This window comes from Pleurodeles waltl, chromosome 11 (assembly GCF_031143425.1).
Source record: "Pleurodeles waltl isolate 20211129_DDA chromosome 11, aPleWal1.hap1.20221129, whole genome shotgun sequence".
NCBI classification, from domain to species: domain Eukaryota; kingdom Metazoa; phylum Chordata; class Amphibia; order Caudata; family Salamandridae; genus Pleurodeles; species Pleurodeles waltl.
The window spans coordinates 370,683,945-370,756,033 of NC_090450.1; positions in this window are offsets into that span (position 1 = coordinate 370,683,945).

The window sequence follows — 72,089 nt, forward strand, 5'->3', positions numbered from 1 at the left end:
TAGGAGGAGACATTGGAACCAGAGACAAAATAGGCACCTTTGGAATAGTAACTCCTCGAGATCTAGGAGAAAATCGTTAGTGTCGCAGGCATGGAAAAAAGAGAACTGACGTCAGCACGCCGACGAGGACCTCTTATTGCCACAGTGACGTCAGACAGAGTTGCTTGCGGAGCTGTGCAATTATGACGTCCTCGTCGATGTGGAGAGTTAGGAAGAAAATTTGACATCGAATGCTCGAGCATTAGGAGAATTCATACGGTGAGGAATCCACAGGTAGTTGTATCCATCAGACGTTATTGCCACTAAGAAGGCTGTGTTGATGGTGAGCAGCGGGAGGGGACAGTTGTGTAAGGGCTCAAAGGGAGCACACAAGAAATGTGAGAACCAGATTTAAGTCCCATTGAGGCATAACAAAGGGCGTAGGGGGACACACTTGTAGAAGCCCTTTAAGAAATCTACATACAATAGAAGACTTGGAAAGTGAAGGCTGATCAGGCAGCCGAAGGGACGCCAATAAGGCGGAAAGATAGCCTTTGAGAGTGCCCAAGGCAGAACCCTGCTGGGCAAGGGATAGTATAAAGAGATGATATCAGAAAGAGAACAGAAAAAGGATCAATAGATCTTTCTGCACAATAATATATAAAGCGTTTTCCCACGGCAGGCGTATATCGTTTTAGTGGAGGGACGCCTGGCTAGCAAAATAACTTTACAGACTTTGGAAGGAAGGTCAAAGGCCGTCAACTGTTGCAGCTCAATCTCCACACATGCAAATGCAGAGTTGACAGGTTTGAATTTAGAACTTTCCCCTACTGGTGCACTAGAAGATCCTCCGGAAAGGGCAGTCTGATGAGAGGATTAATGGTCATTTTCAGAAGCTCGGGATACTAGAGGCACTAGGATTAATTGGGCCCAGTCATTTCTGATCTTCTTGAGAACTCTGGGCAGAAGTGTTTTGGGCGGAAATGCGTATAGGAGGCCTGAACTCCACCCATGTCGAAAAGCGTCGCTGAGCGATTGCCGCTTTGGAAACTTCAATGCACAATATTGCTAACATTGAGCGTTCTCTGCTGGGGACGAACTAATCAAACTAAGGCTCTCTCCACTGCTGAAAGAGTCCTTTTGCCACTTTTGGGTGGAGACACCACTTGTGATCCGCTAGGCACCGAAGGCTCAGTTTGCCTGTCCTGGCGTTCAGAGGACCTGCCAGGTGTTGAACCACCAGTGTTGCCCTACTGTTCTAGCCATGTCCAGAGACGCATAGCCTCTTGACAAAGGGTCCACGACCCGACACCGCCTTGCTTGTTGCAGTACCACTTTGTGGTAGTGTTGTCTGTGAACACCTGCACTATCTTCCCATTTACAACAGGAAGAAATGCTTTTAATGCCAGTGTGATCGCCCGAAGCTCCAGTAAATTGATATGGAATCCGGATTCTGCCAGTGACCAGAGGCCTCTGATCTCCACCTCTCCCAGATGGCCGCTCTGTCCCAGAGGTGACACATCTGTAACTACTGTGAGATCTGATTGGGGAAGGGAGAAGAGTCTGCCTCTGATCTAATCGTACTTCTGAACCGTGTTGGTGAGTTTTCCCCTGATGCTGTGCCTACTTGAACTTCAGGTCCCACTGCAGAGCCCTCATATGCCATCTGGCATGCTTGAGTAACAGGATACAGGAGGCCATGAGGCCCAACAGCCTCAGAGTCTGTCTTCCTGAAATCCAGGATAGAGGCCGAAACATCTGTATCATAACCTGAATATCCTGGACTCGCTGCTCGGGATGCTAAGCTCGAAACTGCACTGTGTCCAGAACAGCTCCAACGAAAGGGAGCTTCTGAGCGGGAGTCAGGAGTGACTTTGGTATGTTTATAGTGAACCCCAGCAAATTCAGGAGGTTTGCCATAGTCTGAAGGTGGGTGACTAGAGCCTGGGGCATAGGAGCCTTCAACAGCCGGTCAACGAGGTAGGGGAAGACTGAAATCCCTAACCTGCACAGATGAGCTGCTACCACTGACATCACTTTTGTGAACACCCAAGAGGCACTGGTGAGACCAAAGGGGAGCACAATAAACTGAAAGTGATTGTGACCCACCTTGAACCGCAAGTAGTGCGTGTGGGCAAGCAGGATGGGGATGTCAAAATACGCATCCTGCAAGTCCAGCGCTACCATCCAGTCTCCTAAGTCTAGGGCAGACAAGACCTGAGCAAGAGTGAGCATCTTGAATTTCTCCTGTTTGAGGAAGAGATTGGCATCTTGTAAATCCAGATTAGAGTGAATACCCTTGTTCTTTTTGGGAATCAAAAAGTAGCGTGAATAACAAACACTGCCTACTTCTGACATCAGGACCCTTTCTGTAGCTCCCTTGGCCAAGAGAGACGTAACTTCCTCGCTGTGCAAGATTAAGTGACCCTCCATCAGCCGTTCTTTTAATGGAGGCACAGAAGGAGGGAAAGACTGGAAGGGGAGGCAATAGCCCTTCTGTATGATCTGCAAGACCCATTTGTCCGAAGTCATGGATCGCCAGTGAGGGAGATGAAATTGAATCCTCCTTCCAACTGGACATGTGTGGTCTTTCAGAATCATACTAGGAGGACTTGGGCGCTGTGGAGAAGGGGTGCTGGGTGGTGGACAACTTCTGGCTAGACCATCTGGGTCTAAAGGTACCACAACCTCGTTCTCACACAGGATATTGACGTGACGGAGGACACAGTGGCTGGTCTGGTACCCCAACCCTTCCAAAGCCTCGAAAGGGGTGACAAGGAGACTGCTAGTAAGCGGTGCAGAGAGGCACAAGGACCTGGCCGTACTTCGAGAATCCTTGAAGCGCTCTAACACCGAATCTGCCTTTTCACTGAATAGGCATGAGCCATCAAAGGGCATGTCCATAAGGTATGCCTGGACATCACCTGAAAAGCCAGTTGTACGCAGCCAGGAATGGCGACAAAGGACCACCATCAATGAATTTGCCCTAACCAATGAGTCAGTTTTGTCCAAACCACACCTTAATGTAAACTTTGCTGCATCTCTCCCATCTTTGACAGCTGGTGAGAGAGTGTCCATCACGTCCTCCGGGAGCTGGGGCAGCACTTGTGGCACCGTATTAGAAAAAGTATGGGGAAAATGGGCGAATAGGCATGAGGTATTTAGAGACCTTAGTGCCAGGCTGGAGAAAGAAAACATTTTCTTCCCAAGCTGAATCAGCCTCTTGGATTCCCTATGCAGTGGAGCGGAAGGGAAGGCACCATGGGAAGTGGAGGCCTGGACCACCAAGCTCTACCGGGTGGGGTGTTGGGTGAAGAGGCTAGGATCATTTGGAGCTGAGTGATGGCGGCGACCAATTGTCCTATTTACAGGAGACCCTCTGTTGGGTTTGGACCATGCCCCCAGCAGGACATCAGTGATGGCTTCATTAAAGGGTAACATTGGTTCCGATGTAGAAACCCTGGCTGAAGCACCTCAATCAGGAGGTTAGTCCTGACTGGACCCAAAGGCAAATCCAGGTCCAAGACCTCAGCTGCCCTACGCACCACCATAGCATACAAAGCTCCCTCCTCCGTAGCCATCGTAGGAGCTGAGAGCATGCCAGTATCTGGAGAGGTGTCCAGTCCACTGGCTTCTCCTAGTTGCTCATACCAGTCAATTTTCTCCAAACCGTACTCTTTAGGATTATGCGACCTCTCCCTTTCCTCACCTGTGCCTGGTTGATCATAGTAAGACTCAGGCAATGATCTGGCCCCTGTCGGCGCCATGAAAGTCAGAATCCCGCTCTGTATGTACCATCAGGTATCAAAATGGGTCTCGCACCACCGGTGTGCACCAGTGGTGCAGGGATGTCAGGAAGGAAGCCGGAGGAGGCCAAGTATGTGCACACAATGGGGTTCCGGATCTGGTTTGGGATCCAAAAGACCTCATTGGTGCCGAAGCTGCCAGCGTAGAATCTGATGGGGCCCCAGCCGACCCCACAAGGGGCTGAAGGCGCACCGGCTGGGCAGTCCATTCAATTACAAGACTCTTGGCCTCGTAAAACTCTTTGAGTTGAGCGGGGGCGCTCCGGCTCCCAAAAAGGGGTGGAGGCTTGAAGTCCACCCTTGCATCAGTTCTGCGGAACCGTGCCTGGAACGTCGACATTCCTGAGTCACCTGGTCGGTCGACGGGTGAAGCGAAGTCTGCTAGGACTTCTTACTGTGCCTCTTCCCTGAGTGGCTGGAGGACCTTGAGTGCAAAGAAGAGGCTTGGGGCTCCAGGAGCAGTCCCACGACCTCCTCCTCAATCGGGACCGTGACCTCCTAGGAGTCGTGCCAACAGATGTCGACTGCCGGGCCACCATGAGATGCAGAGATCGCTCTCTCAAAGCTTTTGGGGCCATGGCCCGGCGGTCAGAACACAAATTCGAGTCATGGTCTCGGTCTACGCACCAGAGACATATCTGGTGGGAGGTCAGTCATTGACATGGCGCAATGGCAGGCTCCACATGGCTTGAACCCCGTCTTCCTCAAAGTCACCCTGCACAGACTTCAAAAAGATTCGACAAAAAGGTTGAAAAAGGCCTGTCAAAAAAGACAGAGGGTAGCTCAATTCCAGATCTGCGCTTAACTGGTGCAGAAGGAAAAGAACTGATGCATGCGCGCAGGAGTGGTGCCTTTATAGGCAACCGCAACGTCACCGACGGCTCCAACAACGCCACACGGATATGAACAATGCCACCCAATGGAGCGCACGCGATACTGCTCAGCAAAAATTCCAGATTCCAAGGTGACATCAGGAAATTCTAAAGGTAAATAATCTGCAGCTAGAAGTCTTTATCATATATGCTATGCTAGTAACAGCTGTCCAGTGTGCAGAACAGAGACTGAGTTGGTTGCACATTTTGTGTTTTTTCTGTAATGCATATATCGCCCCATGATGGGAATGGATTTTACCTGTATGCCGGCTATCAGGGCCTAGACAGTTTGAAGAAGTGCTGAGAATTTTGAGATCCAGCCCTGGAGTAATCGTTTACAAAGTAAACATTTTTAACTTCCAAAGAAGGGAAACCTGTACTATAGCAGAATGTATCCTGGACTGGGAATTAACAAATTGATTGCAGAAATATTAGAATACTCATACAAGAGGTGAGAGAGAAGGGAACCTGTGTTATAGCTGAATTTATCTGGATGGGGAATTGACACATTCATTGCAGATATCTTAAAATACTTATACAAGAAGTGAGAGAAAAGGGAACTTGTGTTATAGCTCGATTTATCTGGGTGTGAAATTGACAAATTCATTGTAGATATTTTAAAATACTCATACAATTAATAAGCAAGAACGGAACCCCGTGTTATAGCTCAATTCACCTGGATGGGGAATAGACAAATTTATTGCAAATATCCCAGATTGCTCATACAAGAAGTGAGCAAGAAGGGAAATTGTGCTATAGCCCAATTTATCTGGATGGGGAATTGATACATTTATTGCAGCTAGGCAGTGGCTTTGCCTCCTTTTCGTTCTGACTTACAACTCATTCGGTATGAATTACCTCAACGACCTGCACTTAGTCCGGCTCTATTTAATATCTATATGCAGCCCTTGATATCTTTGATCACAGCGCATAATATCTCAGTAATTAATTATGCAGAAGGCACGCAGCTGATCCTTTCCTGTAGTAAAAATCAGCAGGATGCGATACCTTTCTTCTAGGAGTGTATTTCTGACATTATACACTGGATGAATGCAAACTCCCTAAAACGAAATGGAGACAAAACAGAGGTTCTCTACTGTTTATCCAATAAGATTCAGCTGCCACTCCCTCAAAAGCTTTGGCCCCTTCCAGTGGAAGGGAAAATGTGCCCCTCGGAAGAGGTGCCGAATGTGGGCATCATTTTTGGTGCCCAGATCTCTCATGAAAAAACAGGTAAATAAAGTGGCTTGTGTATGTTTTGCCTTGCTTTGCGGTCTAGATGGAGCTATGGTGCAGAATTGTCAACAGGGTCAACGCAGTGGGACAGCATCCAAGAACTAGGGATAACATCAGGAAGAGGTGGAACGACCTACGGGGGAAGGTGCGTTCTGTGGTCTCAAGACACCAGATTGCTGTACAGAGGACTGGCAGTGGACCCCCACCTCCTCCCCCACAACTAACAACATGGGAGGAGCAGGTCTGGATAATACTGCATCCTGAGGGCCTCGCAGGAGTAGCAGGAGGACTGAACTCTGGTAAGTCAAATCTTTACTACCTCATCCCCCCCACCCTACCTGCATGCCATCACATACTCCCACCCTCACCCCCATCACTCCAACACCTCACATATGCCACACTATCACAACCCACCTATCCCAATACCAAGACCTGCATGCAACACCAAAGCATGGACACCCATCACCAAAGCATGTCCACTACAGATACCCACACAGACCCCAAACCAAATATCACACAAGGACCAAGCCAAGAATGCAAGCAATGGAGTACAGGGTCACTCACCCATTGCACACAATGGCACACACAGATGCAATAATCATGCCTTTACACCCCTGCAGGACCCCAACCCAACGTCACTGGACAGGAGGTACCAGACATATCCAGTCCCCCCACAGAAGAGACCCACAGTGATGACAGCAGCTCTGCACAACTGGATCAAGATGACCAGCCCGGCCCATCAGGGACCTCAGGACAGACGGTTCCCCTGACACTGTCACAAGCCCCAGAGAGCCTCCCCCTCAGTAAACACCAGCACAGCACCTACCCAGCGGGCCCATCCCTCTGTCCCCATGACACGTCAATCAGCAGTGTGTCCACCACTACGGGGAACTCAGGCAAACGCACCAACCCAAGAAAATCAGGGACCTGGGGACAGTGGCAGTGGGCACACAGTTCAGGGGACAGAGGCACAGGAAAACAGGGAAGCTGGGAGGACTGCTGTGAGACGGGGGAGGACACGCCCAGGGAACCCACTCTCCACGAGGTCCTCTCCAACATCATTGGAGCTTACCATCATACCCAGGAGACTATGGCAATGGCACTGGCCAAGTTTCAGGAGACCCAGCGGCTGCAGGAGGAACACTATCTGGGGATCAGGGAGGACCTGAAGTCCAAAAACAACACCCTGCTCGCCATTGCAGGGGTGCTGCAAGACCTTGTCAAAACCAGGAGGGACAATGTGGCACAACAAGGGGCCCCTGACACTAGCCTGGATGATGAACAGCCCTCCACCTCCGCCGGCGCTAGTGGACAGGAGGCACTTCCACAGGAACACAACACCAGCACCCCACCCCCTGCAGATGGAGAACCACCCCGCAAATGGTCCCTGAGATCCAGGAACAAGACAGAGAACATTGCCAAGACCCCCGCCAGGAAATGAGACCCCCCTGAATGTCACCTTCTGTCCCACTTTGTCACCCTGTTCATCCTTCAACTGCCATTGCTCCACTTCCTATGCCCTTTTGGACAATGCACCTGTGAAACAAATAGACTGGACTCTGCCATGGACAAATATGGAGGGACAACTGTTAGACACACACTACCCGTAGGGACAACCCCATATCCAGACACCTATTCACACTGTATAGGGTCCTTGTCCTCACCTATTAGCCACACACGGTGCCTCTGGAGTTGCCCCATCACATAAGGGATGCTGCCATTCCTCAAAATGTAAGCGTCATGCACTGAGCCAGGAAATTTGGCATTAACATGGGAGATGTACTGGTCTGCCAAACACACCGTCTTCACATTCATAGAATGGTTTTTGTACACCTGTTCACTCCTGCGGGGGGTGCCAAGGCCATATGTGTCCCATCAATAGCACCAATAATGTTGGGGATATGTAACAGGGCATAGAACTCACCTTTCACTGTGGGCAAATTCTCCACCTGAGCGAACACGATGTAGCTGAGCATGTGTTTCAGCAGGGCAGACAACACTCTGGACAACACGTTAGAGAACATTGGCTGGGACATCCCTGATGCAATGGCCACTGTTGTTTGAAAGGAACCACTTGACAGGGCCTGCACTAGAGGGGGGATTCCTGTGGGATGGCGGATAGCTCACATCAGGTCTGGCTCCAACTGAGCACACAGTTCATGCATTGTTGCACAATCAAGTCTGTAGGTGACTATTATGTGTCTCTCTTCCATTGTCGACAGGTCCACCAGCCGTCTGTACACCGGAGGATGCCGCCATCTCATCACCTGCCCTAGCAGACGTGCCCTATGGACAAGAACAGCGAGCAGAGAGTCAGCCAACACTGAGGCATCACAAAATGTCATTTGCAAGCATTTATTAATCCGCAATGTGCCTGTAACTGTGTGTATTCAAGGCCTACATTGGTGTGACGCAGTTAATATTAATGCCATGTGGCCCCCTGAAATGGCGGCTGCCTGACTTCTAAGGTGGGACAAGGGGATATGAGGTAACTGCGCTGGCATTGTACACCGTCGCAGTGGGCGGTCAAAGAACCCGGCGCAATCCAACACTGGTTAACATGGGACCCTATGGGTCCGAGGAGCCAATGACGATGTACGCTGGCGGTGACGGTATGCACAGCTGCAGACTTGACCGCCATTTTCTGTCTATTCATTCACTTGATACCTGACCTTCAACAGGAGAGCACCTACACTGCAAGTGTTGCTGTGACCTGTGTCTGGAAGCGACGATGGCTCATGTGTCTGTGGAAAGGGCCCCTGCCTTCACTTCGGAGGAGTTGGGGAAACTAGTGGATGAGGTCCTCCCCCAGTACACACACCTGTGCGGTCCTCCAGACAAACAGGTGAGTACACTGTGAGCATGCTGCATGGGCAATGCCTGTTTGGAGTGGTGTGGATGGAAGATAAAGGGGGGGGTTGAGGCCTCCATGTGCAGACGGTGAGTGTATGTGCGTCAGGCAAGGGTGGAAACGTGGGTCAATGGGTATGACAGTCCGGACGGGTAATGATTTTCCTTTCCCCCTGTACTATTCCTCTATGTCAGTGCCCACCAGAAGAAGGCTATTTGGTGTTCCATGACCAAGGACGTCCGGACCCTGGGGGTCCACCACAGACAGAGCACCAACTGCCGTAAAAGATGGGAGGAGCTGCGCCGTGGAGCAAGAAGATGGCGGAGGCCCAGCTGGGGATGGCCTCCCAATGTGGGAGGGGTGCCCGTCGCACCATGACCCCCCTGATGTTCCTGATCCTGGCGGTGGCGTATCCAGAGTTGGATGGGCGCTTGAGGGCATCACAGCAGCCACAAGTGGGTGAGTACACTCTCATTCAGCTGACTCTGCACGCATTATGAGGTGTCTGGGTGGGGGAGGTGGGCAGTGGGTTCCCCTAGGCCAGGGCGATCTTGGTAGGCAAGGTCCCTTATGAGGCAGGGTCTGTGGCACCCCAACCCCACTAGTGGTTATTGCCATCTACACCTAGTCAGGCTCCTGTGACTTCCAGGTGTGGTGTGCAGCACTCGGGCTTAGGCCTTGTACCCCATGGGCATGTGATTAATCTAGGAACTATAAGTGCATGGCGTAGTGCAGAGGGACAATGGTAGTGGTGTTGCATGCACTGAACATGTCTTTCTCCTGTCTTCCCCCCCTTTTGTGGTCTCCCTGTTCTTGTGTGCAGTAGCATCATCAGGCGGAGGAGCATTGCCACCGGAGCAGGAGGGAGCTGCATCCCACTTGGCCCTGGAGGGCAAAACAACTGAGTCTGAAACCACCAGTGGGACGGAGGGCGAGGGGAGCTCCACGGCGGGGACAGGAGCAGAGATCAGCGACAGCGACTCCTCCTCTGATGGGAGCTCCCTTGCGGTGGCGGGCACCTCTGTGCCCACCGCATCAACAGGTACAGCTGCCACCACCCCTACCGGCACCCCCCTCCCAGCAGCCCCTCAGCGTATATCCCGTGCCCGCTCACCCAGGAGGGTGGGCATCTCCTTTGTCCCAGGCACCTCAGGCCCTGCCCCAGTAAACCCTGCTGCCCTCAGTGAGGAGGCTATTGACCTCCTGAGATCGCTCACTGTTGGGCAGTCTACCATTCTGAATGCCATCCAGGATGTTGAGAGGCATTTGCAACAAACAAATGCATACCTGGAGGGGATTATTCTGGCCAGGCAGCCCAACAGAGAGCATTTCAGGCTCTGGCCTCAGCACTGATGGCAGCCATTGTCCCTGTGTCCAGCCTCCCCCCTCCTCCACCCAGACCCAATCCCCTGTACCTCAGCCTATCCCAAGCACACCATCAGACCAGCATGCACACACATCAACACATAAGAGTGGCCCAGGCAAACATAAGCACCACACATCTCACAGGCACTCACACAAGCATCATACCCATGCACCCATACCAACATCCACTGCCTCCACTGTGTCCCCTTCCTACACGTCTCCCTCCTCCCTCCCAGTCTCGTCTCCACTCATACCTGCATGCACTACATCCTGAGCCACTACCTCCATCACCAGCACGCCCATCACCACACACCGCTTACGTGCACTCACCACCCCCACTACCATTCACACATCCCCAGTGTCCTGTCCCAGTGTGTCTGTGAGCCCTCTTCCCAAAGTACACAAACGCAGGCACACACCCACCCAACAGCCATCCACCTCACAACAGCCTCCGGCCCATGCACCTTCACCCGATGAACACCTCCTACAACCACTACCTCTACCTCCACTCCCAAATCCCCTCCATCTACCCGTCCCAGTGTGTCTAAAAAACTTTTCCTGGCTAACATTGACCTCTTCCCTACACCTCCCCCCCGTCCTTCCCCTAGGGCCAGGCTTTCCAGGTCCCAGCCCAGCACCTCAGCCACCACATCCCCAGGCACAGTGGTGCCAGCAACTGCAGGATCATGGAGTGCACCAACCATCAGGGCTGCCAGTGTGCCACGGAGCAAGGGCAAGGACATTCCACCCCCTGCCAAGGTGAAAAAGGTGCCCACACCCCAGAGGGAGAAGCCAAAAACACCTGCCACCAAGGGGTCAGGGAAAACGAAAGGTGATAGTGGCAAGACAGCTGCGCCACCATCAAAGGTGGGGAAGGGCCAAAAACTGAAGGGCAGGTCAGGAGAGGGCATGGTGGCACCGACTGAGGGACCAGTGTCACGCCTTCTGTCCACGTCGACGCCAACCTGTACGGCGGAGAACACTGCCACCTGCACCACCACAGACCCCGCCGCCAGCACCGCCGCCACAGACTCCGCAGCCAGCACCGCTGCCACAGACCCCGCCGCCAGCACCGCCGCCAGCACCGCCGCCACAGACCCTGCAGCCAGCACCGCCGCCACAGACCCCGCCGCCAAATCCACTGCCACAGACCCCGCAGCCAGCACCGCCGCCACAGACCCCGCCGCAAGCACCGCCGCAACTGACACCGCCACAAGCACCACCACCACTGACACCGCCGCAAGCACCGCCAGTGGCCCCGCGACGTCCTCAGACAGTGGCACCACTGCTGTCATGGCTATCATCCCCAGTGGTCAGTCGTCCGAGGCTGGTGGTGAGTTCCAGGACCCTGGGCAGCTTCCACAAAGCATCACTGTCATCACAGTTGTCACCTGCATATAGAATGCAAAGCCACAGCAGTGTGGGGTATGTCGCTGCCTCCATGGTGTATCATGCTACCTTTACCTCAGCAATCTCATGGCACACACACCCAGGTGAGTGTATTGTTCCAGCCACACTGCATGTGGAACACTCTGGGCACCAAGCCCCCTCCAGAACCAGTGGAGAGATACATCCAATACCTCAGTCCTTAGTAGGATGAAGCACTCTGGGCACCTTGCCCCTTCCAGAACCAGTGGAGTATCACATCCACTACCTCAGTCCTTGGCAGGATGAAGCACTCTGGGCACCATGACCCCTCAAGAACCAGTGGAGAGATACATCCACTACCTCAGTCCTTGGCAGGATGAAGCACTCTGTGCACCATGCCCCCTCCAGAACCAGTGGAGTATCACATCCACTACCTCAGTCCTTGGCAGGATGAAGCACTCTGGGCACCATGCCCCCTCCAGAACCAGTGGAGACTGTTATCCACTAGAGAGACTGTGGCTTTGCACTCCCCAGTATGCAGCAGTGGGCAACCCACCCACTGGAAAGACTTGAGAGACTGTGGCTTTGCACTTCCCAGGATAAAGCAGTGGGCAACCCACCCACTGGAAAGACTTGAGAGACTGTGGCTTTGCACTCCCCAGGATAAAGCAGTGGGTAAACCACCCACTGGAAGGTCTTGAGAGAATGTGGCTTTGCACTCCCCAGGATAAAGCAGTGGGCAAACCACCCACTGGAAAGACTTGAGAGTCTGTGGCTTTGCACTCCCCAGGACCAAACTGTGGGCATGGAAACCCCTTGTGGAGCAGTGGCGTTGTGCGTTCATCAGGCTGAGGTATCCCCCCTCCCCCTGAGGTGCCTGTATATTTTCTATGGGATGCCCCCAGTGTTCTCTCTGTTTGGAGTCAGGTATCTAGTGCGGGCCCAGTGGTCCACGGACAATGATTGGTGCACTATCCGGACTTGTGTATTTGGTGTACATAATTGTGTATACTGGATTTTGCATTTTGATAATGATATTTCACATGATTACATTAGTTCAAATCATTTCCTTTTGTCCTTGTGTTCTTCCAGGGGGTTGGGTGGGTGTATATGTAATGCTGCAGCATGTGTTTGTGTGTATGGTGTTGTGGGTGAGGGTGGGGGTGTTGTGTGTTGCGTGTGTGTGTCACTCTCTTTTTCCTCTCCCCTCCCCTGTGTTGTAGGTGCAGTACTCACCGTGGTCGTCGCTACCGTCGTTGGAGCTCCTGATAGAGGAGCAGGAAGACCATCGCCGGCAGTATGTGCAATTCGGGCTCCATGGCGTCCTGGTTCCTCGTGAGGTGTGGAGAGGTGAGTGTTTTTTCTTCTGTGTACTGTTTCCGCCATGTTTTTATTTGCGTTGATTCCGCCCCGTAAAAGGTGGCGGATAGGCCTGTTGTGATAGGGTGGCAGGTACATTGTCTCCCGCCTGTCTGTTGGTGGTGTCCGCCGAGCTGTTTGTTTGTACCGCCGTGGCGGTCGGAGTGTTAAAGTGGCTGTCTATGTTGGCGGTCTCCGCCACGGTCGTAATCCAATTTTTTTCTCTGCCAGCCTGTTGGCGGTTTCACCGCCGCTTTAACACCGACCGCCAGGGTTGTAATGAGGGCCTTAATCTGCTTACAAGATCATCAACCTCCCTCGCTCTTAGGGAGCTTCCTTGGCTTCCAGTGGAGCAGAGGATTCAGTTCAAGTCCTTCTGTATTGTGTTTAAAGCGCTTCACGGGGTGGTCCCCTTGTTGTGGTGGCACAGACTAAAACAGTATGTTCCTAGTAGACATCTGTGATTTACTATGGGTAGCTTGGTGCAGGTACCCAGGATCTATCTCCAAGACTCGACAAGGAGGCTGAGCTTTTCTATTGCTGCTGCTCGACTGTGGAATACGCTTCCAGAGTCCTCAAGGCTGCACACAGATATGTTTAAATTTAGAAAAGCTTTAAAATCTGGCTTTTTCCAAAATTCTGATAATTAGTGGCTTATTGAGGTACTTCCCATACTGAATTAGCTGTGCGATAGTGCCATGATACCAGAATTGGTCACAGTGCGCTTTACAAATGCTATATAATAATAATATTGCAGATCTCTTAGAATACTCATACAAGATGTGATTGAGAGGGCAATTTATCTGGATGGAAAATTCACACATTTATTGCAGATATCTTATACACTCATACTTGATGTAAAGAGAAGGGAACCTGTACTGTAGCTACATTTATCTGGATGGAGAATTGATGAACTCACTGTTTAAAATGTTCATATTTCATCATTGGCTTTAGACTTGTATATATGAACTGATGATGACTGTACTTGGTCCTAATTCAAATATAATTTGATGATGTGTTTTTAAAGATGTTTTAATTCTAAATAAAATTATAATAATGATGATGGCATTTCACTACAATAGCACCATTTTGTGAAGGATTCATGGAATTTAGCCAATTTTCTGGAGAAAAATATGACTTGATTTCACACATCACTAGAGTGCTGAAGATTACAAAGTTTTCAGGAAACAAGTTATTTTTTGGACAACTTATTTTTAGAAAGTCCCAATATTTAATAAAATGTCAGTATACTGAAAAAAGGTTTGTAAAAGGAAAACGTTTCTCTGTTCCGAGCAGCCTGTAATTCCTTACATCACAGTCCTTGAAACAGTGGTGATGTCTGAGGTTTGACACAAAATAAGATACATTTGGCCACAGCCTAGAGCACTAGAAGAACAAGTTACTTACCTTCGGTAACGAGGTATCTGGTAGAGACTCTATCTAGCTGCAGATTCCTTACCTTAGAATTCCCTGCCGTCAGCTTTGAATCTGGAGTTTTTTCTGAGAAGTACCCTGCGTGTGCGCCGTCGGACGGCGTCGTTCGGATCCGGCTGCGTCGACCAGCTTCGCGTGCATCGTCAGCGTCGTTGGAGCCGTCTATGACGTCACGGTTGTCTATATAGACGCCGTCTCTGCACGCGTACGTCAGTTCTTTTCCACAACTTCCCGCGCCAGAAGCGCAGAGTCATGGAAGAACCAACCAATACACATTTAACCTCTTTGACTGTTTGGAGTAAAAACACTTTCATGCCTATAAGAAAGGCAAAAGTTGCCAAAATCAAAAGTATACATATGTACACTTAGAAACATATATACATATATATACACATATCCACATGAGAAAAAATTTCCCCAGAGCGGGGAGGCTTGGGCGGGTGTAAGGAATCTGCAGCTAGATAGAGTCTCTACCAGATACCTCGTTACCGAAGGTAAGTAACTTGTTCATCTGATAGAGACTTCTAGCTGAAGTGGGTCTGAAGGAGATTTTTTTTTTTTTTTATACTAGGAAGTCCTGCAAGACAGAACGGGCAAAATGTCCCTCTCTTCTCACCTGGCTATCCAGGCAGTAGTGTTTCGCAAACGTGTGCAAAGAAGCCCACATTGCAGCCTGACAGATATCCACCACCGGTACGCCACGTGCTAACGCAGTGGTAGCAGCTTTCCCCCTAGTAGAATGAGCTCTCAAGCCCTCGGGAGGCTGCTTCTTCGCCAAAGCGTAGCATATTATTATATAGAGAACGACACAGTGCGAAATGGATAGAGACATACAACATTATCTGCACCAACATTGGTAAAAAACTACAGTTATTATTGAAATGAGTGCTAATTTTGTACCACATTTACCATAATGCATTGGGGGAACTGTGCTGGGATGGGAGACAGTCTGCCCCCAAACTTTTCACTTTCTCAAACTGCACACCCTTTGTATACCAAGACCTTTTTTAATTGAATTCTTGCCAAATATCACTATTTTGATTTTGTTTAAGTTGATCTTAATTGCATTGTTATTACAGTATTGTGCCAGGGCCTTGAGAAAACTCTGTAAGCCTACTTCAGTGCGAGCTAGGATAACCATGTTATCTGGCTATTGGAGTATTTGAACCTCCCGATTGACCAACCATGGTGGGCATGATCTGGGGCTGATTAGGTTGCTTTCCAAATCTACCACAAAGAGGTTAAATTACAGGGATGCTAAAATATATCCTAACTTAAGACCTTTATCTATGGGGATTTTCTCTGAAGTGGACCAGTTTGGTGTCAGTTTGATTTTCAACCCAAATCCCACGGGACAGAAAGTCAATTGCTTTCAGTAGTCGAGGACCAATTCCCCAGCTGTGTCATTTGCCCACAGCCTGCCCCTAGGAGCATTGTTGAAGGTGTTAATGAAATCAATAAATGCTGTGTACAGTAACCATGCTTTTGGGCAAACAGCATCCTAAGTTAAATAGGACAAGGTGAGCAAATTGTCCTCATTGTGGCAGTTTCTTTGGAACCATAGGATGAATTATTATTCATAGGCCCACGCTTCTAATTCCTAATTCAGAAGTTGTGCATAACATTTCCCCTGTACGTCCATTAACACTATCATTTCATAGCTACTCTGATTGTTGCCACTCCTTGTTATGATTTGGAACCAATCTTGAGTGACTGACTATGCACAAAACTTGCATCCTCCCAGCCATTGAGTGATTGTCTGTTGATAGTTGTTAGAAATAGGTTCTTTGGTTGGCAGTCAAGTTACCCCATATCCAAGCAAGGACCCTCACACTAGTCAGGGTAAGTCACACACAATCCAAATTATCCTGTGCCCACCCTCCTGTAGCTTGGCACTGAGCAGTCAGGCTTAACTTAGTAGGCAATGTGTAAAGTATTTGTGCAATAAATCATGCAATATCACAGTATAACACCATAGAAATACACCACACAGTGTTTAGAAAAACCTATAATATTTATCTGATAAGATGCAGGTCAAAATGATCAAGATTCAAAACGTATACGTTGAGATATCACTGTAAAAAAATTATAGAAAGTGTCTTTAGTCTTTGAAAAAGCAACAAGTGTCTCTTGCAAGCACAAAGCACCTGGTTTGCTTTCAAATCCTCCGCAAGGTCCAGTGGGCCATGCGTTGAATTTCCTGTCGCAATGCTGGCGCTGTGTCGTTTTCCTCTTCGGGAAGTCGGGCTGTGTCGATCCAGTTTCTCACAGCGATGCAGGCTGTGCGTCGTTTTTTGCAGGCTGTGCATCGATTTGCAGGAATGAAGTATTTTTGGTCCTGAGACTTCAGGGAGCAGGAGGCAAGCTCCAGCCATGCCCTTGGAGAGCATTTCTCAGCACAGCCAGAGAGCAGCAAGGCAGCAGGGCAACAGCAAGGCAGCAGTCCTTCTCAGAAAAGCAGTCCAAGTGAGTCCTTTGGGCAGCCAGGCAGTTCTTCTTGACGGGTTGCAGGTTCTGGTTCACGGATTCTTCACTAGTGGTATTTTGTCCATAAGTGTCTGAGTTGGTAGGGTCAGAGACCCTGCTTAAATACCCAAATATGCCTTTGAAGTGGGGAAGACTTCAAAGAGTGGCTTGGAAGTTCACAAGGTCCCCTTTCAGTTCCATCCTGTCTGCCAAGGTCCCAATAGAGGGTGTGGCAGTCCTCTGTGAGAGGGCAGGCTACTGTCCTTTGACATGTAAGTGTCAGGCCCTCCACCCTCCCAGCCCAGGAAGACCCATTCAATATGCAGGTGTATGCAAGTGTGACTGAGCATCCTGTGTTTGGGGTTGTCTGAGTGATTGTACAAGGGAGTTTCAACTAAACCTAGCCACACGTGGATTGTAAGGCACGGAAGGATTTAAGTGCAGAGGAAGGCTCACTTTCTAAAAGTGGCATTTCTAAAATAGTAATATTAAATCCAACTTCACCAATCAGCAGGATTTGGTATTAGCGTTTTGGCCATACTAAATATGACCAGAATCTACCACTCAAACAGTATATGAGGGTAGGCCTATTGTTAACCTATGAAAGGAGCAGGCCTCACAGTAGTGTACAAACGAATTTAGGAGTTTTACACTACCAGGACATATAAACTACATAGGTATATGTCCTGCCTTTTATCTACATAGCACCCTGCCCTATGGGTTACCTAGGGCCTACCTTAGGAGTGACATATATATAGATAAAGGGGAGTTTAAGGCTTGGCAAGTACTTTTAAATGCCAAGTCAAAGTGGCAGTGAAACTGCACACACAGGCCTTGCAATGGCAGGCCTGAGGCATTGTTAAGAGGCCACTTATGTGGGTGGCACAATCAGTGATGCAGGCCCACTCGTAGCATTTAATCTATAGGACCTGGGCACATGTAGTGCACTTTTCTATGGACTTACAAGTAGATTAAATAAGTCAACTGGGTATACACCAATGTGACCATGTTTTAAGGGAGAGAGCATATGCACTTTAGCACTGGCTAGCAGTGGTAAAGTGCGCAGAGTTCTAAAACCAGCAAAAACAGTGTCCAAAAAGTGTAGGGAGGCAGGTAAAAAGTTAGGGGGGACCACCCTAAGGCTGTCAGGTCTAAAAGTAGTCCTCACCCTCTTTGACCAGCAGTAAGCAGACTCCAACACCCCAGTTTCTCAAGGGGCAAAGTAAGGATTTGCTTGAGCACATTTTTCCAATGAGTGACTACCTCATATTGACAACCCTCATTCCCACTAATAATGTTTGGATTCCCAATCCAATGGATAATTGGGTTGATAATACGTTTTGGACAGTCTTCACCCAAGAGTGACACGCCGAAGGCAGAACTCATACCAAGGTGATAGGCTGTCGACCAACCTTCCAACCCTGGTAACAGGTTACAGCAGGCATCATGCCTGAGTGACATGCTATGAGCAGGTCTCACAACTAAGTGGCAGACTATGGACAGGCCTTCTACACAACACATAGGGCCTGATTATGACCCTGGCGGACGGCGGAGGCCGTCCGCCAAGGTACCGCCGCTGAATGACCGCACCGCGGTCAAAAGACCGCGGTGGCCATTTAGACATTTCCTATGGGCCGGCGGGCGCTCTCCAAAAGAGCGCCCGCCGGCCCAGAGGAAATGCCCCTGCAATGAGGACGCCGGCTCAGAATTGAGCCGGCGGAGTTGCAGGGGTGCGACGGGTGCAGTTGCACCCGTCGCGTATTTCAGTGTCTGCTTAGCAGACACTGAAATACTTTGCGGGGCCCTCTTACGGGGCCCTCCCAGGGGCCCTCCCAGGGGCCCCGCGGCACCCCCTACCGCCATCCTGTTCCTGGCGGGCGAACCGCCAGGAACAGGATGGCGGTAGGGGGTGTCAGAATCCCCCATGGCGGCGCAGCAAGCTGCGCCGCCATGGGGGATTCTAAGGGCAGCGGTAAACCGGCGGGAGACCGCCGGTTTGCCTCTTCTGACCGCGGCCGAACCGCCGCGGTCAGAATGCCCTGCGGGGCACCGCCGGCCTGTCGGCGGTGCTCCCGCCGACCCTGGACCCGGCGGTCTTGTACCGCCGGGGTCAGAATCACCCCCATAGTCTGTAGACTGGCATTGTTCCCTGTACAAGCCTAATACCCTTGTGACAGGCTAGGGATGAAAAAGAGGACTAGGATGAGGAAGAACAAGAGGAGGAGGATGATCAGGAAGAGTAGAACCAAGGGGAAAGAGGACCAGAATTAGATTCAGTAGAACTAGGAGGAGAATGAGGCAAACCATCAAAAGGAGGACCAGGATCCCTGGGAGGACCAGAACTGTCAGGGGGGGGAATCCAGGCAGAAGAGGACCAGAAGGACATTTAAAAAGACAAGAAAAACCAGCACGAGAAGTAAGAGGATAAGCAAGTCGAGTATTCCTAGGACCAGGAAGATGACCAATAGGTGGACCATAATGGAAGATGCACCCATTGCACAAGAATATAAATCAGCAGCAGTCCTGTTGCTGACTGTATTTCCCTATGGCCAACCCTGTAGTCTGGTAGTTGAGTCCTCGGGTCTGCCTGGTGGGTTGTGAGATCCCCACATGAGAGTCCTGAGGTCTAACACAGATCCTGAAGTCCAACAGGGGGTGCAACAGACAACAATAATAAAAGTGTGAGTTATCTTCCGGGCTGCAGTAACCAGCTAAAGCAATCTGTATTGCCCCAGGAGCAGACGCAAACAGTAGCAGTCACAGCTGCCCTTGAAGTAGTGTATGGTGACATAGGGACCGAAGATGTTAGCAATGGCAGTATTTGCTGAGATAAGGCCATTATCAAGTATCCATTAAAGTGGGTGCTGGCCAGGAGAAGTTAACAGCTGTTACGGTTGTGGCTGAAGGAGGAGCATAAATGGCAATAACATAAATAGCATAAAGAAAGGCATGCCCTAAAGACTTCAATGTCCACCTATAAGAGTGTGTGTGTGTGTAACTGTTTACTGCCATGTGAACAGCAGTCACCAGCAATAGCACTGCATGCTGTTTTTGGGGCAGCAGTCCCCTTCAGTTATTATGATAACTGTCCTGGGGGTAGCAGTCACCAGCACTGGCAATGGTCCTGGAGGCCGGAGTCTACAGCGATAGTATTATATGCTGCTTCGAGAGCAGTAGTGCGAGCCATTATTGCAGGTTTTGTCCTAAGAGAAGCAGTCGCCACACTTGGCAGAGGTAACTGCCCTGGAGGGCAGTGGTTACCAACTATGGTTGTGATAGCTGCCCTGCAGGCAGCATCACCGACCACATAACTGCATGTTGCCCGGGGCACCAGACACCATTCCTGGTAATGGCCTTGGGGTAGAAATCATCAGCCATTGTTACAGGTTCTACCTGGAGCAAAATAGTTACCAACTATGGCAGGGGTAACTTCCCTGCTTCTAAGGGCTGCCCTGGAGGCACTAGTCACAAACCATCACTAGGGGGAAGCTGTCACTAATCATTGCACTGCAGGCTGGTCTGCCGACAGCAGTCATCAATCATGGTTGTGGTAACTGCCCAGGGGCAGAAGTCACCAGCTATAGCACGTTACCCGGGGGCCAGCAGCCACCAGCCATTGTTGCAAGTACTGACTGCCCTTGTGATAGAGTCAACACCCACAACACTGCACGCTGCCTTAGGGGGCTGCAGTCACCAATTATTTTGGGGGTACATGCCCTTGGGGCAGCAATCAACAGCCATAGTACTGCATGCTGCCTTGGGGGCAGCAAGCCATCCGCACTGCTGAAGGGTCTGCAGAGGGAGCAGCAGTCTCCAGCTTTGGTTGTAGTAACTGCTCTGGAGACAGTGGTTATCAGCCATGGTTGTGGTAGATGCCTCGCCAGTCAGAGCACTGAATGATTCTTTGGGGGCAGTAGTCAGTACCCTCTGTTACAGGTTCTGCCCTGGGTGCAGCAGTTACCAACAATGATTATGGTAGTTGTGCTGGGCACAGCAGTCACCAGTCATAGTGCTGCATGTTGCCCTGGGGGCAGCAGTCATCAGCCATTGTTATGGTAGCAGCCCTTAGGGCAGGGGTCACTGGGCTTTTCGTTGAATGCTGCCGTTGGGGCACCAGACAACAGCCATTATTGCAGGTTCTCCCATAAGGGCAGCAGTCTCCAGTCATGGGTGTGATTACAACGTGAGGGCACCAATTATCAGCTGTAGTTGTAGTAACTGGCCTGAGAGCAGCAGTCACGAGCCATACAAATGCAGGCTCCCTCAGGGGCAGCAGTCACCAGCAATAGCACTGCATGCTGCCTCGGGCCAGCAGTCACCAACCATAGCGGTGGTAACTGCCCTTGGGGCAGCAGTCACCAACCATAGCGGTGGTAACTGCCCTTGGGGCAGCAGACCTCAGTTAATATTACCGGTTCTGCCAAGGGGCAGCAGTCTCCCCTATGGTCGCAGAAAATGTCCTGGATACCCCAGTAACCAACCAAGGTTAGATAGGTGCCCTGGGGGCAGAGGTCACCAGCAATAGCACTGGTTGCTACTGAGAGGCAGCTGTTACCAGCCCCTGTTGCAGGTCCTGTCCTGGGGCAAGAGTCACAGTTACAGGGCCGTGTGCTGCCCAGGGGGCACCACTCATTAGCCATTGTTATGTGAACTTCAATAAGGACAGGGGTCATCATTCAATGTAAAGGTGCTGCTCTTAAATCGTAAGTTATTTACGGGCCTATGGACAGCCCCTGCAGTCGCAAGTGAATGCAAGAAAACAAGCTTTGGATACGCGAATAGGAATGGCATTAGTCGTTAGACATTAGGCAATTCTTGTTATGTTTTTTGAAAATTATTGTTCAAGAAGCTGCCAGTCCTTCATCTATCTAAATAAATGGCTAAAGGCAAAAATGTTTTTGGTCTCAAAAAAGCACACATTACTGTAGTACTCCCTAGCACTGAAGGGGTACTTTGTGTGAGGATGTGCTCCTTCTGAAAGGGCAGTATGCCGCAATTCATGGTGCAGTCAGCCAACGGCTAAAGTGGGTTGACGCAGTGCCCCCTGATGTATGCTGGAGTGGATGGAACAACCACAGACGAATGAATGACATGTGACTGAAGCCCCCTATAAGTAATTGTGTTACATTTATAATTTTATTAAAATCCAAATGTTTTGGCTAATGCAGACCTAAAAAAGCCGATCATTCTATAGCCTCTTGGCTTTGAGAAAGAAAGACTGCAAGAGAAAGAAAGAACATGAAAAGAATTATGGGGAAAAAAAAGAACTCAAAAGTAAAAGAAAGAGAAAGACAGACAAAGCGTTACAAGTGCTGTAAATAAAACACAATGAAGACTGTTTTCTCTGTGAGCAAAGATTATTAAAGAACCTTTGGTGAAACTGTGCAGATTAAAAGTGTTCTGAAGAATTGTTCGCTTATGAATTCATATGGTATAATATTGAAGCTTTCGGTTTATGTACTGCATAGGTAGTGAAAAGCGGATAAATTAATACAGAACAGTTTCAAGTGGCTGCAAACTGTTATTCATAGGCTTGAGAAAGAAACTGATAAAGATGTAATGTTCCCTGAGCTGTCATCTGGAAGAAAGTGTCCTGCTATCACATCAGGATCTAAACACAATTGCAGCATTGAAGTAATTACAAAGTACAAACCAAAAACGTGCACTGAAGGGACGTACCCCGTCTGTAGATGTGCTCATTGGGAGAGAGCAAAATACAGTCACTCAAAGTGGAGTGAACCAGTGACTTTATTAATCTGACCCACTGCCTCCTGCTGTATGCTGTACTGAGTATGAGTGACACAACAGACTAATGGATGAAGAGATGTGGCTGAAAGCCCCTTTAAGTAAGTATATTAGACATATAATTTTAGAAAAGTCAAAGGTTCTTGACTAATACTAAAAAGTGAAACTTCAGTATCTCAGGCCTCAGCCTAGTGGCTCAGCATACCTACGTGGCCCAATGACAGAAGGGCTGGGCGAGTTTGCTCACATTTTTGGAAACAGTCAGTAAGAGGCACCAGGCTGCAGCCAATCCGAGCCTGCGGTGCTCCACGGGCACAACTGAGGGAAAAAGACCCCAGCCCCTACCCTCACAGAGTCAAAGGGTTGGTGTAGGAGGCTGGCCTAGCTTGTAGTGGGTACCAAGGGGTACTTACACTCTGTACCAGGTCCAGTTATCCCTTATTAGTGTAGAAGATGTGTTTCTAGCAGCTTAGGCTGATAGAAGGTAGCTATAGCAGAGCAGCTTAGGCTGAACTAGGAGACATGCAAAGCTCCTACTATACCACTGGTGTCATATGCACAATATCATAAGAAAACACAATACACAGATATACTAAAAATAAAGGTACTTTATTTTTATGACAATGTGCCAAAAGTATCTCAGTGAGTACCCTCAGTATGAGGATGCCAAATATACACAAGATATATGTACACAATACCAAAAATATGCAGTAATAGCAAAAGGAAGTAATGCAAGCAATGTAAAGTTACAGTAGATTGCAATAGGAGCACATAGGTATAGGGGCAACACAAACCATATACTCCAAAAGTGGAATGCGAACCACGAATGGACCCCAAACCTATATGAGCTTGTAGAGGGTCGCTGGGACTGTAAGAAAACAGTGAGGGTTAGAAAAATAGCCCACCCCAAGACCCTGAAAAATAGGTGTAAAGTGCACCTATATTCCCCAGAGAGCACAGAATTCGTGATAGGGGAATTCTGCAAGGAAGACCAACACCAGCAATGCAACTAAAGTGGATTTCCGGACGAGAGTACCTGTGGAACAAGGGGACCAAGTCTAAGAGTTGCGACAAAGTCGAGATTGGGCAGATGCCCAGGAAATGCCAGCTGAGGGTGCAAAGAAGCTGCCACCAGATGGTAGGAGCTGTGGATTATGCAACAACGAAGAGGGCTAGAAACTTCCCCTTTGGAGGATGGATGTCCCACGTCGTGAAGAAGATTGCAGGGGTGTTCCCACGCAGAAAGACCACAAACAAGCCTTGCTAGCTGCAAGGGTCACAGTTAGGGTTTTTGGATGCTGCTGTGGCCCAGGAGGGAACAGGATGTCGCCACTTGGATGAGGAGACAGAGGGGGCGCCCAGCAAGTCAGGGAGCCCTCACAGAAGCAGACAGCACCCGCAGAAGTGCCGGAACAGGCACTACGAAGAGGAGTGAACCGGAGCTCACCCGAAGACACAAAAGGGAGTCCCACGACGCCGGAGGACAACTCAGGAGGTTGTGAACTGCAGGTTAGAGTGTCGGGGACCCAGGCTCAGCTGTGCACAAAGGAAATCCTGGAAGAGTGCACAGAAGCCGGAGCAGCTGCAAATCATGCGGTACCCAGCAATGCAGTCTCTCGTGGGGAGGCAAGGACTTAACTCCACCAAACTTGGACTGAAGAGTCACTGGACTGTGGGAGCCACTTGGACAGAGTTGCTGAGTTCCAGGGACCACGCTTGTCGTGCTGAGAGGGGACCCAGAGGACCGGTGATGCAGTCTTTTGTTGCCTGCGGTTGCAGGGGAAAGATTCCGTCGTCCCACAGGAGATTTCTTCAGAGCTCCTGGTGCAAGAAGGAGGCAGGCTACCCCCAGAGCATGCACCACCAGGAAAACAGTTGAGAAGGCGGCAGGATCAGCGATACAAGGTTGCAGGAGTCGTCTTTGCTACTTTGTTGCAGTTTTGCAGGCGTCCTGAGCAGTCAGCGGTCGATCCTTTGGCAGAAGGTGAAGAGAGAGATGCAGAGGAACTCTGATGAGCTCTTGCATTCGTTATCTAAAGAATTCCCCAAAGCAGAGACCCTAAATAGCCAGAAAAGGAGGTTTGGCTACCTAGGAAGTAGGATAGGCTAGCAACACAGGTAAGAGCCGATCAGGAGGAGTCTCTGACATCACCTGCTGGCACTGGCCACTCAGAGCAGTCCAGTGTGCCAGCAGCACCTCTGTTTCCAAGATGGCAGAGGTCTGGAGCACACTGGAGGGGCTCTGGGTACCTCCCCTGGGAGGTGCAGGTCAGGGGAGTGGTCACTCCCCTTTCCTTTGTCCAGTTTTGCGCCAGAGCAGGGCTGGGGGATCCCTGAACCGGTGTAGACTGGCTTATGCAGAGATGGGCACCATCTGTGCCCATCAAAGCATTTTCAGAGGCTGGGGGAGGCTACTCCTCCCCAGCCCTGACACCTTTTTCCAAAGGGAGAGGGTGTAACACCCTCTCTCTGAGGAAATCCTTTGTTCTGCCTTCCTGGGCCAAGCCTGGCTGGACCCCAGGAGGGCAGAAACCTGTCTGAGGGGTTGGCAGCAGCAGCAGCTGCAGTGGAACCCCGGGAAAGGCAGTTTGGCAGTACCCCGGTCTGTGCTAGAGACTCGGGGGATCATGGAATTGTCTCCCCAATGCCAGGATGGCATTGGGGTGACAATTCCATGATCTTAGACATGTTACATGGCCATGTTCGGAGTTACCATTGTGACGCGGTACATAGGTAGTGACCTATGTACAATGCACGCGTGTAATGGTGTCCCCGCACTCACAAAGTCCAGGGAATTTGACCTGAACGATGTGGGGGCACCTTGGCTAGTGCCAGGGTGCCCACACAATAAGTAACTTAGCACCCAACCTTTACCAGGTAAAGGTTAGACATATAGGTGACTTATAAGTTACTTAAGTGCAGTGGTAAATGGCTGTGAAATAACTTGGACGTTATTTCACTCAGGCTGCAGTGGCAGGCCTGTGTAAGAATTGTCAGAGCTCCCTATGGGTGGCAAAAGAAATGCTGCAGCCCATAGGGTTCTCCTGGAACCCCAATACCCTGGGTACCTCAGTACCATATACTAGGGAATTATAAGGGTGTTCCAGTATGCCAATGTGAATTGGTGAAATTGGTCACTAGCCTGTTAGTGACAATTTGGAAAGCAGAGAGAGCATAACCACTGAGGTTCTGGTTAGCAGAGCCTCAGTGAGACAGTTAGTCATCACACAGGGAATACATACAGGGCACACTTATGAGCACTGGGGCCCTGGCTGGCAGGGTCCCAGTGACACATACACTAAAACAACATATATACAGTGAAATATGGGGGTAACATGCCAGGCAAGATGGTACTTTCCTACAGTTGGCAGGTCTATTTTATATTCTCAACTTTAACAAAATGTGTCTGAGAATAAATCATGATTTTAAACTTTAATATAATGTGTTAAATATATGAGCTTTTTGCTTCCAGGGACACAGCAATGCCGCCCCCAGTGTCAGTGGAATGTGTCCCTTGAATGGAATGCTCACGGCTGCGTCACAAAGGCGCCATGGCATTAGCCTCAAAACACATTCTGTTGTGAGGTCACCAGCTTCCTGCACACACTGAAGCCTCCCAAGGGGATGACGTCACAAGTGACATCACAATGGCTGCAGTTTTTGAAAGCGCTCAGAAGCAGCAGTTAGTTCTTGGCTTTTCCTGAGTGGAGCTGGTCAGGAGAGGCGACTCTTGTGGCTGGTGACCGGTTATTTCTGTTTCACGTAAGTTTTATGACCCTTGTCTTTCCTTTTCTGTGTCTTTTGAGTTGTAGGGTGAACTCCTACTTTTAGTCTTATTTTGATTTTGATTTCGCCTTCATTCCATCTCTTTCAGCTTTAAATCTCTAAAAGCAATAACCAAACCAGAGCAAAAGTAAGAGAACTCGACAGATAGTGCGAGGAGGAGAGAGAGGAAGGAAAGAGTGGGGTGGTCCCACGTGTGGGGCGGTCCCACATGTGGGGCCCACGGCTGAGTACAGAAGAGGAGCAGGCCAGTCAGAGCATGTGAGTGGAGGGTTTACTAGAAGCTGGTTAGTGCTTGGAGGGGAGAGGGTGTTGTTAGAGAGAGAGATGTACATTGTGCAAACAGCAGAAACGTGAACATGTATTTTATTTACACTTCTGATCAGTCCTGACTGTAACCTGCAATGTGTTTGTTTTTAATATATGAACTAATATGCAAAAGTGACGGAAGTGTTTCAACATTTAGTATTAATGAGAAAGGCCTTTGATAACCCGGCTCCTCTTGTCTGAAGCCTCGTGGGAGTGTTTGAGCCACTGTAACCCGGAGCAAGGCTGCCCCCTGGGCTGAGGAGTACTTGTGCTCCACACTAGAGGGGCTCCACTCATGCAGGGCCGGACTGGGACCCCAAAGCAGCCCTCACCAACCCCCATAGGGTGCATAGGGAGCGACCATGACCAATACAATGGGGCTTGGGGGGTTCTCGCCTCAAAAACAAATCGGGAAATGTGGCAAAAATGGTGCCTTCTACAACATATTTTTCATTATATATTGAATTGTATTCGTTTTTAAAACATACTAAATGATGACCTTACAGAGTACCAGGGTATGGCAGTCTTTATTGGGGTTCTTTGATGGTTCCCTCACCATCACCCTGTGACGGTGCCCCTCATCTCTCCCTAGCCCCTCTTCATGCATTTAATTTGTTTAATAGCGCCTCTCTAACCAGCATAGGGTGTGGGGCACTTTACTTCACTCACACATAGAGACAATGGATCCTACAGGTGTAAATCAGTGAAAAGAACATGTTACATAAGACAAAGGGGCTGCAAGGTGTAGGATTCACGTCATCCTTTTAAGAGTGCTCGGTCTGGGGAAGCATAAACTCCGGATTCAGACCCTCGCACAGTGGTTAGGGTTGACTTTACTAATAACCATTTATTTCTACCCAAACAAACCCCTTTCAGCAAAATTAGGATACTCAAAGACTAGTAAAAACATAACCTGTAACATGCGGTTTGCACGCAGCTCTTTGTGGCAGTTCATAGCTCACTCTGCTATATTATGATTGTAACTTATAAACTGCACAGTAGCAAAAGGTGTGGGGGACAAGAGGTAAGACATGACGGGGAGGGGGGTCAGTGATGAGGCTTGTCTAAGGGGGAAGAGGGTCAGAGGAGACACTGTCAGTGAGGAGGGGGACAAAGATGGAGCTTCTCTGGACCAGAGATGAGACGGGACAGTGGAGAGAGGGGGTTGTGCTGAGACGTGGCTCCTGAGGATGAAGAACCAGAGGCAGGGGAGTAGCTCCTGGGGTGGGGGTATTTAGGGTGTTACAACCCCCTAATAAATGTATGTTCTGATAAATAGTTAGGCATTGTGAGATATCAGTGTGATCTGAGCAGGATTTTTTGCATACACACAGACAGAAACATGCACATAGTTTCTCAGTCTCTGTCTCGAAACTCCTTAAAAATAAAGCTTATTTGACAAAATACAAAATATTGTGTTTTGTCTTTTGCGACTCCTACCAATCTGCATTCCTTTCCCTTTCCACTGCCCCTTAGGCCCCTCTCATGCACTTTGCTTGTCGTATAATTCATTTAAACATTTAATGCCAGCCTGTCAGAACATCTGAAGCCCCCCATATTACTGACCAAGCTACGCCCCTTACTAGAGGGAAGGCAGGGTTAAATGGGGTGGGCGACAGGAAGTGAGATGAAGCTACAGTATAAAGGTGTCAGACAGGAAGTGAGGTGGGCCCGCATTAGGAGCATGAGCTCAGGAGCCAATGAAACCCCGGGGGATATATCACCCCAGAGTCTGGAGTAGGGGGGGCTCTGGGGGCAGTATCCCTAGATGACGGTCTGAAGCTAAGCTGCACATCTCCAAGTCTTCCTGAAGCCTGTCCCAGAAGCTCTGTGGCCTCTGTGTTTTGTTAATTATTTCACTGCAGTCACTGGAACCTTGAGTTTCTCCTACAGTGGTCTTGGTTGTCAGGCCAGATGAGAAGGCTGGGGAGGCAGCGATGCCATTTTATGTTACTGGTACTTCTGACTCACCTGAGTAAAGAAAGAGGATGATTTAGGAGAGGATCGACGCCCCAATGGCTGCAATTAAATAATTGCCAAAAAGCAAAGAGGCCTTGCGGTCCCCACAGAGCTTCCTCCCTTGGGTACAGCTCTTCTCGGAGACCCATGAGAAGTGCAAGATGGCTTCAGACCGACCAGCTCTGTCGCTGGGATTTATCTTCATTACAAATAGAAGAGCCACCTTTCAGTCTTATGGCCGCTCGTATGGTTGTCTATGAGGGTTTAGTGTCAGCTTGAGATAAGATGTGATTAGTGTATTCATTGCACTCCATGTACTAACACAAGTTTATGAAGTAACTGAATACAAATCCCGACCACTAGTGTTAAAGAAGAGAGACGGATGTTACCCTCCAGTGGCTGAAGTGTACAAAGTGCACCAGGAAACCTTGGCTCAAATCCCAGCCCCACACTGGACCATCTTGTGTGATGATCCGTCCATCACTTTATTACACTTTGCATCATTTCCCTTACTCAGTCAGTCTGAGAGCACACTGCGGTATTTCAGTCGAGGATCTGAGCTCTGGTAATAGTTCTCTTGTATATGATTAACATAAAATAATCTTGCCTCAAAATTAATAACTATATAGACTACATAAAAAGACAGAACAAACTGACCAAGTTTTAGGGTAACTCGTCTCAAAGATGATAGGGCATGTGGGTACTGAATGTTTCTTTTTAAAAAGAAAATTACTTTCAATAGATGTTACTCAGTGCAGTAATATATAATGTATACTTAACAGATGAATGTTGATATTATAGTCTATCATATTTTGTTATGACATTTGTTGCCTGAGTGACCTCCTTTGATCTTGTGGCTCGTACTTTGAGTCTTAGCGCCAAGACCGGCCCTGACTCTCTCCCCAAGGCCTTCTGTCCCACCAGAAACGTAGTCACTCCTTCTGCAGGAGGATGGCAGTGGGTGGGAGAAGCTACAGGGACAGGGGGCAGAGGTGAGAGGAGACAGCGGGGTAGGAGGGCTGAGATGAGCAGGGGCAGCAGGGGAGGGGGCAGAATCAGGCTCAGGGCTGAGGAGGGTGGCAGCGGTGAGACTGCTCTATGGGGGAAGAGAGAGCAGAGGTGACTAGAGAGAGGGAGGCCAGAGATGAACTGTGACGGCACAGGGGGTGGGATGCGAGGTGAGTTGGGGGAGGATGACAGGTGGTAAAATAGGACAGTGGAGCAGGGGCCAGAAATGACACAGGGCAGAGGGGAGGGGCAGAGATGAGACTGGGCAGCAGGGGAGGGGGCAGTGATCAGCCGTTTGAGGTGGTGACAGGACCGTGGGGGCCGGAGGTGAGACGGGCAGTGGAAGGTGGGTTCAGGCGTGACAGGTCTACAGGGGTGATGGCCGAGGAGACACAGGGCCATGAAGGGAGGGGGGGGTCAGAGTTGGGACACGGATATGTAGGGGGGGTCAGAGGAGACCGCTCGGGAGGGGTGGTCTGAGGTGAGGCAGGGCAGTGGGAAGAGAGGGGTGAAAGGGCAGACAGGGCACCAGGGCAGAGGCAAGACAGGGCAGAATGACGAGTGGCAGAGGAGACAGAGGGCAGTGGGGGCAGTCAGGTATGAGACAGCAAGGGATGATAGCGCCCAGAGGTGCGAGAGGAGCCAGAGGTGAGACAGAACAGTGGGGTGATGAGGACCAGATGTGACAGGGGATGGGGTGGGGGGGATGCCCGAGTTGAGATTGGGCTACTAGGAGGGGAACCACAGGAGACATAGTCAGACTGAGAAGGGGTCAGAGGTGAGACAGGGCTGCAGGAGAGAGGATGGGCAAAGGTGAGACACGGCGGCAGGGGTGTGGGCCCGGTCTGAGTCGGGGCAGCAGTGGAGTTGGTCAAGACCTTAGCTGGAGCAGTGGGTGGAGGGGGTCAGAGGTTAGAGGGGAGGGTACAAGAGGTGAGACAGGGCTACAAAGCGACGTGCAGAGGAGGCACAGGGCTACATGGAGGAGAGGACCAGAGGTGTAACAGAGCGACATCAGGTTAAATAATACTGGGACAGTAGGTGGGGGCTCCAGTGACAAAGGAGGCAGCGGGGGGAGGAGGACAGAGTGTGACAGGGAACAGAGAGAGGGGAACAGCGGTGAAACAACGTTACTGGGGTGGTCAGAGGAGACAGAGATGAGAGGGCTAGATGAGGGCAGGGTATGGGCAGAGAGCCGGAGGTGAGCGGGGACAAGGAGAGGTGCAGAAGGGTAGCCGGGTAGTGGGGAGAAGGAGGTCAAAAGTGAGGGATCCAGAGATGAGTAAGGACAGTGGACTGAGGTGACAGAGGTGAGATGAGACAGCGAGGGGGTGGACGACAGGAGGCTGTAGGGGGCGGGAGGTGATGTGGGGCAGTGAGGAGGGGATCAGAGGTGAAAAAGGCCTGCAGGGAAGGCGGCCAGATAGAAAGGTGAGACGGGGCAGTGGGAGTAGCGGGCTTGAGGTGTTATGAGTTACTGTGGAGGAGGAGTCAGAGGAGACAAGTGCTGAGTGGAGGAGGGGGACAGAGCAACTGGGATGAAAGGGCAAAGCAGTGATGGGAGAGGGTGGCCAGGGGTGAGGCCTGAAAGCAGGGAGCAGGGGACAGATGGCAAGGGGCATAGTGGTGACAGGAGCCGGAGGTGAGATGGGACCCGCGGGGCGACAGGAACAGAGGTGAAGTGGGACAGTGAGGAGGAGAGGGGAAAGAGGTGAACTGGGACCGAGGTGACAGGAACAGAGGTGTAGTGGGACAGTGAGGAGGAGAGGGGACAGAGGTGAGCTGGGACCGGGGTGACAGGAACAGAGGTGTAGTGGGACAGTGAGGAGGAGAGGGGACAGAGGTGAGCTGAGACTGGGGTGACAGGAACAGAGGTGTAGTGGGACAGTGAGGAGGAGAGGGGACACAGGTGAGCTGGGGAGGCAGGTGGCGGGAGGCCAAAGGTGAGATATGACAGTCTGTCCAGGGGAACTACATGTGGCCCTAGACAGAGGGAAGGTTTGAAATATGTGAGACGTGTACAGGAGGAGGGGAGAGAAACAGGGGACAAAGGTTAGAGGGAGGTCAGAGGTGTGATTGGGCTTCTTGGAGAATGGGGCCTGAGCTGTAATGTGAACGTGGAGGAGAGGAGGTCCTAAGCTGTAATATGAAAGTGGAGGAGAGGAGGTCCTAAGCTGTAATATGAAAGTGGAGGAGAGGAGGTCCTGAGCTGTAATATGAAAGTGGAGGAGAGGAGGTCCTGAGCTGTAATGTGAAAGTGGAGGAGATGAGGTCCTGAGCTGTAATGTGAAAGTGGAGGAGAGGAGGTCCTGAGCTGTAATGTGAAAGTGGAGAAGGGTGCCAGAAGTGAGACAGAACATCAGGAGGGGCAGAGGGAAAACAGCACAGTAGGGAAGTAGGATTTGAGATGGGGCTAAGGTGTAGGGGGATTAGAGAAGATACAGTGTTAGTAAAATATGAGGTCATTGGAATAAGGGGTTCTGGTGAAGGGGTTCGAGAAGTTGTATGGTGGAAGGGTGGCTGTTGAGATGTGAATATCCCCAGCATAGTGTAGATCTGGTGTCCTGACCCTTATTTTGGGTCTAGCATCACACCAATGCTATGCCTGCCCCAGACTGTGAAAAGAACTGGCGTGCCCTCTTCTCAGGAATTGGACTGTTGTCACTGTTGCCTGCATAATGTAGTGGTTGCAACGTTAGGAGAAATCATTAATGTGATGAGTTGTTTTTTTTATCTTTGTCACTAGTTTAATGTTTATCTTTTATGCGTATGCTCAGTTCCTTGCACTGACATCCTGAGTGGATGTGCCAAGCATGTGTATGCGTGTAGCAGGAGTAGCACATACATGGTGTTTGACTGAGTGAGAGTAATGGAGGCCAGTGGGATCCATTTTGTATACCCCTGTCCTGGCCTAGCCTAGCACAAGATGGAAGGTGAGGGCAGTGCTCCCAGGGAGTCAAAGTATATTACGTGCATTACGGTAGCTGGAGATAGGAGATCCACACACTCAAGTAAGAGGACTGGAGAACGCTGCTTATGAAGGTTCCACAAGGCCTATTGGTTGACAAGGAGCTGCTGATTAGTCTCCCTAAGGTCCACCATATGGTGGATGTAGGGGTGAGGGGTGGAACTGCAGACTCTGATACGTGGGGAAGCCTATAGGTGAAGCCTGCAGGTGAAGTCTACCCTTTTGTCTGCATCTAGCTGGAGGGAGCTCACACCTCTTTGTGACTTTAATGTGGATGCTCCAGGATGGAGATAGCCCCAGTGCTACCTGCTGTGAGAAGCATCACTCTACGCAAAGACTGTCTGGAGACCAGCTTGAAGAGTGCACTCAAAAGGAGATGCACTGCAGTTCGGTTCCACGGTTTGTGACAGTGGATCCACGTCCTCTATCTGGTTGTGCATGCACAGGGTACTCTATCCACCTCATTTTGTTCCATTTCTAAGTCCTTTGTGACCAGTAAAGGGAGTGCTCTGCAGTGTACTCAAACAACTGCTGTGCAATCCGGGCTGGTATCAACCTGACAGCCAGTCTCAGAGAGGTGAGGCAACATCATATGAAGTTTTGACTGTTTACCAGAGAACCTGTGGCATTGTCCCATGAAAGTGCCCAGAGCCTGCTTACCTACTGAGTGTGAAGGAGCCTGCGCGGTCTTGCTGAAGAAGAGACTGTCCAGGAGGAGTTAGGTCCAGCAAATACCTGGTGGCTATGGGTGTCCAAGAAGACGCGTTCTACTGAAGAGCACTCCCAGGAGGACCCAGGTGCCTGTGAATCCCCACCTCCCACTTTCTTCCAGGTCTTTCATTTGTTGGGAAACGTTGCACTGTGCTCCTCGTTGACCCAATCAGGACTTCAACTGTGTGGTTGCTGTAAGGCTGAATACAGCTGCAACTGTGTGAGTCCCTTAGGTCTGGATGTCGGGCTAGTGGAAGTGACATCATACAGCCTTTGACCTTAATGATGTCACAGAAAGCGATGTCACATGACCTTAATCCTCATGACATCACAATCCATGCACTCACTCTCACCCTGACTCCGTCATTTGCACCCTCTTGCTCACTCTTACTCTCATTCCACTATACTTGCTCACTTTCACACACACACACTATCCAGCTTACTAACATACATGCTCACACATACACTCTGCCACCCAAATTCTCTCTCACACACATGCACTCACATAACATAAACTGAAAAATATTTTAATTTACTTACCTAAGATGGCAGTGAAGGTTCTGTTCCATATCTTATCATATCAAAAAGGTACACTGTTCCAAAGAGGTGACACCAGTGATAAGTATGGTTCCCTTAGAAGCAAAGGTCCTCAAGTCTCATCATTGGACTTGCTCCACGTCAGACTGGTGCTGCAGTGTCTGACGGGACCCATATTGGGTCACTAGACCAAACAACTGTGCAAACCAACAGCAAGAAAAGGTGGAGAGAAAAGTGAAGTTAAAATTGCCTCAACTCCCCTTAGGTGAATCCCTTTAATTAAAGTTGGTGGGAGTTGGTCAAGATTAAAAACAGAAAAGCGAGTATAGGGGGATAATGACCCTTTTACTCTTGCACAAGTGGTTGAGAATCACTATTTCTTATGCCACTCTGACAGTCAACATGTTTCGCGACTTACCTTGTCCGTACAGATCTTATGGCGCTTCTTCAGGACTGAAACAAGATCTTCTCCAACAAAAACAGATACAATGATCTATAATAAAGATGATGTTCTCAGAGGTATCTTGTGATGAGTCTCTACTCACTCAGTTGTCCAATGAGTTATTTTGCAGATGAACCAACCTGGAGTCACAGAGATCAAAAGCACAAACAAAGAAGACGTAGTATAATGTTAATCAAAAAGAATGTGCAAACCCCATTAATCTGGGCTTTCTATACAACTATAATGATGTATTAAAAACTTCTGGAACACGAAGAAAAGGGCAATTGTAATGGAAGATTATTAAAGGTATGCTTACCACCCAATTTTGTGGCCGGTCTTTTTATAAGTCAGGCGGGTTCTCAATTAACCATAATTGCTATAGAAAAATAGTATGGAAAAAGAAACCAATATAAATCCACACAGTACAAATGTGTACGGTAGATATTCTTCCGCATTCTGAGAAAATGATACTCTCAAATTGTTGTCAAGCAGTATCTGTAGATGTTAAAAACATGGCCACTCTATACACAGAGATTGACTAAAACCTTGTGCATAAACGAACTAAGCGAGGGTGTTAGACAGCTGTGTTAGGGCCATCGAGACTGGAGACCGATTACATCTCCACTGTAGATCTTTTCACAGGGGAATAGAGATCTACCTCCGTTGAACAACTGGCGCTCGTGCACCGGAAGGCCCATTGCACGGGCCAACACTTACACCACACAACCACCTCTCTTACAAAAACTATAGGTGGATATACATAACTGAAAATTGCACTATCGAACTCCTGCAAAGCAGAAAGTCTCATGTTAGTAAACAAGTTTGTAATAATTAGATACCGCGTGTCGGAAGTATTGCGAATCACGCAGAACTAAACTCAAAACGAGAAAAAAATCAACAGAAACGGAGAGAGCCTCACAACAATAAAATATTTAGAAGTAACCAGGTGCCTTATACCGAAAGTATCGTTGTTCCCGCAACCTTAAACTCAGGAGAAAAGTCAATCAACAGTAATTGGGAAACCTCTCACCAAGGCAGAGCGAGGAGAAAAGTCCTTCTATATCCAGCTAATACGCGTCCGAAGACAGGCCGGCAGACATACATTAAATACCGTCAGGAGCAGGATCCTCATTTCTGGAGTATCCGGGGTGCCGCCAACCTCTGAAAGGAGAGGGACGGGGTAGCGAAGGTACAAATGAATGCTCGAACGGGAAACGTCCAATCAAAAAACAGAAGGGGCAGGACTACCGCGTCAGCTCATGGTTCTGTTCTATGTCCTGCTGCGCCAACTTTTTTATTACAGTAATATTGAAAGGTAGAAAATGAATCTCTAATATTGTAATAAAAATTGAGCATAAAAGGAGGCTGAGGCCTGAAGTTGGTAATGCGAGTCATAACTGTGTTTTTGGCACCAATTATTCCACTTCTGGGCCAGGGGTCGCAAAGGGCAAGCAAGGGGTCACAGGTGTGACCCCTAAGTGACGTCCATGCACCTGCCTGGTTGCCATAGTACCAGGGGACGACTGCAATTTGCTTGGCTGCACTCAGCACCGCCATCGCCAAGACTTTTGCCCCTTGGCTTGAGGGACGTACTTGTTTCGGCAGAATCACCAGTTCTAGGGTGACAGCCACAGTCGGGCCCATACCCGCATCTGCTCGGAAACTGGGCCTGGTACTCTGAAAACTGGGTCTGACAGGAGACACATGGGGGACAGGACAGGTGAGGGATGAAGCCCAGAGGAGGTGACAGAGCACATTAGGTAATGATGGCAATAAAAACACAGAAACACAGCAAAGAAGAGGTCAGACGGGGCTGCGGGTGGACGGAGACTAGAACTGGGACAGGACTACTGGAGGGGGCAAGAGAAGACGGCATGAAACCAGGAAAGGGCCACAGGGGAGGCAACACTGCAGGAGAAAGATGGGACAGTGGGGTGTGATGGGACAGTGGGGTGTGGTGTGATGGGACAGTGGGGTGTGATGGGACAGTAGGGTGTGGTGTGAGGGGACAGTGGGTGTGATGGACAGTGGGGTGTGATGGGACAGTAGAGTGTGATGGACAGTGGGGTGTGATGGGACAGTAGGGTGGGGTGTGATGGGACAGTAGGGTGTGATGGGACAGTAGGGTGTGGTGTGATGGGACCGCAGGGTGTGATGGGATAGTGGGGTGTGGTGTGATGGGACCGAAGGGTGGGATGGGACAGTGGGGTGTGGTGTGATGGGACAGTGGGTGTGATGGGACAGTAGGGTGTGGTGTGATAGGACAGTGGGGTGTGATGGGGCAGCAGGGTGTGATGGGACAGTGGGGTTGTGGGGGTGGGGGGAGTCAGAGATGAACCATGAAAGCTTGGGGGTGGGGACCAGAGGTGACAAAGGATGGGGGGGTGGGGTAAAATGTGAGCTGGAGCAGCGGGGGGAAGTACCAGAGCTGGGAGGGGCACGGGGTGGTGAAGACTACAGGAGACAGGGGTCAAAGAGTGAATGGGGCTCGAGATGAGAAAAGGTGGCTGAGTGAGAGGGGCCAGAGGTGAGACTGGTCCATCAGTGTGAAGCTGTAGGAGACAGCTTCACGAGGGGAGACCATGAATAGTGCAGAGCTGTGGAGTGAGCGGGAGCAGTGGGCGGAGTATCTAGAAATAAGGTGGACAGTGCAGAGGGGGCAAGAGGGGGGCGGGGCAGAGAAGGAGGGAGCAGAGGTGAGTCAGGACCCGGATCAGGGACAAGAGGAGACGTGGGAGAGCGGAGGGGCATCCAGTGGTGATCAGGGCTGCGGAGGACCAGAGCTGAGCTAGATGAGAGGGGGGCGAGAGGCAAGAAAGGGCTAATAGTGGGAACCAGCCCCAGAGACCAGGATCTGTGGGTAGAGGAGGCGAGGCACAGAGGCAGAGGTGGTGCTTGGAAGGAGGGGCTCAGAGGTGAGGAGAGGAGAAACAGCAGGGACGGGGGCTACAGTGACACGGGACAGGGTAGAGGGGCTAGAGGGGAGAAAGGGCAGCAGGAAGGGCAGAAGGAAGACAGAGCAGTGCGGGGGCATAGACTAGAGGGGCAGATGAGAAGGGGCAGATGTGTGACCGGGCAGCAGAGGGAGAGGTGCTGGAGTTGTGCGGGGCAGTCACGGGGAGAGGGGAAGAGGTTAGATGAGGCCACTGTCGGAGGCCAAAGGAGACACCAGGCGATGGCCGAGATGGACATAAAGGTCGGGGGTCTGGCGGCTAGCAGGGGGGTGGGGGGGGGGAGAAGAAATACTGCATTATCGGGAAATTCACCATCAAAACATATCTGAATCCGAATTCGAGGATGTAGAAGACACCGATGACAGCACCACCGCCGATCCCAGACCACAGCACAACCCCACCAGATGATCAGAGATGCCCCAAACCCCCGAGACTCATTGCAGAAATGTGATTCACTAGAAGGATGAGAAATCTCATGGGCCATCGAGGGGAGATGTGATGGCGCCAGCTGAAAGACACTAAGTGCTCCACCTGATCAGAGGACACAGCAACAAAGGACAGCAAACAAGCGGGGGACAAATGTGAAGGTGCGATGGACTCCGAGAGGAAGGGTGAAGGCACAATAGAGGAAAGGCGGTGGTACGATAAGGGGTGGGCACGAACTGCACATGGAAAACTGTATTCTGAAGATCTCAGAGTGACGTCCCCATACCTACTCAGTCTGGTGTTCAAGGTATCAGAGGTAGGGCATTGAGGGGACCACACCGGTGTGATGGTGTAGCAGGGGGAGTGGTAAAGAGGTGCGATGGGACAGGGGACAGAGGGGAGAAGGGACAGTGAGGCAGACGAGGGCCAGAGGCAGCAGGGCACAAGTCGGGGTACACGTGGGTGGGCAGCATTCACCCACTAATTTCACAGCGAAGATGCCGCCCACTGCTAAGAAGTTGGCCAGTGCTTAATTTGTGCTTGTTATTTTCCGGTGCTGAGCACCGGCTCTTATTTTTTAGGGCCGGCGCTTATTCTTCTGCCTCAAGCATTTGCTGCGAGCAAAAGAGACATATGGCAAAGATGAGGAAGAGAAAAAACAAAAAGCGTCAGAAAGGTAGAAAGCAGAAAGCTGCAAGAGTGAGCTGAAGGGGCAGGGAGTGGCTTTAAATGGACTGAAGAGGCTTCAGGATTACGCTGCCTCAGTATTCCGTGTTCGCACATTTAAGTGCAGCAGCCACGTGTTTAACAGGAGGGCTTTGGGCACCGGCACGTTTTTATTTACAAATTAAGCACAGGTTGGGGCTCAGTAAAATAATTGTCCAGGTGTAATTTGTGGACGCCGGACCCAGCAGCATCTGCACCTTGTCTGTTTTCCCTTCACAACAGCAACGTACTGGCAGGGAGGGGGCACCCATGTTTAAAATTCCAGCTGGGCCCAAGCCAAAGATGGCATTTAATGGGCCATAAGCTCTGCTGCTGTTTCAGAATGATCCTGGATGGGAGCTACCGGGACCTCACATATAGGTGCCACTGCAATTTAGAGGAAACAGAGGCACAGGATATCTTTTCACAAGTAGTTCAAGAAGCTGCAATTTGGAGGCAAGCTTTTGACTTTGTTCAATTGCTGTGCATATCCATGTGCATGCACCTTTAGAATATGCAATGTATTCCACTGGACCAGTATTTACACACACACCCAAAAAATTTAAATAGCTCTATTTTTTTACATTATCTTTCTTACATACCTACTCATCCCACCGAGGGTGTCTGGCTGCTTTACTTCACACACACACACTTTAAATTATCAATAAATCATACAAGTATGTAATTCAATGTGTAGAATGTAATTGTAATTATATTTATTTAATAATGCTTACTACTCCTGACAAGGCGTCAATGTGCTTTTCAGGGAGTAGCACGCTACTGTGGAACCCCAAAAGGATTAGTGGTGGATTAGTATGGGGAAATATCACAATGTTACAGACTGTAAAGATCACAATTTGAACGAGTCACGTCATTCATAGACCATTGGGCTATATTAGGCTATATATTTGCAATTTATGAACTGCAGGTAACACTAGGATCTTTGTTAAATTTAGTAACCCACTTACCTTTTTACATAAAATAAAAATCTGTCATCTGCATTTACAAGGTGTGCTTTGCAAAAAACACATGAACGCTATATGCTGCTTTGAGTCAAAACTGTGACTTGACAAACTTTGATCTCTCCAGCAAGTGCATTAACCACCAGAGTTATCTTACCATTACTATTATGCCATTAGATTTACCGGACACACAGAGATCTCTGCGAACCCAACAAGATATTTTAAAATGTAGTCTTTGCCACCAATTAAGCCAGAATTGATTTACTGTCATGTTTCTTCTTGTTGCCATTTTTGTTGTAGCAGTTTAAAAAAAAAAAAGTATAAGTTGAATGTTAGACTCCATTCCATGACTCTGCCACTTGTGATTCTACCCCGTTCCATTGCCACATCTTGATCCCAAACATATGGGTTTCCAAAGTAAAGATTTTCAAACTCCAGCTCTGCTGTAAGAATTGCTCGCACAGCAGTTGCAAAGCTGCAAAGCCGTTTCAGCAGCGGGACATGGCTTCAGGGGATGGAGTGGGGTACTCCTTTCATTTGTTTTTAGTCAGATCTTGGCCTGATAGTAAAAGTGGGATCCACTGTGCGCTGCAACAGTGACAACAGTGACCTCAAATTACTACAGACCGAGTATTGATGGGCGAGTCACTATACTAAAAGGGACAGCTGAGCAAAAGGTCTGGCTTGGCTCTTGGAGCCCAGCATGAGCAGAGCCATGAAAATATTTGCCATGTAAATAAAGCAATATAAAATTGTGACAAAGTTGCCTCAAAATTTCAAAACAGTGCATTTTTGTAACATGTGGATGCTTTTCACCTTCATATTCAGATTAGATTAATGAAGTTCTTAACAGTAATAGTTTAAAAACTTGAACTTAGACATATTGAGGCATCCCCACATGCTGATAATGCCATTAGTGAAATCACACTGAAGTTTACGAAAAAGTGATGGATGGAATGAATGCTTGTGGGTATTCTGGTGGTACAGATTACAGGGAGAGCTATCCTTTGGGTGGATTAGTGAATGTGAGTTTGGTTTACCTATAGTTCTGCCAAGGATAAGAACAAGATAAATATCTGCTACTAGTTGTGGGTGACAACCTTTTGGGGCAGTGTGTGTGCCTAGCTTGCAGCACTTAGTGGTTTATCTACTGTAGGTAGTGAGACACCAAATGTCATCCCAATGTGAGATGTTATTTCCTTTAGACAGGGAACTCAAGTCACAGGCTTAAATAGTGATCAGCTTTCATTTGTTGCATCTTGTGGGCGACTCAAATGTACTCATGACATACCTGCTAAAGATATGTGCGAGGTCTTAAGCTTTGACGTCACTTCTTATGATATCACTTCCTCTGTGGTTATGGGTTGTGATGCCACTTCCTGTAATGTCATGCTCGATGTAGCAGGACCAGAGGTGACGCAGAAGAGCGGGGGAATGGTGAGACAGGGCTGGTGATGGGTGAGGGGCTAGAGGTGAGGCAGGACTACTAGGACCAGTGTGCAAAACCCGCCTCAGACCTATTGGAGGAGCAGGGCCAGTAACAAGATGGAGCTGTAGGGGCCTGAGAGTACATGGAGGGGTGGGGGTCAGAGGAGTGACAGGGCAGTGGTTGGATGGTGGATAGGATAGGAAGCAGGGGAGGGGCCCTCACATGATATAGGACAACACTGGAGGTGCCTAGAACTGAGAGGGAGCAGCAGGAGTGGACGAGAGTTGTGATTGGGCATCAGATGTAGGAAGGCTACATAGAAATGGAGACAGTGTAAAGAGGGGCCCGAGGTGAGACGGGCAAAAGGGTGAGTGGGGTCAGAGGTTTGACAGGTCTGTGGGTGTGCTGATCAGACAAGGCGGAAGGCTATGATGGGTGGGCAATAGAGGTGTGACAGGACTATCGGGCAAAAAGGGACCAGCGATAGAAAGGGGCAGTGGGGGAGGGGCACAAAGGTGAAATGGGTGGGAGAAGCTGGCAGGAAGGGAGGACAGTGGGGGAGAGGGCACTCATTGGTGACCAAGGACTGGAGAATTTCTGAGGTGAGAGAAGGCAATGGTGGGAGGGGCCTAGATGGGGGTGTAAGATACGAGGGGAAAAGAGGGCAGAGGAGACACAGCACTATGGAGGCGGGGGCAAAGGTGTGATAGTCCCGCTGGGGCAGGTATTCAAGAGGTGACCTAAGGGGAGGGATCTCAGAGTTATGATTGGTCATTAAGGGGTGGGGGCCCAGGTGAAATTGGACAGTGGGGAGATGGGGACACCGGTGACAGGACAGAATTTGGAAGTGTCTAGACATGAGAGGGCAGGAGGAGGAGGAGGAGCACAAGATACAGAGTGCTCTTGGGGGGCAACACCAGTGGGGAGAAGGTGCTGGTATAGGAGTGGGGCAGGGGGAGGTGGACTAAAGGAGACAAGGGATGGAGGGACCAGAAGTTAGATGGGACAGAAGTGTGACGGGGCTCCAGGTGGATCAGTGCCTGAGGTGACATGGGACTGTGAGTGGAGGGGTCAGAGGTGACACAGGCAGGGGATGGACTGGGACAGAGTTCAGAAGAGGCTTCAGGTGGAACACAAGCACTAAGGAGCAGATGCCACAATGGGGAGCTAGACGTGAGAAGGGACAGTGGTTGGAGGGTGAACAGGACTGGTATGGAAAGGTGGAGAGGGGGCTAAGAGAGGAGGTAGGACAGAGCAGCCATGGTGGAGTGGATGCCAGTCAAGACAAGGTGCCAGTCCTTTTCCTTCTTGCCAGTGCAGGCTTGGAGTCACACCCACCTCAAGCTTCATAGCATCAGCAAGGAACATCTATTCTGCAAATGGAGTAGTTGTGTGCTGTGTGCGACATAAATTATATTCATTCATGCATTCAATTATTCATTCATTCATTGAGTGAGAGGTTAAGACCAGAAGTGAAACAGGACCGTGTTGTGGGGGGGGGGGGAGGCAAATATGAGAAAGGTTATTAGAGGGAGTGGGCCAGAGGGGGCATGGGGCAGTAGAGAAATGGTAGCCAGTGGTGACCTAGGGCAGTGGTGGATAACTATGAGACATGACAGCAAGGTAATGGGGAATCTAGAGGTGAGACAGTACTATGGGGGAAGGGTAGATAGAGCAAGGTAGGGGCTACTGGGCAGGGGGCAGAGGTGACATACAGAGGGAGCTAGAACTTAGACAACACAGCGAGGGAGAGGGAACAGTCACAAGATGGGTCACCAAGCGGGGACAGATTTGAGGGGGACCAGGAGATACACTGAGAGGAGCGGGGGAAAGTGGAGACATTCGATGTCGGACACTGGGGAAGGGAGAACACATTTGAGACTGAACTCCAGAGCAAGAGGAGCGATGGGGCAAAGGGAGGTGGAAGCAAAAGGTAAAATGGGACAGTGGGGAAATGCAGTGAGGATGTGGATTGGGGCTGCAGTGGGACAGGGTCCAGAGGAAAAACAGGGCTACAGGCACCAGAGGTGAGACAAGGCACGGTGCACAATCACAGGTGACACAGCACAGCAGGGGGCAAAGGAGAGGCAGATCAACAGAGCCGTGGGCTCTAGCAACGAGATGGGGTGAGAGAGGAAGGGCCACACTAGACACAGTGCTCCAGGGGAGGAGTCAGAGTGGGAGGGTGAAGGGGGCAAGAAGTGGGACAGAACAGAAGGATTAGGGTGGCAGAAGCAAGGCAGGAGCTGGGAAAAAGATCCAAGATGTGAAATGGGAGAGCAGTAAGAGCCTGAAGTTGAGACAGTGCAGCGAGGGCTGGTGGGGGGTCAGACATGAGGTGGCGCTGTGAGTGAGGTGGAGCCAGCGGTGGGGTGGGACAGCAGAGCAAGGGGTCCAGAGATGATGCAGGACGGCATGCAAGGAGATCGGATTGGTGGCAGCGTGCAGCATGGGTAGGGGCTGCAGGTAACAGGACAGTCGAACCGCCCAGAGAATAGATCATCCTATGTGAGAGACGCCCCAAGAAGAAGCAGTGTAAGAGGGAGAGGGGCCGGAGGTACGACAGGGTTACTGGTAGGGCAGGACTAGAGGTGAGAAGGGGTTGAGAGGGGCCAAAAGTGAAATGGGACAATGGGGAGGGGCCAGGTGTGAGAAGTGAAAGCGGAAGGAGGGGTCAGATGTGAGATGGTGCAGTGGGTGGGGGGACCAGAGGTGAGCTGTGACTTCCAGGGGAGGGGACAGAGGTGTGATACAACAGTGGTTGCAAAGGGTGGTAGAAGTGACGCAGCCCACAGGGATGGGCCCAACATGAGATGAGACAGTGGGTAGAATGGAGCTGAGCTGGGAGAGGCTTCAGAGGGACAGTCACACCTCCCCCTGCAGGAACTGTAACACCTAGCAGTGAGCCTCAAAGGCTCAGGCTTCGTGTTACAATGCCCCAGGGCACTCGAGCTAGTGGAGATGCCCGCCCTCTAGACACAGCCCCCACGTTTGGCGGCAAGTGCGGAGGACATAATGAGAAAAACAGGGAGGAGTCACTGGCCAGTCAGGACAGCCCCTAAGGTGTCCTGAGCTGAGGTGACTCTGACTTTTAGAAATCCTCCATCTTGCAGATGGAGGATTCCCCCAATAGGGATAGGGATGTGCCCCCCTCCCCTCAGGGAGGATGCACAAAGTGAGTGTAGCCACCCTCAGGGCTAGTAGCCATTGGCTACTAACCCCCCAGACCTAAGCACACCCCTAAATTGAGTATTTAGGGGCCCCCAGAACCTGGGAAACTAGATTCCTGCAACCTAAGACGAAGAAGGACTGCTGAGCTGAAAAACCTGCAGAGAAGACGGAGACACCAACTGCTTTGGCCCCAACTCTACCGGCCTGTCTCCCCACTTCAAAAGAACTGCTCCAGTGACGCGTTCCACAGGGTCCAGCAACCTCTGAAGCCTCAGAGGACTACCCTGCATCTAAAAGGACCAAGAACTCCCAAGGGCAGCGACTCTGCTCCAAGGAAGAAGCATCTTTGCAACAAAGAAGCAACTTTGAAAGAACACACGTTTCCCGTCGGAAGCGTGAGACTTTGCACTCTGCACCCGACGCCCCGGGCTCGACTTGTGGAGAACAAACACTACAGGGAGGACTCCCCGGCAACTGCGAGCCCGTCAGTAGCCAGAGTTGACCCCCTTGAGCCCCCACAGCGACGCCTGCAGAGGGAATCCCAGGGCTCCCCCTGGCCGCGACTGCCTGCTTCAAAGACCCGACGCCTGGTAAGGACACAGCACCCGCAGCCCCCAGGACCTGAAGGATCCGACCTCCAGTGCAGGAGCGACCCTCAGGTGGCCCTCTCCCTTGCCCAGGTGGTGGCTACCCCGAGGAGCCCCCCCTTTGCCTGCCTGCATCGCTGAAGAGACACCTTGGTCTCCCATTGAAACCTATTGCAAACCTGACACCTGTTTGCACACTGCACCCGGCCGCCCCCGTGCCGCTGAGGGTGTACTTTTTGTGCTGACTTGTGTCCCCCCCGGTGCCCTACAAAACCCCCCTGGTCTGCCCTCCGAAGACGCGGGTACTTACCTGCTGGCAGACTGGAACCGGGGCACCCCCTTCTCCATTGAAGCCTATGCGTTTTGGGCACCACTTTGACCTCTGCACCTGACCGGCCCTGAGCTGCTGGTGTGGTAACTTTGGGCTTGCTCTGAACCCCCAATGGTGGGCTACCTTGGACCCAACTTTGAACCCTTTTACACATGGAAACAACCACAAATGATGAACGGAATGCGGAACTAATCAAACATTCACCCCCAGTCACAGATCTGGGTTTAATCCGTCAATTCTTTTGCTCACCATGCCACCCTAGTTTGAACCCAGCCATATGCAAATCAGTCTTGACCCTGTTCCCCATGGGAACAGTCCAGCGTGAACTGCCAAGCCAGGTCGTCCCTGAACCAGAAACAAGCATTCTGGGACCAGTTTCAGGGTATCACCCTTCATCAGCCAGGCTAGCTTGAATCCAGTGTTACAGTGAGCCTGGGACCCACGTCTGGGCATACCCGGCGCACTTATGGCGATAGAAGCAAAGAAACATAAATGAAGGGTCACAGCTTTACAGTTCTTTGGAGACAGTCCGATTCCCACAGCACATTAAATAGTGGCAACTCCTCCTGCCATTTGGGGTTGCTGCAGTATTTCCAAATGAGGCACGCGCCTTTACCGCATGGGAGGCAGGGTCGCTGAAATGGTGCCTCACAGGCTTCACTCTCCCTGCATGGCAATTAGTTCATGGCTATGTTTAGGATGCCCTCTGCGGGCATATGAGGCTTGCTGACTTGGATTTGCCCATGTCCATTTACCAAATTGGTGCAGCAGGCATCTACTCACACCTCACAACAGGAGTCCTCTTAATAGGGCTCCCCACTGGACCTTGCTCCCTTCCACACTCTGCTCTTCCTGGCAGGGCACACTAGTGTTGGAAAATAGACACTAGTGCTCCAGAGCAGGTAGTCTCGGTTTCCCAGAGTGGCGTCCTCTCACCCACCAGGAATACTAGCAGGCCTTAACCCCTTAGTCCTGGTATCAGGCAGAAGTCTTGCAGAGCTATCCCTCCTGACACAGCCCCTTTGGCTGCTTGGCGGATGGCCAATTCTTGGGGTCTCAACCTCCTGTTCTTATAGCCATTTCCAGACACCAAATGTATTTTAGAGTCTGGGTCTATATAGGTTTATGGTGGGGTTCTGCTTCCTTTGAAGTGTTCACTTCTCCTCTCCCTCTTCCTCTTAAAATGCCTTCTGTCATAGCAGGAGAGATTCTGAAGCTGATGGTCTCACAACACAGGCCAAGAAAGTGACTAGAATTCACATCTTGATGTCAGCCACAGTAATATGTGCATCAAAATGTTAATCCCGGGCTCCCAGCCCTACTCTTTACGATTTCCATACTACGCAAATCTTCCTGAGATGTGTGCATGCAGCTTTCCTCAGTGAAGCAAAGAGGACCCTTTGAAGTGAAGGGACGTCTCTCTCTCCCTTCTTCAGTGTGCCCCACCGAGCTCACAAGAATCCAGCTATACACACACCTGTCTGGGGGATTCCTCTGCCTCCTCATGTTTTCATCAGGCAGGCTTGGGCTTCTGAAAATTGATCCCAGGGTCCTCCCTGTAATATACTATTACAGGCACAATTGCAGTCTGTGTATGCACAAGGCATTCACAAAGTCCAGCACTGTTACCTTGATGTATTGTGCCACCTCATGCACATATAAATTTTACACACGCACTCACTCTGAACACACTGCTCTGTACTGTAACCTTTCTGCATTGTGTCACTTGCAGGTACACATACAGTCAGCATGCACATTCCCCTTGAAGGCGCTGCACAACACTACACTCATCATGTATTTACTCCTCGCAAGTATACGTACACCTCGTACTAGCGCTCACCATGCATGCACCGCCTAGCTTTACATCTGTCATGCACTTCTTGCAGGTTCACATACACCCAGTGCATGTCCTCATCATGCGTGCACTGCACAGCAATACATCTCTCATGTATTGTACTTACACCTGGTACACATACACCCAGAATGAGCACTCACTTCAAGGGACTGCTATAACTCTCTACTGTACAATACCTGGGCACACATACAAGCCACCTCTCCTGCACTGCGAAGAACTTCACATCTAACTGATGTAGACCTAGGGTGAGTTAAATACACAGCAGCAAAACTTTAAAAAGTTGAGTGAGCCCTTGGGCGCCACTTTAGTGACACAGGTTAAAAAGGACCTATTCACTTTACACCGTATGCTGCCACCTTTGCTCTTGTGCTGCTTAACTCCTGGTGAAGGTAGTGTCCTTCCACCTCTTTTAGGGTAGAGCTTTGGGCGCCACTTGTGGTCCAACAAGACCACAATCCATGAGACGAGCATATGTCATGGCTCACACGCACAATCCATGTTAGTCTATGAAAACAAAAATCAGCATAAGGGATGCAGACAATAGTACAGTGGGGCACTCAGGAAGGGTGAACAGGTCCATAACCATGCAGAGGACTTTTCCATCCCAACACCTGGACCTCTCCTGTCCCTTGCTCAGGCTATGTGGTCAACCCACTGACCTGCAAAGAGGGGTGCCCCAACTCTGCAACAGGCAATGCAGGGTGGGAGGAGAGGTGACACACCACACATCACATGAAGGAATCCCAATCTTTGGGGCCATGTGTCCTCACCAGCAGCAACAAAGGGACTTCTGAACACAGAAGCCAACTGATAGAGACAAAAGCGCGGCTCAGCTTGGTCGCCATGCCTGAACTGAGATCTTAATCAGATGCAAAAGCATGGGGAGCCAGGCTGATCCTCTGGACACATGTGCTCCTGTGTGGCAGGAGGCAAAACCTTTTGCAGGTTAGAGGCCAAGGACCATGGCTGGCCCGAGCAGAAGCAGACACCTAAGACCTGTGCATTCAGACAGTTCTGCGAAACTACAGAAGTATGCTACTGATCCAGGCATACCTCTTTCAGACAGTGAAGCTTGATCATCTGCTTGGTGCTCTGCAAGGTCCTCTGCGGACCCCTATTTGGGCTGATCTGAGGGCCTCACTAAACTATCCAATTATTAGTAGCTATGGGAAGTGCATACAAACTGCAGTGACTTCATCAATGAGAGCTTATAACCCCCACACACTGGGAATTCTTCAGTCACGAGAAATAATTGTAATCCTCAAGCCCCTATCATGAATGGGGGTCAACAGGATACCCACACCTGTCTGTTAAGGGTAGACTTGTGTTAATCCATCCAATTAAGCCATTGCAGAGCCCTAACATGTAAGAGCATCATAAACCTATTGTTGCGTGATTACATATGGCTAAATGCCTCTTGTCCCTCTAAGACTTTCAACGTCAACCACTTTGGGGTCGCATAACTTGTTAGCCTGGAGGATTCTCACTTGTTATCGGAATTAACCAGACACATTTTTCCACCATCTATGAACAGCCATGCACACCTCCCACAGAACTGAGAAAGAAACACTAATCTGCTAACACTTCTATTTGCAAGTGTAGGAAAGTACCATCTTGCCTGGCATGTTACCCCCATATTTCACTGTATATATGTTGTTTTAGTTGTATGTGTCACTGGGACCCTGCCTGCCAGGGCCCCAGTGCTCATAAGTGTGCCCTGCATGTGTTACCTGTGTTATGACTAACTGTCTCACTGAGGCTCTGCTATCCAGAACCTCAGTGGTTATGCTCTCTCATTTCTTTCCAAATTGTCACTAACAGGCTATTGACCAATTTCACCAATTTACATTGGCATGCTGGAACACCCTTATAATTCCCTAGTATATGGTACTGAGGTACCCAGGGTATTGGGGTTCCAGGAGATCCCTATGGACTGCAGCATTTCTTTTGCCACCCATAGGGAGCTCTGACAATTCTTACACAGGCCTGCCATTGCAGCCTGAGTGAAATAACGTCCACGTTATTTCACAGCCATTTACCACTGCACTTAAGTAACTTATAAGTCACCTATATGTCTAACCTTTACCTGGTAAAGGTTGGGTGCTAAGTTACTTAGTGTGTGGGCACCCTGGCACTAGCCAAGGTGCCCCCACATTGTTCAGGGCAAATCCCCCGGACTTTGTGAGTGCGGGGACATCATTTCACGCGTGCACTGTACATAGGTCACCACCTATGTATAGCTTCACAATGGTAACTCCGAATATGGCCATGTAACATGTCTATGATCATGGAATTGCCCCCTCTATGCCATCCTAGCATTGTTGGCACAATCCCATGATCCCCCGGGTCTCTAGCACAGACCCAGGTACTGCCAAACTGCCTTTCCTGGGGTTTCACTGCAGCTGATGCTGCTGCCAACTCCTCAGACAGGTTTCTGCCCTCCTGGGGTCCAGCCAGGCCTGGCCCAGGAAGGCAGAACAAAGGACTTCCTCAGAGAGAGGGTGTTACACCCTCTCCCTTTGGAAAAAGGTGTCAGGGCTGGGGAGGAGTAGCCTCCCCCAGCCTCTGGAAATGCTTTGATGGGCACAGATGGTGCCCATCTCTGCATAAGCCAGTCTGCACTGGTTCAGGGATCCCCCAGCCCTGCTCTGGCGTGAAACTGGACAAAGGAAAGGGGAGTGACCACTCCCCTGACCTGCACCTCCCCTGGGAGGTGCCCAGAGCTCCTCCAGTGTGCTCCAGACCTCTGCCATCTTGGAAACAGAGGTGCTGCTGGCACATTGGACTGCTCTGAGTGGCCAGTGCCAGCAGGTGACGTCAGAGACTCCTTCTGATAGGCTCCTTCAGGTGTTGCTAGCCTATCCTCTCTCCTAGGTAGCCAAACCCTCTTTTCTGGCTATTTAGGGTCTCTGCTTTTCGGAATTCCTTAGATAATGAATGCAAGAGCTCATCAGAGTTCCTCTGCATCTCTCTCTTCACCTTCTGCCAAGGAATCGACTGCTGACCGCGCTGGAAGCCTGCAAAACTGCAACAAAGTAGCAAAGACGACTACTGCGACCTTGTAACGCTGATCCTGCCGCCTTCTCGACTGTTTTCCTGGTGGTGCATGCTGTGGGGGTAGTCTGCCTCCTCTCTGCCCTAGAAGCTCCGAAGAAATCTCCCGTGGGTCGACGGAATCTTCCCCCTGCAACCGCAGGCACCAAAGAACTGCATCACCGGTCCTCTGGGTCTCCTTTCAGCATGACGAGCGAGGTCCCTTGAACTCAGCAACTCTGTCCAAGTGACTCCCACAGTCCAGTGACTCTTCTGTCCAAGTTTGGTGGAGGTAAGTCCTTGCCTCCCCACGCTAGACTGCTTTGCTGGGAACCGCATGTTTTGCAGCTACTCCGGCTCCTGTGCACTTTTCCAGGATTTCCTTTGTACACAGCCAAGCCTGGGTCCACGGCACTCTAACCTGCACTGCACGACCTCCTGAGTTGTCCTCCGGCGACGTGGGACTCTCTTGTGCAACTTCAGGTGAGCATTGTTTCACTTCACTTCGTAGTGCCTGTTCCAGCACTTCTCCGGGTGCTGCTTGCTTCTGAGTGGGTTCCTTGTCTTGCTGGACACCCCCTCTGTCTCCTCACGCAATTGGTGATATCCTGGTCCCTCCTGGGCCACAGCAGCATCCAAAAACCCTAACTGCGACCCTTGCAGCTAGCAAGGCTTGTTTGCAGTCTTTCTGCGGGAAAACACTTCTGCACGACTCTTCACGACGTGGGACATCCATCCTCCAAAGGGGAAGTTTCTAGCCCTTGTCGTTCTTGCAGAATCCTTAGCTTCTACCATCCGGTGGCAGCTTCTTTTCACCCACAGCTGGCATTTCCTGGGCATCTGCCCACTCCCGACTTGATCGTGACTTTTGGACTTGGTCCCCTTGTTCCACAGGTACTCTCGTCTGGAAATCCATTGTTGTTGCATTGCTGGTGTTGGTCTTTCCTGCAGAATTCCCCTATCACGACTTCTGTGCTCTTTGGGGAACTTAGGTGCACTTTGCACCCACTTTTCAGGGTCTTGGGGTGGGCTATTTTTCTAACCCTCACTGTTTTCTTACAGTCCCAGCGACCCTCTACAAGGTCACATAGGTTTGGGGTCCATTCGTGGTTCGCATTCCACTTCTAGAGTATATGGTTTGTGTTGCCCCTATCCCTATGTGCACCTATTGCATCCTATTGTGACTATACATTGTTTGCACTGTTTTATATTGCTATTACTGCATATTTTGGTATTGTGTACATATATCTTGTGTATATTTCCTATCCTCATACTGAGGGTACTCACTGAGATACTTTGGCATATTGTCATAAAAATAAAGTACCTTTATTTTTAGTATATCTGTGTATTGTGTTTTCTTATGATATTGTGCAAGTGACACTAGTGGTACTGTAGGAGCTTCACTCGTCTCCTAGTTCAGCCTAAGCTGCTCTGCTAAGCTACCTTTTCTATCAGCCTAAGCTGCTAGACACCCCTCTACACTAATAAGGGATACCTGGGCCTGGTGCAAGGTGTAAGTACCTCTTGGTACCCACTACAAGCCAGTCCAGCCTCCTACAGCAAGCTCCAGGAAGCTGCTTGATGGGTCACAAATATAAGACCACTGGATTGCTTTGTTGTAGGAGGCTGGCCTGGTTTATAGTGGGTACCTGATGGTACTTATACCTTGTGCCATGTCCAGTTATCCCTTATTAGTAGATTAGTAGTGTTCTAGCAGCTTAGGCTCATAGACGTAGCTGTAGCAGAGCAGCTTAGGCTGGACTAGGAGACATGCAAATCTCCTACTATACCACTTAGATCATATAGGTACTATATCATAAGAAACACAATACTCAGGGTTACTAAAAATAAAGGTACTTTATTTTAGTGACAATGTGCCAAAAATATCTCAGAGGATTTACTCCCTTAGGAGGTAAGTAAAATACACAAAATATACACACAAACCAAAATCAGGTAAGTAAACAGTTAGAAAAATAGTGCAAACACTGTAGAATAAAGTAGGATGCAATAGGCCTAGGGGCAACACAAACCATATACCCTGAAAGTGGAATGCAAACCACGAATGGACCCCTAGGCTAGCGTAGTGTGTAGAGGGTCACTGGGAGTGTAATAAAACACTAAGGGTGTCCAAGATACCTGTAGGAAGCTGGCTCTGTATGCACTATTTCAAAGTAAGGAATAGCATGCAAAGAGTCCAAGGGTTCCCCTTAGAGGTAAGATAGTGGCAAAAAGAGATAATTCTAATGCTCTATTTTGTGGTAGTGTGGTCGAGCAGTAGGCTTATCAGAAGGCAGTGTTAAGCATTTGTTGTTCACACACAGGCAATAAATGAGGAACACACACTCAGAGACAATTCCAGGCCAATAGGTTTTTGGATAGAAAAATATATTTTCTTAGTTTATTTTAAGAACCACAGGTTCAAGGTTTACAAGTAATGCTTTGAATGAAAGGTACTTCACTTAGGAACTTTAGGAACTTTGAATTAGCACAATAGCATATACAGTTTTCACATAAATGACACATAGCTATTTTAAAACTAGACATAGTGCAATTTTCAACAGTTCCTGGGGAGGTAAGTGTTTGTTAGTTTTTGCAGGTAAGTAAACCACCTACGGGGTTCAAGTTTGGGTTCGAGGTAGCCCACCGTTGGGGGTTCAGAGCAACCCCAAAGTTACCACACCAGCCGCTCAGGGCTGGTCAGGTGCAGAGGTCAAAGTGGTGCCCAAAACGCATAGGCTTCAATGGAGAAGGGGGTGCCCCAGTTCCAGTCTGCCAGCAGGTAAGTACCCGCGTCTTCGGAGGGCAGACCAGGGGGAGTTTTGTAGGGCACCGGGGGGGACACAAGTTAGCACAGAAAGTACACCCTCAGCGGCACGGGGGCGGCCGGGTGCAGTGTGCAAACAAGGGTCGGGTTTGCCATAGAAATCAATGGGAGACCAAGGGTTCTCTTCAGCGATGCAGGCAGGCAAGGGGGGGGGGCTCCTCGGGGTAGCCACCACCTGGGCAAGGGAGAGGGCCACCTGGGGGTCGCTCCTGCACTGGAGGTCGGATCCTTCAGGTCCTGGGGGCTGCAGATGCAGAGTCTTTACCAGGCGTCGGGTCTTCGGAGTAGGCAGTCGCGGTCAGGGGGAGCCTCGGGATTCCCTCTGCAGGCGTCGCTGTGGGGGCTCAGGGGGGTCAACTCTGGCTACTCACGGTCTCGTAGTCACCGGGGAGTCCTCCCTGGGGTGTTTGTTCTCCACAAGTCGAGCCGGGGGCATCGGGTGCAGAGTGCAAAGTTTCACGCTTCCGGCGGGAAACGTGTGTTGTTTCAAAGTTGCTTCTTTGTTGCAAAGTTGCAGTCTTTGGGGAACAGAGCCGCTGTCCTTGGGAGTTCTTGGTCCTTCTAGATGCAGGGTAGTCCTCTGAGGCTTCAGAGGTTGCTGGACCCTGGGAACGCGTCGCTGGAGAAGTGTCTTTAGAAGTGGGGAGACAGGCCGGTAGAGCTGGGGCCAAAGCAGTTGGTGTCTCCATCTTCTCTGCAGGGTTTCAGTTCAGCAGTCATCTTCTTCTTAGGTTGCAGGAATCTTCATTACTAGGTTCTGGGGAGTCCTTAAATACTAAATGTAAGGGTGTGTTTAGGTCTGGGGGGTTAGTAGCCAATGGCTACTAGCCCTGAGGGTGGCTACACCCTCTTTGTGCCTCCTCCCTGAGGGGAGGGGGCCACATTCCTATACCTATTGGGGGAATCCTCCATCTGCAAGATGGAGGATTTCTAAAAGTCAGAGTCACCTCAGCTCAGGACACCTTAGGGGCTGTCCTGACTGGCCGGTGACTCCTCCTTGTTTTTCTCATTATCTCCTCTGGCCTTGCCGCCAAAAGTGGGGCCGTGGCCGGAGGGGGCGGGCAACTCCACTAGCTGGAGTGCCGTGGGGTGCTGTAACAAAGGGTGTGAGCCTTTGAGGCTCACCGCCAGGTGTTACAGTTCCTGCAGGGGGAGGTGTGAAGCACCTCCACCCAGTACAGGCTTTGTTACTAGCCACAGAGTGACAAAGGCACTCTCCCCATGTGGCCAGCAACATCTCTGGTGTGTGGCAGGCTGCTAAAACCAGTCAGCCTACACAGGTAGTTGGTTAAGGTTTCAGGGGGCACCTCTAAGGTGCCCTCTGGGGTCTGTGTTACAATAAAATGTACACTGGCAATAGTGTGCATTTATTGTGCTGAGAGGTTTGATACCAAACTTCACAGTTTTCAGTGTAGCCAATATGGTGCTGTGGAGTTCGTGCATGACAGACTCCCAGACCATAAACTCTTATGGCTACCCTGTACTTACAATGTCTAAGGTTTTGCTTAGACACTGTAGGGGCATAGTGCTCATGCACTTATGCCCTCACCTATGGTATAGTGCACCCTGCCTTAGGGCTGTAAGGCCTGCTAGATGGGTGACTTATCTATACTTCATAGGGAGTGTGAGGTTGGCATGGCACCCTGAGGGGAGTGCCATGTCGAATTAGTTGTTTTATCCCCACTAGCACCCACAAGCTGGCAAGCAGCGTGTCTGTGCTGAGTGAGGGGTCCCCAGGGTGGCATAAGACATGCTGCAGCCCTTAGAGACCTTCCCTAGCATCATGGCCCTTGGTACCAGGGGTACCAGTTACAAGGGACTTACCTGGATGCCAGGGTGTGCCAATTGTGGAAACAAAGGTACAGGTTAGGGAAAGAACACTGGTGCTGGGGCCTGGTTAGCAGGCCTCAGCACACTTTCAAATCATAACTTAGCATCAGCAAAGGCAAAAAGTCAGGGGGTAACCATGCCAAGGAGGCATTTCCTTACACAACCCCTCCCCAAACGAAAGAGGATGAGACTAACCTTTCCCAAGAGAGTCCTCTTTTTCTAAGTGGAAGAACCTGGAAAGGCCATCCGCATTGGCATGGGCAGTCCCAGGTCTGTGTTCCACTATAAAGTCCATTCCCTGTAGGGAGATGGACCACCTCAACAGTTTTGGATTTTCACCTTTCATTTGCATCAGCCATCTGAGAGGTCTGTGGTCAGTCTGAACTACAAAGTGAGTACCAAAGAGGTATGGTCTCAGCTTCTTCGGGGACCATACCACAGCAAAGGCCTCCCTCTCAATGGCACTCCAACGCTGCTCCCTGGGGAGTAACCTCCTGCTAATGAAAGCAACAGGCTGGTCAAGGCCATCATCATTTGTTTGGGACAAAACTGCCCCTATCCCATGTTCAGAGGCATCTGTCTGCACAATGAACTGCTTGGAGTAATCTGGAGCTTTGAGAACTGGTGCTGTGCACATTGCTTGTTTCAGGGTGTCAAAGGCCTGTTGGCATTCTACAGTCCAGTTTACTTTCTTGGGCATTTTCTTGGAGGTAAGTTCTGTGAGGGCTGTCACTATAGATAAATATCCCTTCACAAACCTCCTGTAGTACCCAGTCAAGCCAAGGAATGCCCTGACTTGAGTCTGGGTTTTTGGAGCTGCCCAGTCCAGAATAGCCTGGATCTTAGGCTGGAGTGGCTGAACTTGGCCTCCACCTACAAGGTGACCCAAGTCAACCACAGTTCCCTGCCCTATCTGGCATTTGGATGCTTTGATAGAGAGGCCTGCTGCTTGCAGAGCCCTCAAAACCTTGTTCAGATGGACCAGGTGATCCTGCCAGCTGGAGCTAAAGAAAGCAATATCGTCAAGATAAGCTGCACTCAAGGACTCCGAGCCAGCAAGGACTTGATTCACCAACCTTTGGAAGGTGGCAGGGGCATTCTTTAAACCAAAGGGCATAACAGTGAACTGATAATGCCCATCAGGTGTGGAGAATGCTGTCTTTTCTTTTGCTCCTGGTGCCATTGTGATTTGCCAGTACCCTGCTGTTTAGTCAAAGGTACTTAAGAATTTGGCAGCACCTAGTTTTTCTAACAATTCATCTGCCCTTGGAATGGGATGGGCATCTGTCTTGGTGACAGAATTAAGTCCTCTGTAGTCCACACAAAACCTCATCTCTCTCTTTATATCTTTGGTGTGAGGTTTGGGGACTAAGACCACTGGGCTAGCTCAGGGACTGTCAGAGTGCTCAATGACTCCCAATTCCAGCATCTTGTGGACTTTCAACTTGATGCTTTCCTTAACTTGGTCAGACTGTCTGAAAATTGTGTTTTTGACAGGCATGCTGTCTCCTGTTTCCACATCATGGGTACACAGGTGTGTCTGACCAGGAGTTAGGGAAAAGAGCTCAGCAAACTGTTGCAGGACCTTCCTACAGTCAGATTGCTATTGGCCAGAGAGGGTGTCTGAGTAGATCACTCCATCAACTGAGCCATCTTTAGGGTCTGTGGAGAGGAGATCAGGGAGAGGTTCACTCTCTGCTTCCTGGTCCTCATCTGTTACCATCAACAGATTCACATCTGCCCTATCATGGAAGAGTTTTAGGCGGTTCACATGGATCACCCTTTTGGGGGTCCTGCTAGTGCCTAGGTCTACCAGGTAGGTGACCTGACTCTTCTTTTCTAGCACTGGGTAAGGGCCACTCCATCTGTCCTGAAGTGCCCTGGGAGCCACAGGCTCCAGAACCCAGACTTTCTGCCCTGGCTGAAATTCAACCATTGCAGCCTTTTGGTCATACCAAAACTTCTGGAGCTGTTGGCTGGCCTCAAGGTTTTTACTTGCCTTCTCCATATACTCTGCCATCCTTGAACGTAGGCCAAGTACGTAGTCCACTATATCTTGCTTAGGCTCATGAAGAGGTCTCTCCCAGCCTTCTTTCACAAGAGCTAGTGGTCCCCTTACAGGATGGCCAAACAGAAGTTCAAAGGGGGAAAACCCTACTCCCTTCTGAGGCACCTCTCTGTAAGCGAAAAGCAGACATGGCAAGAGGACATCCCATCTCCTTTTGAGTTTTTCAGGGAGCCCCATGATCATGCCTTTCAACAAGACCATTGGTTTGTGGATGGTATGGTGTGGTGAATTTGTAAGTCACCCCACACTCATTCCACATATGTTTCAGGTATGCTGACATAAAGTTGGTACCTCTGTCAGACACCACCTCCTTAGGAAAACCCACTCTGGTAAAAATACCAATGAGTGCCTTGGCTACTGCAGGGGCAGTAGTCGACCTAAGGGGAATTGCTTCAGTGTATCTAGTAGCATGATCCACTACTACTAGTATGTATTGGTTCCCTGAGGCTGTGGGAGGTTCAAGTGGACCCACTATGTCCACACCCACTCTTTCAAAGGGGACCCCCACCACTGGAAGTGGAATGAGTGGGGCCTTTGGGTGTCCACCTGTCTGACCACTGGCTTGACAGGTGGCACAGGAGACACAAAACTCCTTCACCTTCTGGGACATGTTGGGCCAATAGAAGTGGTTGACTAACCTCTCCCACGTCTTGGTCTGTCCCAAATGCCCAGCAAGAGGAATGTCATAAGCTCAGGTTAGAATGAACTCCCTAAACTCCTGAGGCACTACCACTCTCCTAGTGGCACCAGGTTTGGGATCTCTTGCCTCAGTGTAAAGGAGTCCATCTTCCCAATAGACTCTATGTGTTCCTGTTATTTTTCCTTTGGTCTCTTCAGCAGCTTGCTGCCTAAGGCCTTCAAGAGAGGGACAGGTTTCTTGCCCCTTACACAACTGTTCCCTTGATGGTCCCCCTGGGCCTAGGAGCTCAACCTGATAAGGTTCCAACTCCAGAGGCTCAGTTCCCTCAGAGGGCAGAACTTCTTCCTGAGAAGAGAGGTTCTCTTTTTCTTGCTGTGTTGAAGCTAGTTCCCCAGTCTTCTTTCCTTTTCTCTTGGAGGGTTGGGCCCTTTTTCCAGGCTCCAACACCACTTATTCACCCTGAGCCTTGCACTGTGCCCTTGTCTTGACACACACCAGTTCAGGGATACCCAGCATGGCTGCATGGGTCTTTAGTTCTACTTCAGCCCATGCTGAGGACTCCAGGTCATTTCCAAGCAAACAGTCTACAGGGATATTTGAGGAGACCACCACCTGTTTCAGGCCATTGACCCCTCCCCACTCTAAAGTTACCATAGCCATGGGATGTACTTTAGTCTGATTGTCAGCGTTGGTGACTGGATAAGTTTGTCCAGCCAGGTATTGACCAGGGGAAACCAGTTTCTCTGTCACCATGGTGACACTGGCACCTGTATCCCTCAGGCCTTCTACACTTTGCCCATTAATTAAGAGTTGCTGGCTGTATTTTTGCATATTAGGGGGCGAGGCAGCCAGTGTGGCTAAATCCACCCCACCCTCAGAGACTAATGTAGCTTCAGTGTGAACCCTGATTTGCTCTGGGCACACTGTTGATCCCACCTGGAGACTGGCTATTCCAGTGTTAGCTGGAGTAGATTTAGAAGTGGAACCTTTCTTGGGACAGGCCTTGTCTCCAGTTTGGTGTCCTGGCTGATTACAGCTACGACACCAGGCCTTTTTGGGATCAAAGTTTTTACCCTTGTACCCAAAATTGGATTGTGAAGAGGCTCTGGGCTCACCCTACTGAGCAGGTTTTTGGGGCCCTGTAGAAGACTCTTTACTATCTTTCCCTTTGGATGTCTCAACACTCTTCCCCTGGGGAGGCTTTGTGAGCCCTTTCTTTTGGTCACCCCCTGTGGAAGTCTTGGTCACCCTAGTCTTGACCCAATATTCCGCCTTCTTTCCCAATTCGTGGGGAGAAATTGGTCCAAGGTCTACCAGATGCTGATGCAGTTTATCATTGAAACAATTACTTAACATGTGTTCTTTCACAAATAAATTGTACAGCCCATCATAATCATTTACACCACTGCCTTGAATCCAACCATCCAGTGTTTTTACTGAGTAGTCAACAAAATCAACCCAGGTCTGGCTCGAGGATTTCTGATGGATACAACTACCTGTGTATTTCTTACCTTATGAATTCGTTCCTTGCGCCAGCATCCGATGGAAAGTCTTCTTCCTAGCTGTCTACGTCGACGAGGACGTCATAATGGCAGGACTCCACGTGACTCCGTCTAATGTCAACGTGCCAATAAGAGGTCCTCGTCGGCGTACTGACGTCAGTTTTTCCTTTTTCCGTGCCTTCGACGCCAACGGTTTTTCTTCCTGGCTCGTAGATAACTGTAACGATTTTTGGAGGTTACAATGTCGCCTCCAAAGAAGTCCGGTTTCAAGCCGTGTAGAGAATGGGGGGTCAGTGACCGACCCCCACTCGGACTGTATTTGGTGCCTTAGTTCGGAACATGATGTGGAAGGTTGCTCTTCGTGTCAGAGCATGAATCCAAAAGCTCTGAAGGAGCGCGAGGCGAAGCTCTTCTTAGCTAAAGCAAAGAAGAAGGGCCATAAAAAGGTTTCCTCCCATGCTTCTCCCAAGAAGCATAAGAAGCGGCGTCATCATGAGTCTCGCCGCCGTTCGGAGTGGGGCCGATCGAGGAGCCGATCGAGGTCGAGGTCTCGTTCTTCACGACGCCAGAAGACATAGGAGATGAGTCCTACTGTCACGCCTCAGCAGGAGAGTCCAGAGTTGTCACCGGCGCCTTCAGTTTTTGAGGTCACTCAATGTAGCCCTCACTTTTCGCCAGCGCCAAGGGATCCTGATGTTCAGCAGACATCTGAACAACAATACCCGGCTTTCCCGACTCCAGGGACGGATCCAGCCGCATTTTTGAACACGATGTATGCTGTCTTTCAATCCATGGCCCCTGCTGGTGCACCGGCGAGTCCCAGGGAGCCATTGGCATTCAATTTGGGCTCACCGGCATTCTTGCCCTTCTGCCCTACAGAGACTGGCGGTTCGGTGCCTAGGGTCTCCCCTGGCAGGAGTCCTCCACTTGTGACTGTGGATCTGCCTGCACGTCAACTGACTCCTTCTCCGCGCCATCCGGCGTCGTTGTTGTCTCCATCCAGTCCGGCTCCATCACCTTCCGGCCAGTCGACTTCGAGAAGGTCATCAGCCGACTTTGTGGCGGCGCCGCACCGGCGCCGGATGAGCCTAAGAGCTTCCTGGTCCTGTTCGGGGTTCGAGATCATCGGCGTCGATGGATTCTTTGTCGACGCCGGCCCTGGAAACACATCTTAGATCTCGGAGGAAGGCATTGAGACTTCTGGAGGAGGAGGAATACAGACAGCTTGAGGAAGGCGAGATCGAGCCTTCTGATGACTTCCAGGGTCTTGCCACTGCAAGTGGTTTGGATACTTCCCCGGAGTGGGACATTGCGTCTCCGGGGGAGTTTACTGAAGAGGCCGCTTCCTTCCATGCAGTGGTGAGAAAGGCAGCTGAGTATCTGGATATGCCGTTGTCTGTGGCAGAAGTAAAAACTAACCTGCTCACAGAGGTACTTCATCCCTCTTCCTCCAGTGCTGACCTTTTGCTGCCTTTCAATGAGGCTTTGACTGAGCCTATTTTGGACCTGTGGAAAAAGCCAGTGACATCTCCTGCTGTGAACAGAGCAGTGGCGAGGAGACATAGAAGTGCCCCAGGAGATCTGGTTTTTCTGTCTCGTCACCCGACTCCGGAGAGCTTGGTAGTTCAGGCGTCATGTTCTGCACAGACTGCCCCTGGAACATTCCCTTGAAAGTTCCGACTGATAGGGAATCCAAGAGGATGGAGCAGTCTTCAAAGAAGATTTTTTCATCTTGCAGCATGGCCCTTAAAGCTACTAATTCCACCTGTGTGCTAGGCAGATACATCCATGCCCTAATGGACTCTGCTAAGGAAATGGCGAGGGATCTGCCACAGGAGATGCAGAAATCATTTGGGTCCCTTTTCTTGGATGCTCAAGCTGCTGCACAGCAGATTATACAATCTGGCCTGGATACCTCGGATTCCATTGCCAGGGCCATGGGAACATCAGTGGCTACAAGGAGGCATGCCTGGTTAAGGTCCTCTGGTTTCTCATCAGACGTACAATCCACCTTAATGGACCTTCCGTTTGACGGGGAAAAGCTGTTTGGGGACAAAGCAGACTCTGCCCTTGAACGGTTTAAGGACTGTCGGGCTACAGCTAAATCCCTGGGATTACAGACCTCTTCTACAACGCCTTATAGACCTTTACGTAGGTTTCCAGGGTTTATTCGAGGCTCTGCCTTTCGAAGGTCACAGTCTTACGCCCAGCAACCTGCCAATCCGCCCTATTGTACCTTTAGAGGGCGGGGTAGGGGTAGGGGTAGGGCTAGAGGTCCAGCCCAGCAGCTCTCTTCTTCTTCATCCTCCTCTGGTGGACAACAGCAGAAGCAGCCCTAGGTTTCCCCACTTTATCATCCATACTTCTCCTGTGGGGAAGATTGAGTCTTTTTCTGCAGAAATGGAGGTCAATTACAACAGACTCGTTGGTGCTAGGAATTGTAGAAAAGGGCTATGCTCTCCCCTTTCAGGAGTTCCCTCCTCCCTTTCCCCCCGTTCCCTCCTTTTGTTCAGAAGACCATCTTCTGTTGTTGCAACAGGAGGTTGTCACCATGTTGGCAAAGGGCGTATAGAGTTGGTGCCATTGCAGGAAAGGGGTCAGGGGTGTTATTCAAGATATTTCCTGATTCCCAAAGTGGACGGTTGGTTGCAGCCGATCCTAGACTTGAGGATTTTGAATTTGTTCCTCAGGCAGGAAAAATTCAAAATGCTGACCCTAGAGCAGGTGCTATTGGCGTTGAACGAAGGAGACTGGATGGTGTCTGTCAACTTGCAGGACGCGTACTTTCATGTTCCCATAATCAAGTCGCACAGGAAGTATGTCCGTTTTGTGGTCGGATTGCAACACTACCAGTTTGCTGTCCTTCCTTTTGGACTTATTTCAGCACCTCAGGTTTTCACGAAGGTGATGTCAGTTGTTGCAGCACATCTCAGAAGGAAGGAGGTAGCAGTCTTTCCCTACCTGGACGATTGGTTGATCAAAGCCAAGTCTCCAGAGCTTGTATTGTCTCATCTGCGAATGACAACCCAGTTGTTGTTCGATCTGGGTTTTTCTGTAAATGTGCCCATATCTCACCTAGAGCCCTCTCACTGCCTCCTGTTCATAGGGGCAGTACTGGACATGACAATGTTTCGGCCTTACCCCCGCCTCAGCGGGTTCGGGACATTCAGGCGCTGATTCCGTTGTTTCAAATTGGAGCGGCAGTTCCAGTCCTGAAGGTCTTACTCCTGCTAGGTCTGTTTGCTTCTTGCATTCTGTTGGTCACTCATGCTCGCTGGCATATGAGGGCTCTTCAGTGGTGCCTCCGCAGACAGTGGTTCCAGCACAAGGGGGATCTCAGGGATTCAATAAAGATCTCCAAGGACGCTGTAGCGGATCTGCTTTGGTGGGCAGAGGACGGCAACCTTTCCCAAGGAAAACCGTTTTCACTGCCTCCTCCAGTGGCCACAGTGATTTCGGATGCTTCAGGACCATCAGATTTGCTTAATAGCAAATCATTTGGCCGGGGTGCTGAATGTACGAGCGGACGGTCTCAGTAGTCACTTCTCAATAGATCACGAGTGGCGTCTCCATCCGGATCTAGTCCTCCACATCTTCGGGATGTGGGGTGCTCCTCAGGTGGATTTATTCGCCACTCGGGAGAAAGCGCATTGCCCGTTATTCGGCAGCCTCCAGTATCCGATGCAAGGGGCGTTGGGGGACGCGTTCCAGATGTCCTGGAGCGGCCAGTTGCTTTACGCGTTTCCTTCCATACCCTTGATTCCTCGAGTTCTGAGGAAGATTCGTCAAGACCGGGCCCGAGTCATCTTGGTGGCTCCGGACTGGCCGAGAAGGGTATGGTATACAGACCTGCTTCAACTCTCTCAGTGCCCTCCGCTCCGTCTCCCTCTCAGGGCAGACCTCCTCTCACAATCGCAGGGGCAGGTTCTACACCCCCACCTCCAGAGCCTGCACCTTCATGCCTGGAGATTGAACGGGGCAACCTGAGTTCCTTTTCTCTCCCTCCGGATGTAGTGGATGTTATTCTCTCATCCAGGCGACACTCCAGTAAATCTATTTATGCCGGTAGGTGGGCAAAATTTGTGCTTTGGTGTGGAGAGAACCAAAAAGATCCCTTAAAAGCCCACCTTTCAGATGTACTTTTGTTTGCTCTTAGTTTGGCAAAGAAAGGCTGTGCGATAGCTACAGTTAAGGGCTATTTGGTGGCTCTGTCGGCGTTTCTTTGCCTTCCGGACCAGCCATCTTTATTTAAGTCTAAATTGTAAATAGGTTCCTTAAGGGTTTGGTGAATAGATTTCCTCCTACTCCCTTTCATATGCCTCAGTGGGACTTAAATCTTGTTTTGACATTCTTAAGGGTTCGCCTTTCGAGCCCATGCATTCATGTCCATTAAGATATTTAGGCGGTCATTCCAACCTCGGCGATAAAAGGCACTTACCGCCGGTCAGAAGACCGCCATAATACCGCCACGGCCGCGGTAAACTGCCACAATCATTCTGACCCGCAACAGGCAAACCGCCAAAATACCGACATCCACAAAAGTCCGCCACACCAACGGCCAGTGATAAACTGGCGATGACCAAACCTCCACCATCACGCCAACAGAAATACGCCCATGCCATTACGACCCACGAATCCATGCGGTGGTCTTTCAACCGCGGTATTCCATTGGCGGTACACACCGCTACGCTCAATATACACACACGCTTACAAAACACAGCCACATTGGACAATTTGAAATACACACACCTGATACACATACACCCACCCCTCCCACACACTCAATACAATATAAAACACACACCCACATTACCCACAAACCCCTACGACCACAAATTCAGAAAGAAGGCCAGAGAGAGACACCACCAGCTAGTACAACAGCATTCACAGGCACATAACACCATCACCCACACAACATCCACGCACAAAACACCACACACCACCACACTCACCACACTCATCACCACAAACACCACCCCACACCTCATCCACACCACCCCATGGCACCGCAAAGACACCCCAGGTTTTCAGACGCTGAACTCAGGGCCATGGTGGAGGAAATAGTTCGGGTGGAGCCACAGCTCTTCGGGACACAGGTGCAGCACACCACCATTGCCAGGAAGATGGAGCTATGGAACAGAATAGTGGACAGGGTCAACGCTTTGGGACAGCATCCAAGAAATCGGGACGACATCAGGAAGCGGTGGAACGACCTACGGGGGAAGGTGCGTTCCATGGTATCCAGGCACAACATCGCGGTGCAGCGGACTGGCGGCGGACCCCCACCTCAACCCCCAGAATTTACAACATGGGAGGAGCAGGTCTTGGCGATCCTGCATCCTGAGGGCCTCGCAGGAGTAGGCGGAGGAATGGACTCTGGTAAGTCAAATCTCAACTACTTCATCCCCCCCACCCACCAGCATGCCAACTCATACCCCCACCCTCCCCCCCACCCCCATCACACATCCTCCTTGCTAATGTCTCACCATCACAACCCACCCATCCCAACACCAAGCCCTGCATGCGACCACAAACCATGGACACCCATCACCTAAGCATGCCCACTGCACATACCCATCCCCCCCCAAACCACTGTCACAACAGCCCCCACAAGGGAATGCCAGAACTGGGGTACACAGGCACCCACCCATTGCACGCTATGGCACACACAGAAGCAATAACCATACTCTTATACCCCTGCAGGACCCGAACGCCACGACACCGCGCAGGAGGGTCCAGAAATGTCCATTCCACCCCCAGAAGAGGCCCACAGTGATGACAGCAGCTCTGTCTCCCTGGACCTAGATGACCAGCCCGGCCCATCGGGGACCTCGGGACAGTCGGTTCCCCTCAGACAGCCACAGGCCACAGCAGACCTACCCCCCTCTGGGAACACCAGCACAGCACCCACCCAGCGGGCCCATACCTCTGTCCCCAGGACACGTCAATCAGCGGTGTGTCCACCACTACAGGGCACCCAGGTTAACCCACCACCCCAACAACAACAGGGACCTGGGGGCAGTGGTAGTGGGCACACAGTCCAGGGGACAGAGGCCCAGGGAAACAGGGGAACTGGGAGGGCTGCTGTGCGACAGGGGGGGGACAGGCCCAGGGAACCCACTCTCCACGAGGCCCTATCCTCCATCATGGGAGCATACCACCGCTCCCAGGAGACGATGGCGACGGTCCTGGCCAGGTTCCAGGAGATCCAGCTTCTGCAGGAGGAACAGTACATGGGGTTCAGGGAGGAACTAAGAAACATCAGTTCCGCAATGGGCTCCATCGTAGTGGCTCTCAATCAGATAGTCACCACATTGCGGGACCATGTGGCACCACAAAGGGCCCCTGTCACTAGCATGGACCAAGAACAGCCTACCACCTCCGCCGGCGCTAGTGGACAGGAGGCCCCGACACAAGACCAACAGGCCACCAGAACCCCACCCCCTGCAGAAGGAGAACCACCCAGCAAGCGGGCCCTGAGATCCAGGAAGAAGACAGAGTAAGATGCCAAGACCCCCGCCAGGAAAGGATACCTCCCTGATTGTCATCCCACTGTCCTACATTGTCACCCTGTCCAATCTTAAACTGCCCCTGCTCCACTTTCCACAGGCATATGGACAATGCACCTGTGAGACTGATAATCTGGACTCTGCCATGGACATTCCTCCACCATCACCCCTCACCGAATTGCAACCACTTACCAATTTTGAGCACTTTAATAAACACACTTATTGCACAAAACAATCTGGAGTATGGCTGTAATTTTGAACAAATGTATTAGACATAACCGTGCCAAAATGTTCAGTTACATTGTGATGACAACATACCACTGACACACAGCTGTAGTCCATGGGAAAACAAAGCAGATGTCACGCAGTGGGGCCCACATCTCTGAAATTGGAAGGGAAAGTCACAACTCAGTTACCATACACTGGGGGAAAAGGTCAGACAGTAGAGAGGTAGTAGTCTTTAAGTAAATGTAAAATGCCGGTGTTGATTCTTACCTGTGTGTCATTGAAAATACTGCTGTATTACTGTGTTCCTGTTGTCTATGTCGTCCTCTTCGTCTTCCTCCTCTTCACTCTCCGCAGGCTCCACAGCTGCTACAACACCACCATCTGGACCATCCTCCTGCAGGAAAGCACCTGGCGTCGCAAAGCCAGGTTGTGAAGCATAAAGCAGGCCACGATGATCTGGCACACCTTCTTTGGTGAGTACATTAGGGATCCACCTGTCATATGGAGGCACCTAAACCTGGCCTTCAGGAGGCCGAAGGTCCGCTCGATCACCCTCCTAGTACGCCCATGGGCCTCATTGTACCGTTCCTCTGCCCTTGTCCTGGGATTCCTCACTGGGGTCAGTAGCCACGACAGGTTGGGGTAACCAGAGTCACCAATTAGCCACACACAGTGCCTCTGGAGTTGACCCATCACATAAGGCATGCTGCTATTTCGCATGATGTACGCGTCATGCACTGACCCAGGGAACTTGGCATTTACATGGGAGATGTACTGGTCAGCCAAACAGACCATCTGGACATTCATGGAATGATAACTTTTTCTGTTCCTGTACACCTGTTCACTCCTGCTGGGGGGGACCAAAGCCACATGTGTCCCATCAATGGCACCAATGATGTTGGGAATATGTCCAAGGGCATAGAAATCACCCTTCACTGTAGGCAAATCCCCCACCTCAGGGAAAACGATGTAGCTCCGCATGTATTTCAGCAGGGCAGACAACACTCTGGACAACACCTTGGAAAACATAGGCTGAGACATCCCTGATGAAATGGCCACTGTTGTTTGAAATGACCCACTTGCTAAGAAATGGAGTACTGACAGAACCTGCACTAGAAGGGGGATCCCTGTGGGTTGGCGGATGGGTGACATCAGGTCTGCCTCCAGCTGGGCACACAGTTCCTGTATAGTGGCGCGGTCAAGCCTGTATGTCAGTATGACATGTCTTTCTTCCATTGTCGACAGGTCCACCAGCGGTCTGTACACGGGAAGATTCCTCCATCTCCTCGCATGTCCCAGCGGACGGTGCCTATGTAGGACAACAGCGAGCACAGAGCCAATCAAATCACAGGTACGTTCCCACAGCTTGCACATAACGCGATTCCCAATGCATTGAATGGCTTGTATGAGTGTCGATGCAAGGCCTAGGTATGTGTGACGCAGTAGAAATTAAGCCATGTGGGCCCTTGAAATGGCGGCTGCCTGACCTGTGAAGTGCGACAGTGGGATGTGAGGTCAATGCACTGGTGTGGCACACCGTGGTGGTAGGCGGTCGAAGACCGTGGCGCAAAGCCGCATTGGTTAACATTGATCCCTATGGGTTTTAGGAGCCAATGACTATGTGCGCCGGCGGTCGCGGTACGCACCGCCGCGGGCGTGACCGCCATTTTCTATCTGCTTAATCACTCGATACCTGATCTTCGACAGGAGAGGACCTACACTGCAAGTGCTGCTGTGACCTCGGTCTGGAAGAGACAATGCCTCATGCGACTGGGGAAAGGGCCCCTGCCTTCACTGCGGAGGAGTTGGAGAAACTTGTGGATGGGGTCCTCCACCAGTATGCGCTACTCTACGGTCCTCCAGACCAACAGGTAAGTACACTGGGACCATGCTTTGTGGGCAATGCCTGTGTTGAGTGGGGTGGATGAAAGATGGTGGGGAGGGGAGCGATTGAGGCATGCATCAAACGACAGATGAGAGCATGTGCCACATGGCAAGGGTGGGGATGGGGGGCCACTCACATCGAGCATGCAGAAGGCGATGACAATTTTTCTCTCCCTGTACATGTCACATAGGTCAGCGCCCACCAGAAAGTCGCTATTTGGCGTGCCATCGCCAAGGACGTCCGGACCCTGGGGGTCCACAACAGACGGGGCACCCACTGCCGGAAGAGGTGGGAGGACATCCGACGCTGGAGCAGGAAGACGGCGGAGGCTCAGCTAGGGATGGCCTCCCAACGTAGGAGGGGTGCCAGTCGGACTTTGACCCCCCTGATGTCCCAGATCTTGGCGGTGGCCTACCCCGATTTGGATGGGCACGTGAGGACATCACAGCAGACACAAGGGGGTGAGTACAAACACATTCTACTGACTTTGTGCGCAGTGGAGGTGTCTGGGTGGGGGAGGAGGGCTCTGGGTATCCCTAGGCCAGGGCGATTTCTGTAGGCTAGGCCCCTCCGTAATGCATGGCCCTGCGCCCCCGCCCCCCACCTCTGTAGGGTGCCAAGTACAGGTATCCATGGCCCTGTGTCAATTATGTGTGCAGTTGTCGTCCATAGGCTTGTAGGCCATGTCTCACGGATTGCGTAGTGGACCCCAGGCGTAGTGCAGGGGGCTTCTGTGTCTGTCCTCTCCGCCAACGGTGTCGCCAATGCATGCACTCAACATGTCTTTATTTCCCCCTCCCCCTTTTTTGTGGTCTTCCTGTTCATGTGTGCATTAGCATCATCAGGCGGAGGAGAAGTGGCATCAGAGCACGAGGGAGCTGCATCCCACATGGCGCTGGAGGGCCATGCAACGGAGTTCGAATACACTAGTGGGACGGAGGGCGAGGGGAGCTCCTCAGCGGGGATTCGTGCTGATGTCAGTGACAGCGACTCGTCCTCTGAAGGGAGCTACCTTGTGGTGGCGGCAACATCCGTGCCCCCCGCAACAACAGGTACAGCCGCCACCCAGCGCACCAGCACCGCCCTCCCAGCAGCCCCTCAGCATTTGCCCCGTGCCCGCTCACCCAGGAAGGTGGGCATCTCCTTCGCCCCAGGCACCTCAGGCCCTGCCCCTGTCACCCCTGCTGCCCTCAGTGAGGAGGTCTTTGACCTCCTGAGGACCATCATTGTTGGGCAGTCTACCCTTTTGAATGCCATCCAGGGTGTAGAAAGGGAGGTGCACCAGAGTAATGCATACCTGGAGGGCATTCATTCTGGTCAGGCTGCCCATCAGCGATCGTTCAACGCTCTAGCCTCAGCACTGACGGCAGCCATTGTCCCTGTCTCTAGCCTCCCCCCTCCAACTTCCTCCACCCAGACCCTATCACCTGTACCTCTGCCTATCCCAGCCACACCATCAGACCAGCCTGCACACACCTCAACACCCAAGGGAAGCTCATCCAGACATAAGCACCACACATCACACAAGCATTCACACAAGCAACATCCACATGCAGACATACCAACACCCACTGCCTCCACTGTGTCCCCCTCCTCCTCATCTCCCTCCTCCCTCCTTGTCATGTCTCCACTCACACCTGCATGCACAACATCTTCAGCCACTACGTCCATCACCAGCACACCCACCAGAACACACGTGCAGTCACCACCCCCACTACCATTTACACGTCCCCTGTGTCCTCTCCCAGTGTGTCTGTCACCCCCTCTTCCAAACTACACAAACGCAGGCAGCCACCCACCCAACAGCCATCCACCTCACGCCTCCAGCCCAAGCACCTGCACCCAAGGACACCAGACTTCACACTCCTACAACCACATCCTCTTCCTCCACTCCCATACCCACTACACCTACCCGTCCCTCTCTTTCGAAATTGATTTTCCTTTCCAAACTTGACCTCTTTCCTACAAATCCCCCACCCCGTCCATCTCATAAGACTCCAATCAGCTCCTCAGCCACCACAAAACCAGGACCTGTAAAGACTGTTTGCCATGGACTGTGGAGTCCCCCACCCTCAAGAGCATCCAGTTCAGCTAGGAACCAAGGCACGGCCAGCCCACCCCCGGAAAAGCATCCGAAGATTGCCAGTGCCCGGCGCGAGAGACCAAAGACACCAGGGACCAAAATCCCTACATTGGCTCCGGCAGGAAGTCGGGTGCCACCTGGCACACCGCCAAAGGTGGGAAAGGGCCACAGGCGTACAGGGAAGGGTGGGAAGGGCAGCACGCCCGACAAGTCCGGCACCAGGCCAGCTGGCCAGGAGGGCCCCACCAGCCCCATCCCAGGTGTGCAGGAGGACACCCACAGGCCGGGTACTGCAGCCCAAGAGGGCCCCGCAAGGCACCAGACAGATGGGCAGGAAGGCCCCGCCAGCCACATGTCAGGTGGCGAGTGACATCCATACCATGGCCGGTTCCCCTGACCTGGACACTCATCTCAAGTACCGCTGACCTGGACACTCATCTCACCGCTGAACTGGGCACCGCCGTCTCAGGCACTGCTGAACTGGGCCCTTCATCTCAAGCACCGCTGAATAGGGCACCGCCGTCTCAGGCACCGCTGAACTTGGCACCACCGTCTCAGGCACCGCTGAACTGGGCCCTTCATCTCAAGCACCGCTGAACTGGGCACCGCCGTCTCAAGCACCGCTGAACTGGGCACAGCCGTCTCAGGCACCGCTGAACTGGGCACTGCCGTCTCATGCACCGCTGAACAGGGCACCGCCGTCTCAAGCACTGCTGAATTGGGCACCGCCATCTCAAGCACTGCTGAACTGGGCACCGCCGTCTCAGGCACCGCTGAACTGGGCCCATCATCTCAAGCACCGCTGAACTGGGCACCGCCGTCTCAAGCACTGCTGAACTGGGCACCGCCGTCTCAGGCACCGCTGAACAGGGCACCGCCGTCTCAAGCACCGCTGAACTGGGCACCGCCGTCTCAAGCACCGCTGAACTGGGCACCGCCGTCTCAAGCACCGCTCCGCTGGGCCCTTCATCTCAAGCACTGCTCCGCTGGGCCCTTCATCTCAAGCACCACTGAACAGGGCCATTCATCTCAAGCACCGCTCCGCTGGGCCCTTCATCTCAAGCACCGCTCCGCTAGGCCCTTCATCTCAGTCACTGCTCCGCTGGGCCCTTCATCTCATGCACTGCTCCGCTGGGCCCTTCATCTCAAGCACTGCTCCGCTGGGCCCTTCCTCTCAAGCACCGCTGAACAGGGCCCTTCATCTCAAGCACCGCTCCGCTGGGCCCTTCATCTCAAGCACTGCTCCGCTGGGCCCTTCATCTCAAGCACCGCTCCGCTGGGCCCTTCATCTCAAGCACCGCTCCGCTGGGCCCTTCATCTCAAGCACCGCTCCGCTGGGCCCTTCATCTCAAGCACCGCTCCGCTGGGCCCTTCATCTCAAGCACCGCTCCGCTAGGCCCTTCATCTCAAGCACTGCTCCGCTGGGCCCTTCAGCTCAGTCACTGCTCCGCTGGGCCCTTCATCTCAAGCACCGCTCCGCTGGGCACCGCCGTCTCAAGCAACGCTGAACTGGGCCCTTCATCTCATGAACCGCTGGCCCATTGGCGGAAGGGGCAGGCCCGCATCTGTGTCGGGCAGGGCTGCACGAAGCACTCTGGGCACTAGTCCCCCTCCAGTACCAGTGGAGACTGTCATCCACTTGTGAGACTGTGGCTTTGCACTCCCCAGGATGTAACAGTGGGCAAGCCACCCACTGTAGAGACTTGAGAGACTGTGGCTTTGCACTCCCCAGGATGGCACAGTGGGCAAACCACCCACTGTAGAGACTTGAGAGACTGTGGCTTTGCACTCCCAGGGATGGCACAGTGGGCAAGCCACCCACTGTAGAGACTTGAGAGACTGTGGCTTTGCACTCCCCAGGATGGCACAGTGGGCAAGCCACCCACTGTAGAGACTTGAGAGACTGTGGCTTTGCACTCCCCAGGATGGCACAGTGGCCATGGAGGCCCCTTGTGGATCTGGCGTCGTGGACTCATCTGGCTGAGGTGCCCCCCCTTCCCTTCCCCCTGAGGTGCCTGTAGTTTTCCTATCTGATGCCCCTGCAGTGTTCTCTCCGTTGGAGTCAGGTATCCTGTGTGGGCTTTGCCCATGTGTTTTGGCCCAGTGGCCCACGAATAATGGCTGATACACATATCGGACTGGACAATATATGTATATAAAGTTATAGATGTTTGATATATTTTATACTCAGTCTTACAATATAATTCAAAATTTATAATCATTTCCTTTTGTCTTTGCATTCTTCCAGGGGCTTTGGGGGGGTAACTGTGATGTATTGCTATGCATTGATGTGTGTGTTGTAGTGGGTGAGGGTGGGAGTCGGTGTGTCGCGTATGTGTGTCCCCGTAATTTTTTGCCTCCCCCCTCCCATGTGTCGTAGGTGCAGTACTCACCGTTGTCTTCTGCGCCGGCGTTCGTGCTCCTGGTAGAGGAGCAGGAAGACAATGGCTGGTAGGATGTGGAGTTCGGGTTCCATGCTGTCCAGATTCCTCGTGGGGTGTATGGGGGTGAGCGTTTTCCGTTTGAAATGGCTGTTTCCGCCGTGTTTTTATCGGCGGATTGGTGGGTTGGTATAGGGTGGGCGGTACATTGTCTCCCGCCTGTCTGTTGGCGGTGACCGCCGCACTGTTTGTTTGTCCCGCCGTGGCGGGAGGTGTGTTAAAGTGACGGTCTCTGTTGGCGGTTTCCACCAGGGTCAGAATTGCATTTTTTTTACCACCAGCCTGTTGGCGGTTTTGCCGCCGCTTTAACACCGACCGCCAGGGTTGGAATGACCCCCTTAGTCTTGAAGACCGTTTTCTTAATCGCAATCACTTCTGCCAGGAGGATTGGAGAGCTTCAAGCTCTTTCCGTTAAGCCTCCTTTTACC